Source organism: Nuphar pumila, chromosome 2 (assembly GCF_984573655.1).
Source record: "Nuphar pumila chromosome 2, dmNupPumi1.hap1.1, whole genome shotgun sequence".
In the NCBI taxonomy this organism is placed as follows: domain Eukaryota; kingdom Viridiplantae; phylum Streptophyta; class Magnoliopsida; order Nymphaeales; family Nymphaeaceae; genus Nuphar; species Nuphar pumila.
The window spans coordinates 59,072,901-59,144,989 of NC_143250.1; positions in this window are offsets into that span (position 1 = coordinate 59,072,901).

Here is a 72,089-nt window from a genome sequence, read left to right on the forward strand (position 1 = left end):
CTTGTACTCAAGTCATCTGGATGAAACAAACTTTAAAAGATTTTGGTTTAAATTTTGAAAATACAACTATTTTCTGTGATAATACGAGTGCTATAAACATATCCAAGAATCCTATTTTACACTCACGAACTAAGCACATTCAAATAAGACACCACTTCTTAAGAGAACAAGTCTTAAACAACATAATTAAACTAGAATTCATACCCACTAATCAACAGTTAGCAGACATATTCACTAAACCATTAAAACATGAAGACTTCACACAAATTAGAAGAGAACTAGGAATATGCAAACTAAGTGACTTATAAATTAATCACACTTATTATAATACTTCTTATAAGTCTTGTTTAAATCTTATTTTAAATTGCTTTCCTTCTTATCAATTTTTAGTTAGTCAAACTAAGTTTCCATATTCACGTATTCTTATAAGACACATTCTTTATGTCTTTCAACTTGTCATCTTTCAAGTACACATCCATTATAACTCCTTGTCCTATCTCCTTTCTCTCATATCCATAAAAACTAATTATATTAAAAGCTATCATAACAATGTTCACATCACTCAATTCCTTTATTATTTTTTGTCCTTTATGAAAACTTGTCTTACGATAAATTGTTTCACCTCTCTACTTAGTTTATGAGAACTCATCCTCTTCATTAGTTAAAACCGAATGACTAGTTGATTTCTTTAAAAGATCTAGTTGCTATATTCACACGTAAATTTTTTTTACTATATCATCTATTATATCATAGCCCAACAAACTATCTATTATCATATCTTTCGTATACAAATTAAGCCTCCATTCTTGTCAACTCTTGTTTAAAACTTTACCTTGTCGAGTTTCTTTAAATAAATCATATCATTCATAACTTTATGTCTTTCATCAACCTTTTTATTACTTCTTTATCCTTCACAAAAATCCATATATGTCATCTCACTTCTCTCTATGACAACTCACATTTATTACTCTTCATTCATAAATAATTCTTTGTCTCCTCATTTCATCTCTCGAATACATTCTATTATACATTTTTGAATCCAACCCCTCCATGTCTATTCTTATTTCAATTCTTATATATTTAACTCTTTCTCCTTTTTGTCTCATCATCTCTCTTACCACTAGTCAAAGTCAAAATGTGTCCTTCTCATATCCACGTATACTCATAAAAATTACAAATATTAATCATGAAACTTTTTTTTGGCACTCTTTTCTTTAAAATGTCATATCTTTCAAAGTACACATCACATGGTCACCCTATGACCTTTCTTTCCATCCGTGACCTTATCTCTCTCTCTTATTGTATATCTCTCTAAAATCGAGAACCTTTAAAGTCTTGCCTCCAAGCAAACCTTTATTTATTCTACCTCTACTTTATGTCATATCTTAATCAAGTAAATGTTGTCCTTTATCACCTTTCTCTCCTCTCTACATATCCATATCATCTTTTTATTCACGTATTTAGAATCCCTCCACATAGAGTAAAAAGTTGTTTGTTTTATTAGGCCATTATTTTCAAGATCAATCATTTTTTTGATTCAACATGACACCCCATACTCTATTAATGGTTTCTCTCACTAGTCGATAAACTCACCCATAGTAAAATCTATATATTTCAATACTATGTCCTCCTCAATCTAATATAATACACTATCCTCCAAACATTGATTTGATTTATCATTCACAAGTCTCTTACCTTACTACTCACGGATTTTCTTATTTGACTAAAATCTAAAAATTACTCACTTCCAATGTCATTCATTTCATATCAACAATTATTTTCTTCTTTCTATTTAATCAATTGGTTCATCTCTTACCATTCCATTCAAACTTTTCTATCCTTCTACAAACTTTCTCTCGGTTCAAGCTCCTCTCTCTCCTAGTGCTTTATTTTCAAGACATTCGATAATGGCTTCCTCCTCTACCAATGTAATCACCTCCGCCGATCTAAGGTATCCTGATTTGTTTCACAACTACAACTCACTCTGCTCTCGCCCCATTCATGAAGGAAAATTGATCAACTTTGACGACTTCATGTTCTTCGACTTAGACACCTATCTCCCTGAACTCAAACCTCTCATAGGATCTTCATCTCCAGCTGCCTATTATCCCGAACTAGTCCGATTGTTTTATACCAACTTCTCTTCTGATCATGAACAAACCTCAATCACCAGCAAAGTCCGAGGACAGCTGATGATTTTCGATGCTTCCGACCTAGGAAGAATTCTCAACCTACCTTCCACCGGTACCGACCTTAACACCATAGTACCAATCGACCGATCGGTACTTCAAAAAATTCTTCTCTGCACCAACTGCTACCAACTTCCGTGGCACATGAGGAATCTCCAACCTCATGCTCAGCTACTTGCCCAGATTCTTCTCCACAACATCTATCCCAAGCGTCCCCGCCAGGGATTAGTTCCTCGCAAAATCTCTCTTCTTATCTACGCAATCCTTTCTTCTCTTCCGATAAATTGGTCATCCATTATTTTCGACCTCTTTATTCGTTATCAGAAATTTGAGCCTCTTCTTTTTGGGTGTTTTATAACTCCCATTCTCAAATACTTCCAAGTACCACTTCACAACGAAGTCATCCTCCGTCCCTCTCACATCCTCGATGGTACCACTTTCAATCTAAGGTCCCTGCACATGCCCGGCTCTGATGAAGGCGATCCAATGTCCTCCTTCAATTACTTTTCTGCTATGATGGATATCGAGCAAACTCAGGATCGAATCCTTCGTAATCAAGCCCTGTTGCAGCAGACTCGCAAGCGGAATCGCGCCAACCGACCACCTTCACCTTCTCCACCTTTGAGATAGACTTATTTTTTATATATTTGGTCTGTAATAACTTTTAAATTACTTTTATATTTGGTCTGTAATAATTTCTTTTACTCTGATCCCTCCTTTTTGTCCATGACAAAGGGGGAGAAAACCTGTCTCCATTATTGGAGAAATATTCTCTCTTTAAACATTATTTCACTTTTTTATCATATTATTATTTCTATGCATAATGTTTTTTTGACAGGGGGAGCATATTTTGTCATCATCAAAAAGGGGGAGAATGTTGAGAAACTCAGTTTTGATGTCACATAATATGATACACTGTCTCATTTGATTTTATATGATATGATAATATGTTCTCTTGAAATAATGTTATATTATGACTGAATATGTTTTGCCTTAAATCTAACGAGTATTTGATGCAAGGATATCTCACCCAATAAGGATGGAGACTTCCTGTTCAAGTACAACTATTATGCAATCATACTCCTTGAAGAAAAAGCTCGATGAGCCATGCTTTCCTAAAGTTCAAATGAAGAAATCGGCTACCTCAAGATGAAGATTTTTTTTCTTCTTTAGAGTCATATGTAACAGAACCTTCAGGAACTTGCATATTGCATATTACATACTCATTCATAAAAACTATATCATAAAAGTATACGATAGTTTCAAAAAGCTCCTTTTTTGAAAACCAATAAGTGTACCTTCTTACAACCTTTTATGAAAAAGATATTTTGTCATATAATAATTGTACCTTCTTACAACCTTTTATGAAAAAGACATTTTGTCATTGTACCTTACACTATATACAAAGACAACATGAAAAAAGGAATGTAGGAAAAAGACAAAAACATAACATCAACTACATGGAGAAAACAAATAAAATATGTTTTTGAAAAGACTCTAATTTCCCTCTTTAAAGAAATATTTTTATAAGAAGAAGACAAAAACATAAAATCGACTACATAAGAAAAACAAATAAAATATGTTTTTGAAAAGACTTTAGTTATCTTCTTTAATGAAATGTTTCTTAATACAAGAAGAAGACAAAAACATAAATCGGCTACACATAAGAAAAACAAATAAAATATGTTTTTAAAAGGACTCTAGTTACCTTTTTTCATAACCATAGAATGTCGACTTACTTGAAGTCATCATTCTCTCTACAAAGCATTAAATGCCTTCTGTAACAAATCCTTGTTAAATATCCTTCTCAAAGAATGTCGACCTTTATTTGGTCCTTATTCTCTCTGGAGACTTTGAAAAACACAACATAAAGAAAACACTTGACATGACTATGTACAAATAAATATCTCAAAACACTCATAGTACTTACACTCATTTAAAGCAAAGAAGTACTAATGTACCTCAAATCATTAATTAGAATAAAGACAAAACTACAACCCAACGTTCAATGTACTATTGTAAGAAATAGACTTTTTACATAAAATATGTATTACCTAAAACAATACAACGACTAGTGTATCCTCTATTTTACTCTTATGGAAAAAGGCATTCTCGATCTTCTCTAAAAGATATTTTTGAAATGACATAACATTTCACATTTCAAAAAGTTACAATTCCAAAATGTAACGACTACTTTTTAAAGGCTATATAAACACACTCAAATAAACTATTCAAACATGGAATGAAATAGACGTGTGAGCTTACAAAGAGAAAAATTTCTATTCGTGATTTGAAAAGAGAGCCTTGAAAAAGAAAGAAAAAAAAAAGGAAAAAAGGAGAAAAGAGAAAAAGTCAAGTCCAGCTCTTTGACAAAGAGTATCCTCTGAGTGACAAACAGAACATTCTTAGAATCCTTCATTTGTGCATTCATATCATTCTGAAGGTTCTATAGGAAGTCTGGTAACTCTGTTATTCACTGTATTCCTTCTTTGTTTAAAGAAGTAGACCTCTGTGAAAGAGGGTGTTGCCCTTCTCTGTTGAGAGAAGAAGACCTCTTGGGAAGAGGGTGTGCCCATTCTCTGTTGAGAGAAGAAGACCTCTTGGGAAGAGGGTGTTGTACTATTTATCCGGTAACTCAGATGTTATAGTGGAATCTCAAGTGGTTTGCTTGGGGACTGGATGTAGGTCTGGATATTGACCGAACCAGTATAACTTCTGTGTTTTATGTGTTGTGCCTTCTTGCTTAATTATTTTATTTTATCGATCATAATCATATTTCACTATTCACCCCCCCCTCTAGTGGAATTTCAGAGTTAACCTCGTTGGAGGAAATACTCTAGGTAAAAGAGGGAATGTCTTTTGCACATACATGCACATTTTCAAGTGTTTGAGTTGACTACAACTTTATCTTATTGGCAAAATTTTCTAGCTATCCCAAGAAAGAAATAAACATTCAATATCTATTTTGATGCAACCTAGAGTTGTTTACATTTTCAAAGGAGTTGCCTCATTCAGGACAGGTATCTCCTCCTGTCCCATCACGGTTTCCCCATTCAAGAAATTCGTATGGTCGTTCCCACTCAGAATAAGGGTCAAATCTGAATTTTTCTGCGAGAGGTCATCAATTTCAAAAGTTGATTTAGTCTCAGCAATGAGGCGCCCAAGATCATTCATTTTCCAAAGCTTTAGGGAACCTCATTTTCCTTTTTTCGCAAACCCCCTTTCGGATCTGTTCATTCAAAATCCGAAGGTCCCATCATGGTTTCTTCGTTCGAGGATTCCAAATGGTTGCTCCTTTCAGGTTAAGGGTTAAGTCTGAACCTCATGCCACGAGGTATCTTCCTTTCAGGTTTGGGTTAAACCTGATCCTCGTTTCGACGAGGATTCTCATTTCAACGAGGTATGTTTTCTTCCAGTCCCATCATGGTTCTTCCCATCGAGGAATCAATGCTTTGTATATCCATCCGGGATAGGATTCTACTTGAGCTTCATCTCACGAGGCATTCTCCAAAAATGTTCCATCAAGGTCCTCATGTATTTCTTTCCTCATTCAATTCATCTTTATATATCTTTGTCTCATCCAGGTTAAGGGCTAAACCTGAATCATTCAAAAAAAAAGTTAATCTCGTCTTGCCCATGAGACTTGATCAAAATTCTTATTCTCACCGTTTTTGAGAATCTTCACCCAAGGTCCCATCGCGATTTCCTCATTTCTGTTATTCAGTCATATCATTTTCGAGGATTTTGTCTCTCCAAAGCCATTCAGGATAAGGTATCAAGCCTAAGAAACCATGTCTTTCCAAATAAATTCTTCCACACCTAGTCCAGAGCTGCTGACTGGGGCATTTTTCAAAATTTGGAGTGTTTTCTTTGCCACTAAGCTCGGCTTACAACCGACTTAGTAGCAAAGAGGGGCATCTGTGAACACCCCAAATTTTTCAAAATGTGGTAAATATTCCCTTTTTGCCCCTGACCCCATTTTCTGAGAAAAATGAGTCAATTTCAATATAAATTTCAGTTATTCTTCAGATTTTCTGGAATAAGCTCCATCTTTATCCATCTGATTCAATTTTGGATCTGGATCCATTACCAAATTCTAAAACTGAGCCTCATTATCTAATTTTCAAAATTAAATTCGCAAAAATACCAAAAAAGAATTTTCGAAGGGCTCAGACAGTCGATCCAGTGACCATTTGGATTCGATGATCTGTATTTCTCGGTTCGAGGTTCAAAACTTGAACATTTTCTCAAAATCTAGATTTAAACCCGTTGTGTGAGTAAATTTCAAAAGATTTTCTCAGAAAACTTCTCTTTTATAAATATTTCTTAAAAATACAAAAAAAATAGTTTTAAATCTCTTATTTTCCCATAGTTTTTAGAGTTTTACTTCAAAAGAAAAAAAATATGTAAATCCAAAGAAAAAAAATGGCTTTCAAGCCTCCTTTAGAAACTCGTTTTTGTTGAAAATCACACTTTTTAACAAAACTTTGTGAAAATGACACTATTTTGGAAATTCTCAAAAAAAAAAATTAGAAGGATCGGGACAGTAAATTTTCCAACGGCCTCTCATTGCAAAAGGAGAGACCGCAGGAAGGAAGTAGGAGGACCCTCCGATCGGCTGCCTCTCTCTCCCCTGTCGATGCCCAACCGTCGCTCCTCTTCTCGAATCTCCCCCCTCTTCTTATTTAAACAAAGCACAAGGGCCTTACTGGATCACCCATTCTCTCGTATCAATTTCCCTTCTCCAATCCTTCTTGATCAGTCTTCTGCCTCTCCACCTCGGTCTCTCTGAACACATCCATTTTCACTCATCTGTCAAGCATCGAGCTTGAGAAATTTGTCTGGTTGAGTCCTTTGGAAGAGAAGAAAGAAGATCAAACTCTTCTTTCCTCCTCCTTCTCTTCCATTCCGGGATTCATTCTCGCACCCCTCCATCGCTCATCTCTCTTCTTTCTAAACTGTGTTTCTTTGGTTTTATTACCAATTGGTTGAAGGAGGACGACCCCATAGCATAAGTGTACCGCCCCCAGATTTCCCGACTTGTAAAGCCCTTTTTAAATTTTGGAGTAAACTTTTTTTTTTTGAAAATTAGATGCGTAAAGAAGCGGAAGAAGCCAAAAGGGAAAAGAACAAGCGGAAAAACCCTGAGCGGACACTACAGGTGTGAAACAACATTTAAATGAAACAACTTTCATTAAATTCATTTATATCTTTACAAATTGTACATGTCAATCCCTTATGCAAAACCAAACCGCCAGGATCCAACAGGTGAGGTTTAGAAGTGTGGGATCAAGGTCCGCTGCAGTACACCGAGCTCCATCGCACGCCTAAGTAAACCTGTATCCCCATAAAACGGGGTCAGTACTCTTTGGAGCTGGTGAGACAAACCAAACCACAATACCAAAGTGTGGAATTCGAAAGCAAGCTATACAAAACGCACATAGCATGCTAATCTTACATTACTTGAGCAATTGCAGCATGGACAAGTATAGAACAGTGATAACTTCACATAGAGTAATATCGACAATTTCTAGGAATAACATGGCATGCATCAAGGAACATAATTAAGCAATGGACCAACATTTATGATAAGTTATGCATCACAGAACATAAAGTACTAATGTAACAATACGAAGATCTGTAACTAGCATAAATCAGTGTAAGTAGTCAAAGCATGAGTGACTAACTATGACTATTCATGTCACAACTCATATCAAATAGTGAGGTATGCATCACAGAACATAAAGTAAAAATGAATAAATATGTGCATCGTGTCATAAGCGAATGAACTATCCTATGATAATTCCAACATTGTATGCTATGACGGGACAGTTAGAAGCATTTGCCATGCAAGACCTAGCTCACAAGTTGTGCCAAGGTTCACAACCCGCACATTGCAACCATAAGCGAACTCATCTCGCTAACCACTTGCCAAGGAGTTCCAAGCTTGCATAAGTCTTGCACCAATGCAATATCCATAGGCTAAATTGCATATATCCCGCACGACTGCAATATCCATAGTGCACCCCAAGGCATAGCAAGCACGATTATGCCCACGTTCCTTAGGTGACAACATCCAAGACTCACTAACCTGAGTTTGCGATCACATCCATTACGTGTGTCAGCTATGTGCCAAAGCATGCACCAATTACGCTAAGTAGCCTCATCATGGTACATTACATCGGTCCTCACCCAAACATCGCATAAGTCGAAACACTTAGTGCACTCATTGGGATATTGGATCCCGCTCCAAACACAATCGCAGTCCCTATTTGGTTGCAGCCCAGAGGTCGGCTAACATGGCTAAAAGCACAGCGATATGAAAGAAAATCACAATATACAGTTTGCTTTGGTCGACGAGCATAGTTCATTTGCGACGCGAAGAGACAAATCCATCACACTGTTGGGGTATTGGACCCCGTGCCGTGAAGACATACATGCAGCCGCATGAGCTGCAGTCTGAGTGCTAACAAAGCAAAACTACCCGAATCACCGTATAAGAGTCGCTGTCCTGTGGCACGCCGCCACCTGTCTGGACAAGAGTCCAACCCTAGGACAGCCTGGACCATGGGGTCCGGGAACAAATGGCAGCAAGTTTGGAATTTGATCCAGAATTGCTCCAGCTCGAGGGTCCACGAGAAACCCTGACCCAAGCTGGGTTCAGGTGCAGCGAGCCAAGCACAAGTCTGGAACAGACTTGTGCCTGCGCCCAAGGGCCAGGGAGCCCACGGCAAGTCTGGTCCAGACTTGCTCCACTCCGAACAAGAGTGACACCTAAACCGATTTGGTTCAGATGCAGCGACTAGGACTCGGGCCTGCCGTAGGACCGGGTTCGAACTCGGGAGGGGAAAAGTGCTGGTCACGGGTCTGGACAAAAGCGTCCAGACCAGCCATGGTGCAGCTCGCACCAGCCAAGATGCAGTGCTGGGCGCTGCAGCCAACACTAGCCGAAAAAGGGGCCAGTACCAAAGTGCTAACACCCGGTGCATGGACGCCTGCGCACCCAGATCACCCAGGGAAGATGCGGCCAAAAGAAGAAATGCCGAAATGGGGCGGAAAAGGGACGCCTTATCCAAAACAGCGTGAGGCAAGCCTTTGACAGGTCTGGACCAGTCGGTACAGACCATGTCAGGCCAGGGCCAGACTGACCCACACCCACCCGGTCTGGTGGGTTTGGCTGTGATTCGAAGTGCACCACCAGGAAGAAAAGGAAGGAGACGCCCTGGCTGGGCGTCGTTCCAGAATCAACAGGCTGCTGGACTCGTCCAGCAGTCTGGACCAGATTCGGCTGGGCCGAAACTAGAGGCTCACTGTGCCAAAAGCCAAGCGACACAGAAACAAAACCTCATTAAATCAAAAGGGGAGGAGAAGAGCCGATGGTGCATGAACCTAACATGGAAAGCATGACTAAACCGACACAAAAATGGCGTCGGCACTGAACTATGGCATTGCGCCAAATGAATGCATAAAAACTCATGGGAATCCAACAATGGGAGATTAAAAAAAAAACGCGATACTCTCAAACCGACCACCACTATGATATAATGAGGGAATAAGTACATGAAGGCATGTTTGAACAAGAATCACATTCTCAATGCACGTAGCCTATTCATTAGATGGTTGAATGAGAAAATACAAACTTCAAAGGCTCAACCGAAATCCACAATAAGTGTAGAAGGTTAGATGTCTCACCTTCGAGGCTTTGACTCAACTAAGGAGATGGAGAAGGAGGTGCTCACGACTGGAACTACACCACACTCACACTCACACACACGTTGGAGAAGAAGAAAAGGGGAGAAGAGCAAGGGAGGAGAGAGAGACTCTCCCAAGAAAAATCGCTCAAGAGAGGGCTCTCTTCTCTCTCTTCAAGGGTTAAGTAGGTAGGGTTAGGAGGGACGGACGGCTGAGATTAATCTAGCCTAGATGGAGGGCTGGAGTGCTCCACGCCCCTCTCCTAGAAACCCACGCCCAATGCATGTTGTGCATTTGAAACATTAACTTTTCTTTCAAAAATGCCATTTAATAATGCCTTTAATGTTTTAAAGTTTTACAAAAGAGCCACCCAAGCTCACCCAATCGGATTTTAGCATTTGAATTGTTTTGAAACAATTACAAAAATGCCATGGTGCGCCAACCCCATGGTCCTCTTTATTGAAAAATGCTTTTTATGATGAGCTTCAAGGCTCATCATGAATTTCAAAAGAAGAAAAGGGCCAATCGTGGCCTATCTTTCAAAACCCATGAAATTCTTTACAAAAGTACCACCCAGCTGGTCAAACCTTGACCAGTGGGTCAAACATAGACAAAATCGTCCCCCTAGAGGGGCGCCCAAAGGTTTTGGGTCCTCTAGGTGACCCGGATCCAAGATCCAAAATCGCCACTTTGTAAGTTTCAAAACAATACTTATTTAATGCCTTAAAACATCAAGTAAATTTCGATAAATCATTTAGTGCTCTACAAAACCTTGATTAACACTAAATGCACGAAGCTTTTCAAGGAAATTCTCATCCGATTGCGAGAATTAAGCGTATCATTATTCGGGTCCAAACTTGGGCCAAAACTCGTAATTCGCATGCACTGACAAGGTTTTTGCGCCGTATAAGTCCCAAATTCAGGGACAACCCATAAAAATCTAATATAATTTAACCCTTAAATTCTTAGAGGCTAATTCGTTCGGAATTAGACACTTCTTACTTGCATAATATATTTACGTGATTTCCAGGTCACGCATACAAGGCAGAAATACAAAGCATAGTCAAATCGCATTAAATCACGTGCTACACCTCACAAGTACACACAAGCATGCATTCCACTCAAAATCAATCAATAAAGCACTCAGAAATTTGCGGGTCTTACATTCTACCCTCCTTAAAAGGGATTTCTTTCGCGAAATCACGAAACAACAAGCAGCAATAAAAGGGTCAGATCTCGTCTGACAGCGCCTACTCGACAACAACTAAGTCTGTCAGAGGCTTCTCTAAGCAAAACTTGGCAATATGCCCAGGTTGTCCACACTTGAAACACTTGCCATTGAAACGAGGACAAGCTCCAAAAGCGTGATTTACATTGCATTGTCGACACTTCCGCTGAACTTCTGGTCGCTGAGGTTGCTTTCGCTGGCGATTTGATCGCTGAGGTCATCTTCGCTGGACATTCTGCTGCACTTTTTGATGCTTCTGCCCTCTAGTAGGTGGCGAGGACTCCACCACACTAGGTTTCTTCTCCGCTACAATCGCGAAAACTTGAGCCTGATGCTCAGGTTGATCTTCATCTAACAGAGTAGCTACCTCAATAGCCTCTTCGAGCGATTTAGGCCCGTTAGTGAACACCTTAGTTCTTAAAGTAGGCCTCAAACCACGAGCGAACTTCATTGCTCGATCATTCTCCTCAACGTAAACGTTCAGACAATATCGTTCCAAACAACGAAATCTTGTAGTATAATCGGACAAGGTCATTGCTCCTTGCTGCAAGTCCAGAAATTCTTGCATCTTCCTACTGCGTTCGTGCTTCGGAAAATAAGCAGAGTTAAAAACTTCTACGAATTCATCCCACGTAACAGTCACGTCCTTAAATCTGACCGAAGAGACAGTGTCCCACCACTTCTCTGCATGGTCCTTCAAACGATAAGTGCCAAAATCCACTTTCTTCTCTTCTGGGACATCCAGAACACGAAAAATACGCTCCATCTCACGTAACCATGACTCAGCAGCTTCAGGGTCTGCCTTACCCGTAAAAGCAGGAGGATCTAACTCCATGAATCGCTTATACGTAACCGCACTGCTGTTCTGCACACTCTGGGCTAGATGTTGAAGATTCTCACCCATCTGATGCATTGTAGCCGCTTGCTGATACCTCTGCAAGGTTGTTCACAGTGCCCCTAACAACATTGCATCTAGTCTTTCAAGTCATCTATCATTATCAGAAGGCAAGGTGAGTCAAAAGGTAGGTCTGAAAAACCTAGCTCACAAAACAACAATCGCAGCAGTCAAACAACTATCATAAGCATAAAGCACACAAAAATTCAGACAAAATTCACATCATATTTCAATCGTGCGACACAACACGACGAAAGCACGTTCTACGAATGATCTCAAGCGACACCAAACAAGGTCGCTATCACAGTAAACCACTATTCTCGACAACAAACGTTAAAGAAACAACATTCTAACGAAACAAGGAAAGTCATCATCACATGACAAGACAAAATACGAGAGTCATCTATACTCATCTAGCATTGTCACAAGATATCATTTATCGTAACATCGTTAATCGTAACTAGTTAAGCACACCGTCGTTAGAGAATCACCGCCCTAGCGGCATCATTAGGAGACCACCATCCTAACGGCATCGTCAGAGAACTGCCATGCTGACGGCCAGGCTAAGGAAATCACTATTCCCGCAACCTCATTAGGAAATCACCATCCTAATGGCATCGTTAGTGAATCACCACGCTAACGGCATCGCTGAAGTGTCATCACTCCAACGGTATCACTGGAGAATCACCACTCCAATGACCTTCATTAGAGAATCACCACTCTAAGGGCATCGTTAGCGAATCACCACGCTAACGGCATCTCTGAAGAATCACCACTTCAGTAGCGTCATTAGAAAATCACCATCCTAATGGCATCATTAGCGAATCATCACGCTAACGGCATTACTGAAGAATCACCACTTCAGTAGCGTCATTAGGAAATCACCATCCTAATGGCATCATTAGCGAGTCACCACGCTAACGACATTACTGAAGAATCACCACTTCAGTAGCGTCATTAGGAAATCACCATGCTAACGGCATTACTGAAGAATCACCACTTTAGTAGCGTCATTAGGAAATCACCATCCTAATGGCATCATTAGCGAATCACCACGCTAATGGCATTACTGAAGAATCACCACTTTAGTAGCGTCATTAGGAAATCACCATCCTAATGGCATCATTAGCGAATCATCACGCTAACGGCATCGTTAGCGAATCACCACGCTAACAACATCGCTGGAGAGTTGCTCCATCCAGCGGTACAGTCGGCACTACCAGGAATCACTACCTGAGCCAACTCGCCACCGTCCTCCAAACAGTGGTGGGGGAAACAAAAATTCCCGCACCGCTCTCTCACGAGCGGCAACACCCAGATAATCGGTGTCGAGCCATCCCCAGAACACGACCCTCTCAGGAGTCAAATGCCATCACCGGCAACACAAACGCAACCTGCTAAGCACGAGCAACAGATACGTTCTTATTACCAAGAACGACTGGGGAAAAATGACAGTGTCAAGTATCCGCCTACGGAATAAGCAAAGGCTCACTGGCACAGACAAGGCTTTCACCACTCCGTCTAAAAATGTTCGCATCAACGAGATACCCTTTGTCAAAGACAGGGTCGCGAACAATTCCAACGAGGTTGGAAAAGAGGAAAAACATCCACTCCGTGCCTCGCACGATGGTTCTCGTCGAAGCTATCTCGTCTACAACACGATAGGGCTAAAGCTCGATAATCGCTACGATATGTCAATCGTTTCTACAACGCGGAATAAGAAGGGCGAACTACGCAAGTAGTCCCCTAAGTCTCAGTCGAAAGCTCCAACTCTCACCGGAGTCGACTCAAAACAGCTTGGGAACTAGATCCACGAGCATAAACAAAACCTTAGGTTTCGATAATCGATGTCTCAAGCTCGATATACGAGGCTTAAGCATGAAATGGGGCCTCACCTCAGAAGACACCCGAAAAGTACTCAAGATCATCAAGTCAAACAAAACAAGTCATTAAACAACAGAAACTGAACCAGAAATACTTACAGTGCGATGGCTGATGCGTGCAGAGACTTGAACCACACTTCTTAACTCTTTTAAAACACTGCTCTGATACCAATTATGTAGCGCCCACAGATTTCTCGACTTGTAAAGCCCTTTTTAAATTTTTGAGTAAACTTTTTTTTTTTTTTTGAAAATTAGATTCGTAAAGAAGCGGAAGAAGCCAAAAGGGAAAAGAACAAGCAGAAAAACCCTAGGCGGACACTACAGGTGTGAAACAACATTTAAATAAAACAACTTTCATTAAATTCATTTATATCTTTACAAATTGTACATGTCAATCCCTTATGCAAAACCAAACCGCCAGGATCCAACAGGTGAGGTTCAGAAGTGTGGGTTCCGCTGCAGCACACCGAGCTCCATCGCACGCCTAAGTAAACCTGTATCCCCATAAAACGGGGTCAGTACTCTTTCGAGCTGGTGAGACAAACCAAACCATAATACCAAAGTGTGGAATTCGAAAGCAAGCTATACAAAACGCACATAGCATGCTAATCTTACATTACTTGAGCAATTGCAGCATGGACAAGTATAGAACAATGATAACTTCACATAGAGTAATATCGACAATTTCTAGGAATAACATGGCATGCATCAAAGAACATAATTAAGCAATGGACCAACATTTATGACAAGTTATGCATCACAGAACATAAAGTACTAATGTAACAATACGAAGATCTGTAACTAGCATAAATCAGTGTAAGTAGTCAAAGCATGAGTGACTAACTATGACTATTCATGTCATAACTCATATCGAATAGTGAGGTATGCATCACAGAACATAAAGTACAAATGAATAAATATGTGCATCGTGTCATAAGCGAATGAACTATCCTATGATAATTCCAACATTGTATGCTATGACGGGACAGTTAGAAGCATTTGCCATGCAAGACCTACCTCACAAGTTGTGCCAAGGTTCATAACCCGCACATTGCAACCATAAGCGAACTCATCTCGCTAACCACTAGCCAAGGAGTTCCAAGGTTGTGTAAGTCTTGCACCACTGCAATATCCATAGGCTAAATTGCATATATCCCGCACGACTGCAATATCCATAGTGCACCCCAAGGCATAGCAAGCACGATTATGCCCACGTTCCTTAGGTGACAACATCCAAGATTCACTAACCTGAGTTAGCGATCACATCCATTATGCGTGTCAGCTATGTGCCAAAGCGTGCACCAACTACGCTAAGTAGCCTCATCATGGTATATTACATCGGTCCTCACCCAAACATTGCATAAGTCCAAACACTTAGTGCACTCGTTGGGATATTGGATCCTGCTCCAAACACAATTGCAGCCCCAATTTGGTTGCAGCCCGGAGGTCAGCTAACATGGCTAAAAGCACAACGATATGAAAGAAAATCACAATATACAGTTTGCTTTGGTCGACGGGCATAGTTCATTTGCGACGCGAAGAGACAAATCCATCACATTGTTGGGGTATTGGACCTCGTGCCGTGAAGACATACATGCAGCCGCATGAGCTGCAGTCTGAATGCTAACGAAGCAAAACTACCTGAATCACCGTATAAGAGTCGCTGTCCTATGGCACGCCGCCACCTGTCTGGACAAGAGTCCAACCCTAGGACAGCCTGGACCATGGGGTCCGGGAACAAATGGCAGCAAGTTTGCAATTTGATCCAGACTTGCTCCAGCTCGAGGGTCCACGAGAAACACCCTGACCCAAGCTGGGTTCAGGTGCAGCGAGCCAAGCACAAGTCTGGAACAGACTTGTGCCTGCGCCCAAGGGCCAGGGAGCCCACGGCAAGTCTGGTCCAGACTTGCTCCACTCCGAACAAGAGTGACACCTGAACCGATTTGGTTCAGATGCAGCGACTAGGAATCGGGCCTGCCGCAGGCCCGAGTTCGAACTCGGGAGGGGAAAAGTGCTGGTCACGGGTCTGGACAAAAGCGTCCAGACCAGCCATGGTGCAGCTCGCACCAGCCAAGATGCAGTGTTGGGCGCTGCAGCCAACACTAGCCGAAAAAGGGGCCAGTACCAAAGTGCTAACACCCGGCGCATGGGCGCCTGCGCACCCAGATCACCTAGGGAGGATGCGGCCAAAAGAAGAAATGCTGAAATGGGGCAGAAAAGGGACGCCCCATCCAAAATAGTGTGAGGCAAGCCTTTGACAGGTCTAGACCAGTCGGTCCAGACCATGTCAGGCCAGGGTCAGACTAACCCACACCCACTCGGTCTGGTGGGTTTGGCTGTGTTTCGAAGTGCACCACCAGGAAGAAAAGGTGGGAGATGCCCTGGCTGGGCGTCGTTCCAGAATCAACAGGCTGTTGGACACGTCCAGTAGTCTGGACCAGATTCAGCTGGGCCGAAACTAGAGGCTCATTGTGCCAAAAGCCAAGCGACACAGAAACAAAACCTCATTAAATCAAAAGGGGAGGAAAAGAGCCGATGGTGCATGAACCTAACATGGAAAGCATGACTAAACCGACACAAAAATGGTGCCGGGACTGGACTATGGCATTGCGCCAAATGAATGCATACATACTCATGGGAATCCAACAATGGGAGATAAGAAAAAAAAACATGATACTCTCAAACCGACCACCACCATGATATGATGAGGGAATAAGTACATGAAGGCATGTTTGAACAAGAATCACATTCTCAATGCACGTAGCCTATTCATTAGATGCTTGAATGAGAAAATACAAACTTCAAAGGCTCAACTGAAATCCACAATAAGTGTAGAAGGTTAGATGTCTCACCTTCGAGGCTTTGACTCAACTAAGGAGATGGAGGAGGAGGTGCTCACGGCTGAAACTACACCACACTCACACTCACACACATGTTGGAGAAGAAGAAAAGGGGAGAAGAGCAAGGGAGGAGAGAGAGACTCTCCCAAGAAAAATCGCTCAAGAGAGGACTCTTCTCTCTTCAAGGGTTAAGTAGGTAGGGTTAGGAGGGACGGACGGCTGAGATTAATCTAGCCTAGATGGAGGGCTGGAGTGCTCCACGCCCTCTCCTAGAAACCCATGCCCAATGCATGTTGTGCATTTGAAATCATTAACTTTTCTTTCAAAAATGCCATTTAATAATGCCTTTAATGTTTGAAAGTTTTATAAAAGAGCCACCCAAGCTCACCCAATCGGATTTTAGCATTTGAATTGTTTTGAAACAATTACAAAAATGCCATGGGGCGCCAACCCCATGGTCCTCTTTATTGAAAAATGCTTTTCATGATGAGCTTGAAGGCTCATCATGAATTTCAAAAGAAGAAAAGGGCCAATCGTGGCCTATCTTTCAAAACCCATGAAATTCTTTACAAAAGTACCACCCAGCTGGTCAAACCTTGACCAGTCCCCCTAGAGGGGCGCCCAAAGGTTTTGGGTTCTCTAGGTGACCCGGATCCAAGATCCAAAATCGTCACTTTGTAAGTTTCAAAACAATACTTATTTAATGCCTTAAAACATCAAGTAAATTCTGATAAATCATTTAGTGCTCTACAAAACCTTGATTAACACTAAATGCATGAAGCTTTTCAAAGAAATTCTCATCCGATTGCGAGAATTAAGCGTATCACGATTCGGGTCCAAACTTGGGCCAAAACTTGTAATTCACAGGCACTGACGAGGTTTTTGCGCCGTATAAGTCCCAAATTCAAGGACAACCCATAAAAATATAATATAATTTAACCCTTAAATTGTTAGAGGCTAATTCGTCCGGAATTAGACACTTCTTACTTGCACAATATATTTACGCGATTTCCAGGTCACGCATACAAGGCAGAAATACAAAGCATAGTCAAATCGCATTAAATCACGTGCTACACCTCACAAGTACACACAAGCATGCATTCCACTCAAAATCAATCAATAAAGCACTCAGAAATTCGTGGGTCTTACAATAAGACCACGGTGAGAATCCTCTACTCCTCTCTTTTGCATTTCATTTTCTTGATTCTTTTGGTTTTTGTTCCATCCACGCATCCACTGTAGTGTTGATATGCTTATTGCATCATCAACCTATATGCTGCAATATTATTGGAATAATTATATTCCCACATTTGTTTCCTTTTATTCGCAACTCATTTTGAATTTCCTTGATTTTTTGTATATTTTGTATAGTTGGTAACTCATTTCTGCATCTGCATAGTTTGCTTTTTGTTTCAATCCGATCTCATCATTATTCCTCTGCGTTGTTCTTTTCTCTGTACCCAATATCAATGCATTCGGTAATTCTTGTAGACATCAGATTAACACAGAGTTGATCTGCTGTGAAATCAATTGGATTTGCCGATGAGTTTTTTATCTCTAATTTCACCATGAAATTCTGTCTTCCGTCAAGAGATGATCCGTATTCATCACGAATTGTTGGCTTTGTTATGAATTTATCACGTATCCTGCTTTGAAAATCAACGTGAAATCGCTCACTGGGCATTCTCATCTGCGCATTTTAATTTGTTCATTTCATTTGCATTTCCTACTTTTCCCACATCTACTTCCTTATTTACGTGATCATTGTCTTTCTTGTATCACACATTATTGATCCTTGTGTTTCTGTAACGTGTAACTGTTGTTGTGCATCGTTAGATTTTTTTTTGTTTGGCTTTTCCTTAATTACATTGATTCCTTTTATATCCCCATGGCATCTTCATCATCACCTTTTGTATTTGTTGCATCGTCCTTTTCTCCTCCAAGAGTGGTAAACATGGATATGCGAAGCACCATTCTGTGGGAATTAATATTTTTGATGGGAAAGGCTTGAAGGTATTGTTCCCCTCTGCATACAACTATTGATTATCAGTTGAATGACACCTCTGGAGATGACCATATGAGTCCTTCAATGGAAAATGAAAACACTAAGAATGACCTTAGACTCCCAACTGAGGTCATTATTGCCCCAGTTCAAGGATGGATTGTGCAATGGCAACGACACTCATGGTGACTGATAAATCTACCATAAGTGTAGAGCAAATCTGTGCTCCTAAGGATATTGGATTTAAGTAGGTGTGGTACCATTTTCTGTTTCATTGTAATGACTACATTAATTCCTGTTTCAAGAATAGCATAGGCTTCTTTTCTTTTTATAAATAACATAAGATTAAAGCATTAGTTAAAATTCAGTATAATATAGTATTGGGAGCTACATTGTTTATTAATCTTTACTCTAACAAGAACAAGGTGGCCTTGATGAATTTCACAAGAAGCAAGGTATTGAAGAATCTATCAATCCCTGATAAGGTTTTTCTCATTATTCTGGTCACGACCATTTTTTTTAGTATCAGTCAGAATCAGATCGGTAAACATTCATGGAGATTTTCTTTTTCTTTTGGGCTTGAGCTCAAACGAGTTGCTACAACAGTCTGTGTTGTTGATACAAGAGAAATATACATTCCAACATCTTGATTTCTTGTTTACACTGCGATTTTCTATTTCCATTTTTTAGTATCATTTGATTCCCTGCTTACTTTCTATGTGTCGTATATCATCATCTTGTAGCTCCGAATGTGTACTGTCACATTCGGCCTTAATTTTTTTTTAGCATTTCGCCCTTTCCAGTATATCTGTCTTTGCATTCTGCAAAGTATATCTGTACAGTTAGTTTCAACTATGAGCCATGCTGCGTTGCCACTATATTGGTTCATCAGCGATCAAACTTACTATGGTTCAGCCAACCCATTGCTTAGCAAGGTTTGAATCGATTAAAATTTTGTTTGGATGTATATTTTTTCAGAAATTAATGAAGCATCGTCAACCAGGACTAGGTATAGTGCTCCTTCGATCAATTCATTCATCCCATAGGTTGATATGCAATTTTGCTTATCTTCAGTTGGTGAGCCACAGAAGCTCCATGCCAAAGTTGTTGATGAGCAACTCTCCAGGAGGATAGCCGTTGATTCAAAAGTTATTCATAAAATTTGTTCAAATCTCTGGAATCTTACTTGTAGAAGGCTAAGCTGGGATAGTCCGACCATGGCTCATTCAACCAACATAATCGAACCAAGTCTCTGCCATTAGCCATTTGTCATCAGCAGTATGACCTTCTGTTGAACTTAGCTAGTTCTGAGAAAGAAAGAAAAACTTTCAGTGCCAGATATGCGTTTGCCATCAGTTGTACATTTGTTGAGTATAACCTCCAATACACTTGTTGGACGGTGGTGTCACTTAGATCCACGATTTCCCTTTTGGTCTAATGCATTCCTTCATGTTTCAGTATGCTGCAATTTGGATCAACGATCACAAAGGCATGTGCTAAATGACATTTGATGACATATGTATCATTTGATGATATTTATGCTACAATTCGATGGCATTTGTGTATGCTTCCTCAAGTGGAATCCAGTACAGTACTGCAGAAATACTAGTTCTAAAAACTAGAAAATCTCATTCATGTGTCATACAATTCTGTGACACAGGCTTCATATCCATGTGTTCAGTTTATAGAGAATCATTTGCACTATATATAGTTTTTTTTTTCTGAAACTATTAAGCATTTCCCAAATCTAGGATTTCTTTTCTTATTACATTCTAGTATTTGATTAGCCATTTGCCTTAAGCACTGCTAACATTGTGATATTAATGTATTCTGCATATATATTAGCATGGTTACATCATTGGTGTTATGTTATGTGCATCTTCGTTGCATCCCTTCCACTGTATATAGGCATCTTTGCACTTTCACAAGCCTCCTTCGCCACCATACTCACTATCTATCACCAACAACACTGCATTATTGCATTTCTGCACTTTCCAACTGCACGTTAGCCCAGTACTTCATTTTCTGTATGTTACATTTCTGCACTTTTCCACTTGCATTTTACTGTCACCTATGCATTGTCCCTCACTGTCACACTTTACACTTCTATGTGTTGGCATTTGTAGCAGTATTTTTATTCTCCTGCGTACACCCATCCTCATTCTCTACACATTCTATTTATTGTCACCTACTGCATTCACTTTCACCATATGTCACACACTACATTACTACATATTGTTGCATTGGCATATATGCACCTGCTCATTTTTTTTTTTGAATAATCACGTCCAACCGCTATCAATTTTACATCCTTTATACACAGCATTTGTACATGACACTTGTGTATCATTATCTTACACTTTATAGTGCCTACACATCAGTTGTATCCCTACTTTTATATGTCATTATGTTGCATTAGCCTTGCATATGGACATTCATATGCACTTTCTTATTAAATATATATATGCTGCATTCTTGTATGCATCTCCAATTAAATATCATATTTTCACTTCCATAAGTATTTAGATATATGTATTCCCATATACATTTTCATATACATCTAGGCATGTGCATTTGCATTTGTAATATGATATTTCCCATTTTCTTTTACATTTTTTATTTTATTAGCTCTTTTTTGTAGGAAATACATGTAAAATGTTGATCTCCTCCTTATATTAGGGATTTGAACTGCAAACTCAATATTGTAATAGTTAAGATATTTTACATTTCCTGCGCTAGAATAGAATGTATGAGCATGCATTTTTTCTTATGTTTCATATCATTTTGCCTTTTTATTTTAAAAATTCACAAATGGGGAACATGAATGACATGTGCACCATTCTAATAAAAAGTGATTAAACCCTAAGTTGACGATTTGTATCAATGGCCATAGTCAGGATGTGAACAAAACTTAGGATTTTCATCTTTTATGGAATAACATCAGATTCACACTGGATCTCCTTCAAAAATCATCATATTTTCAAATATTTTCTTCTTTTATTAAAGTTTAATATAAAAATTAATTCAAAATATATATCAATGGCCATAGTCAAGATATATTGAGAGTTAATTTCATTTTAAACTTTATAAAAGCACCAAAATATGTTTCATTCTTCACCTGAATTCAAATATGGTTATTATATAATACATTCAATGACCATAGTCAGGGATGTATTATATCTTCAATTTTATTTCAATTCATTTAAAGAATGAAATATGCTTTTCAAATCCAGTTTCAAATTCTTCAAATTCATTCATCATTTATGATAGAATTGCATCATATTTTCAAAATTCTTTTTCAAAATCCAAGTGATCTTGAATATCAATCTTCAATTACTATTCCAATTCATTCTTCTATCTTATTTCAAAGATTCAAAATTCGATTTCAAAGTCCAATTTGACTTTGAAACTTCAAATTCATTCTTATGTTCAAAAATTCAATTTCCGATTCAAATGAATTTCAAATTTTAATTCAACTTTGAAATTCCAAATTCATTTTTTAGGATTCAATTTCAAATTCAATCCCGAATCCAATTTCAAAGTTCAACTTAAACTTTGAAATTTCTGATTCATCTTCCGTTTTCAAAATTCAAACTTTAAAATCAAGTTTATTTTTCATCTTCAAAGTTCTATCTAAAATTTGAGTCTTGATTCTCAATTCAAAATCAAAGTTTTGAGATTGATTCTGACTCTCAAAATCCATTTTTTCCTAAAAATTAAATCCACTTTTAAATTCAAAACTGGATTCCCAAAATCCAGATCCATCTTCAAAGTCCCATTTTGACTTTCAAAATCCAATTCTAGATTTAGAACCCAATTCAATTTAGGATTCCAGATTTCGGATTCAACTCCATTTTTTGGATCCTAGACTTTGAATCCAAATCTATTTAGGATCCCAGATTTTGGATCCAACTCTATTTTTGTATCCCAGACTTCGAATCCAAATCCATTTAGGATCCCAAATTTCGGATCCAACTCCATTTTTGATTTCAGACTTCGGATCCAATTTCACTTAGGATTCCAGATTTTGGATCCAGTTCCACTCCCAAAATTCCATATTTCAAAACCAAATTCCTTTTTCAGATCCCATCTAGGTTTCTTAAACCCAATTCTATTTTCAAAATTCCATTTGGATTTCTTAAATCCAAAATTCCATCTTGATTTCAAATTTTAAATCTGAAATTCAATTCCATTTCAAATTCCATCTCTACTTCGAAATCCAGATTCAAAATTCAAATTCAAAGTCCATTTTTGACTTTGAAACTTCATTTTTTCTATCTCAGCTTCAAAATCCCCTTTTCTTTTCAAATCAAGATTTAATTTTCCAACTTTGATTATTTTAAGACTTAGAACTTCAAATATCTTTTCAGATCCACCTCTAGTTCTAAATCAGATTTAACTTTCAAAAAACCCATTTCTTCACTCCATTATCAAATTCATCTCAGAAACACTTGGAGATTTCCAAATCATTTTTTTTTTAAAAGAGCATGCATCCTTGCATTGCACAAGCATGACTCTTTGTGCATTTTAGACTTAGAATAAATTCTTAGATGATATTTTAGCAAAGCAAAAAGGCATGAATTTGATCCTTGGTTCGATTACCCTGATAAAGGCGCTAGGAATGATCAAACCTCGTACCGATGAGTGAATCCCGTCTCTCCATTTTTCTCGCAAATTTTCAAAACGGAGGTGAGTAATTTCCTAAAATATTTTCAAAATTAAGGTCAAGTGAGACCTTCGTGAAAGAGTTCATCTCTCTCTTCTTTTCTTTTCTCTTCTCTCTTCTTTTATGTCTTTTATTTTTCTCCTTTAAAAAGGGAAAATAGAAGTTAGAAAGGAAAAGAGAAGGAAGAGAAGGAAACACAAGAGGAAAAATTTTGCGATGATCATACCCCCTTAAAGGAATTTCGTCCGCCAAATTCAGTTAAGAGTACAAGGCAAATAGTTCAGGATATTTATCCCGCATATCAGATTCGGGCTCCCAAGTGCAATCATCGATTCCATGATGTTGCCATCTCACTTTTACAAGTGGAATGACCTTCATTCTTAGCACTTGCTCCCGTCGGTCCATGATCCCCACTGGCCTTTTCTCTACTGTCATGTCTTCTCGAATGTCAATATCTTCATGTTGGATGATGTGAGAAGGATCATGGACGTATTTTCTAAGCATTGATACGTGAAATACGTCATGTATTTGTGCATATTGCGGTGGCAATACTACTCGGTAGGCAGTCCCTCCGATCTGGTTCAAAACTTCTAAGGGACCAACGAATCTGGGGCTGAGCTTCCCCTTCTTTCCGAAACGAAACACACTCTTGGTTGGGGAGACCTTGATAAAAACCTTATCTCCAACCGCAAAAGTGAGTTCCCTACGTTGTTGATCTGCGTAGCTCTTCTATCGACTTTGAGCAGTCAATAGCTTCTTTCTGATCATCTGGACCTGCTTAGTATAATGCTGTAACACAATGGGCAAGTCCAAGGTTCGCTCACCCACTTCACCCCAATGGATTGATGATAGATACGGTCGTCCGTATAAAGCTTCATATGGTGCCATCCCAATGCTAGCGTGGTGGCTATTATTATAAGCAAATTCAGCCAACGCTAGATGGAAATCCCAATCACCTTTCCATTCCAGCATACAGGCTCTTTGTAGTTGCTCCCAAAAGTGAGAGGTGAACTTCGGGTCACGATCAGAGATGATTGATATCGGCACTCCATGTAATACCCAAAATTTTTAATGATTTATAAATTCTGAAGAAAATTCAAGTTTTAATTTTTATTTATTCTGAATGTGAATTATAGTGTTAAAACCCTGATTTTTATGGTTAGTACTGTTCAAAGTAAAAATCTGAATCTATATTTGAAATCTTGATAAAATTTTGTTGAGGCTGGTTCAAAAATCAGAGTTCAGGGACATTCTAGTCATTAACCAAATTGTCAAAGGGTAGCTTAGTAATTTGCCAATTCAGTGGCATTTTTCGGTAAAATACCCAACTATATAAGGTCAAAATAGTAATTTTTCTTTTAGGATATTTTCAGGGAATTAATAAAATTGTTAGGGACAAAAATGGTAATTTACCATTTTCAATGGCAGGCTATGTAATTTATTGAACTACAGAAGGACACTCAAGTAATTCTAAATCCCCTTATGGCAATCCTGAAAGATGGGATTGAGCCAAGGTTAAATTGGGTATTAAAAAGTAGTAAACTGAATAAAATATATTAATTTATAATATTTTAATCTCAGACCATGGTTTTAGAAAAACCACTGGCCCAAAACCATGGACAGGCCATGGTTTTCCAAAACCATGGGAGGACAAGTGTCACTCCTCAGTGAGGAGGTGACACTAAGCCTCTCTCTCTCTTTGACACTTGTCAGAAGAATGACAAGTGTCATTCAAAAATTAATTTTTTAATTATTTTGGTGACAAATGTCACCAAAGTGGGCCCCACAGGGGGGGGAAGACCTCCCTTCTCTCTCCTATAAATACCCCTCACCCCCTCTCTCTCTCTACCCAAGTCCAAGACTCCTCTCTCTAAGATCTCTCTCTCTCCTACTTTCTCTCTCTACCTTTGAATTTCTCTCTCTAGATTTTAGTTTAAAAACTCCATAGAATCTCAGATTTTTTCTGAGAAACCTATTCTATCTCTTTTTCTCTTCCCTTAAGCTAAGTCCGTTCTTCTGCAAGAAGCTTCGTCAGATCAGAAACAGCCTCGGAAGCGCTGCCTGCAGGAGTTCTGCTAAACTTAGCAGAAAGGTCGGATTTGGATAGCGGAAGCGCTGCTCAAATCAACTAAACAAGGTTAGTATTTAGAAACCCTCTTCTAAATTTGAATTTATACTTTCTGAGCTTCCCTATTCTCTTTCTGAACCCCAACTCTATTTCTTTTGGATTTAAATTTTGGCATATTTGCCAAAATTTAATCCAACCCAGCCTTTACATAGGGGAAGCTCTATTCAAATTTTTCTAAATATTTTTAAGTATTCCGAACTACTTTAGCAGTAGTTCTGGCAAAATTTTATAAAAGACTTTTGAAAAATTGAGTTTTTATAGCCGAAGTTCTGTCAAAATGATTTAAAGATTTTTGAAAAAAGTAGAATTAGTATAGCAGTAATTCTGACCAAATTTTTAAATAATTTCTGAAAAAGATTAATTATTTTAATTAGAATTCTGGCAAAAGTTTTTCAGATAGTTTAGAAATTTTCTGTTTATTTAGTAGAAGTTATATCAAAATTTTTATAACTATTTCAGAAAAAAATCGATTTTTATAAAGGAAATTCTGTTAAAAATTTTAAAAATCCTTTTAAATATTTAAATCAATTTTTTTGAAAAACCTTTATAAAAATATTTGTGATGCAAAGTCATGTTCGAATTCTTACAACTCGAATTCAAGTTCAAACCCTTTTTCGAACATTTGAGTTATTACAGAGGAAACCCTGTGAAAATTCTTATAAAAGTTTTAAAGTCAATTACAAATAAATTTTTAGATTTCTTCAAAAGATACTTCTTTAAATCATAGGGCAAATACTACTCAAAATTTGATATAAAAATATTAACTAATATAATGAATTCTATCAGATTAAATCAAAGCATGAGCGCTTTATCCTATCGAAATCCAAGTAAGCTATTCTATCAAAATCTTATAATTTTATATTAGACATGCTTTTGATTCATGTTTTTAATTCATGCATGATTATCTAAATTTGATTCTTGATCAAATGCATATTTTAATATCCGCATGAATAAATATTTGTTTTGAATGACAAGATTTTCAATTTTATGATTTGAATAAGATTTTGATGGATACTATGATCAAAACTTTGATTTTGATAAAAGAATTTGTATAGCATGTTGATTTTCGAAAGATTTTATTGTTACAGGAGTCATGTCTATACAAACTTAATTCTCGCCTTCATAGGCGAATGCTCGTTGTGATAGAGCAAAATTCTGGATGGGCTGGATACATATGAATTGTGTTTATTTGAAAGGAATGATTTGGCTATTGAGCCTAGTTTTTGAAAAGATGAAAAGTCCTATAAAAGAATCCTTCAAGCCCATCTAGGTTTAGCCTACCCTGGAAGGGGTAGTGGTACAACCAGGAGTGACATTGTGAAGATGATGATTGTTGGGAGCGATAGATTCCCTGGACCTTCTGTCACTCGGGTTGAGGAGGTCGAGACATCGGGTCTCAAGGCTGCCGCATGCCAGTGGATGCATCCAACTCTCCTTGTTTGCTCGCCATTGCTGAGAATCTTCCCGGTCGTTGACCGCTCACTTGGGAGCCCGTTTCACTCAGGTATCCGGGTAATCCACAATAGAATAATATACCCCCGGAATACTTAGTTTGAGATCGGAGTACTCTCCACCGTACTAGGAGGGCGTTAATATCGAAACAATGACCTCTTTCTTTCACAGAACTTGATCTGAGATTATGCATTATTTTAAATTGTTTTTAATTGCCTTATTTTGCATAATTGTTCTTGAATAAATGCATTTTGATTTGTAAATTATTGAAATCATGCTTAATATTTGAATTGTATGGTTTTGATTAATGACTTACTTGGCTATCATAAGTCTAACCCCGTTTTATGGGAATTTCAGGTTCAGATATGGAATAGAAAATCTTACAATAGATGTTGGACAAGTGTGGCATCGAAGAATCCAGATTCCCAAGATCCTGAGATTAATTTAGGATTTATTTTGAATTTAATCCTAAATGTTTTCATTTTTGAACCTTGTAAAAAGACTATGTTATAATGTTAATATAAATTATTGTTGTTTTTGTTGTTAATTGGAATGTGACGTGCCTGAGGTTTAGGAAACCGAAAATCAAAAGTTATTTCCGTTGTTTAAAAAAAAAAAAAATCTGCATTTTTAAAGGTTTTAAAACCCCGGGGCGTTACAGTTGGTATCAGAACAGAGTTTTGGGAAATCTGGTTCGAGATCCACCTTGTTCATACATTACACTGTAAGTATGTACTTTAGATTTTTATTTTATTATTATTGTTAAATCATTATTCTTCTTATAGATGACTCCTCAAGATCTGGTCAATATCATTAAAGAACTTGTCAAGGATGTTCAAAAGCTAGAAGAATCACAGACAGTACAAAAACGGGTGGTGGATAATTTAGAAAATCAAGTTCTAAGTCTCACAAAAGAAAAAAAAAACTTAGAAAAATGTCATAGGTGTTTACAGACCCATTTATCACAACCTTGCCCACTGGAATCGGAAGAATGTTTATTTTGTGAAGAAGTTGGGCATATAGAAAAAGAATGCCAAGTGAAGACGGGTTGCATTAAAAGACAGCAAACCGCTGAAAACCTACCAGATCAACAATCTCGTGTAGTTATTCTTGCTCCTCCTCCTCCAATGGAACCTATTGTCATTTCATCCGACTCACCCATAATACCTGCTCCTGCACCCACTTTAACTCCTTTGGACTTTGTATTTTCAGTCCAACCCCCTGATCCTATATATACCCCAAGGGAACCTACGGATGACCTTAGCTTATATTTAGGAAATCCAGATAAACAAGTTTATAATATAGATCCAAATGTTGCAGGGCCTTCTCATCCACCAGAGCGGATTAGAAACAAGAGGAATTATTTGGGAAAATTCCTCAAGCTTCCATAGGATATCTTTTGTTAACTTTTGTTAAATATGTAAATTCTTGTAAATATGGGTTTTGATGTATATATATGTTCATATGAATAAATGTTCTTTCTACTTTAATCTAAGTCTGATCATTATTTATCAAGGATGCCTCGTCAAGCATCAAAGAAGCAATCCAAGGAGCATAATGGACAACAAGAATTCATTATGGAAACATTAAATAATTTGGCAGCTGTTATAAGAGATCAGAATCAGAATAGGCAAGACTCAGCTACATCTTCAAAATCCTATCAAAGCCATAATGAAGTTTCTTATGAGAAGTTTCTCAAATTAGATCCACCTACATTCTCAGGAAAGATGGATCCAGAAGCTGCAGAGGTTTGGATCCGAGAAATAGAAAAGATTTTTCGTGTTCTGACCGTACCTGAAGATCGTAAGGTGAACTATGCAGCATACAGATTAAAGGGAGATGCAGAAAGGTGGTGGGCATCCACCTTAGAAATTAAATTTAGCAATGAATTTGTTACTTGGGAGCAATTTATTGAAGTTTTCTATGCTGCATATTTCCCCAAGCATGAAAGAAGTCGTAAGATGAGGGAATTTCTTGAATTACTACAATGAGGACTCTCTTTATCTGAATACATTACTAAATTCAGAAATTTAGAGAAGTATTGCCCAAATGTCTATAATATGGAAGACGAAAGGGCAATGAAATTTACTAGAGGATTGAAACCAGTTCTACGAACCAAAGTCCTCACTAGTAGGCCAGAAACTTTAGACAAGGCGGTGGAAATAGCTACATTGATACAAGAAGATTGAGAAGAAATACAGAAGAATCAATCTGGCAGAACGGTTTCTCAATTCAGAGGCCAAAGGAGTTGGCCTAAAAGAAATTTTGAAGGAAGAAGGTTCATCCCTCCAGCAAAGAGGCCACGACAGCAGTTTCAAGTCAATCAACCACCAGCTACACAACTACCAGCTAGATCGTGTCAGAATTGCTATCGATCCCATCCAGGACAACCCTGCCCCCGAACAACTGGTGGTTGTTTATATTGTGGTAAGTCTGGCCATTTCATTAAAGACTGCTATAAAAAGGAAATGGATAAACATGCTCGAGGCCTTATTAAACCTCGCCCTCAGCAACAACCCCAGTATCCGTACCAGCAACAACAACAACAACAGCAACAACAACAACCACAACAACAACGACCGCAGAATAAAAAGGTACCTGGTCGCGTTTATGCCGCCAATGTTGATCAACTACCTAAGGGTGACCTGATTCAAGGTACTTTATCTATAGCTGGACATGCTGCTTTTACTCTATTAGATTGCGGTTCAACTCATTCTTTTATTTCTAAGAAGTTTACTACTTTACTTAATATGCCTATCAAGTCTTTGAACTGTGCTCTGAAAGTGGTCAACCCAGTAGGATGTAAATCTTTTTGTGGGTTATACTTGCCAAATCTAGAAGTATATATTGAAGGACAAAATTTACCTGCTGACCCAATTCTATTAGACATGTCAGATTTTGATATTATATTGGGTATGGATTGGCTACATCAACATCATGCAAGAATATTTTGTCAGGAAGGAAAAGTTACTTTTTCTCAACCAGGTATTCCTAAGGTAGAATTTAGATTATCCAATTCTACTCCTAAAAATCGAGTTATTTCTTCTTTAAAGGCCCAGAAATATTTGAGGAATGGATGTACGGCCTTTCTAGTCAGCATTACTCTTGCCAGGCCAGCAGAGATTTCTCTTGAAAGTCTGGATATTGTTCATGAATTTTCAGATGTTTTTCCTGATGAATTACCAGGACTTCCTCCACATAGAGAGATAGAATTCGGTATTGAGTTAATGCCAGGAACTGCACCAATTTCTAAAGCTCCTTATAGGATGGCTCCAACAGAACTCACAGAATTAAAAAAGCAATTATTGGAATTAATGGAGCTGGGATTTATTAGACCAAGTATGTCTCCCTGGGGTGCACCAGTATTATTTGTAAAGAAGAAAGATGGGTCATTAAGATTATGTATAGATTACAGACTTCTTAATCAAGTTACCATAAAGAATAAATATCCGTTGCCACGAATTGAAGATTTATTTGATCAATTATAGAAGGCTAAGGTATTTTCAAAGATTGATCTTAGGTCTGGATATCATCAACTTAGAATCAAGGAAGAAGACATTTCTAAGACAGCCTTTCGGACAAGGTATGGACACTATGAATTCACTGTCATGCCTTTTGGACTTACAAATGCACCAGCAGCCTTTATGGATCTTATGAACCGTGTGTTCAGACCATTTGTAGATACATTTGTGGTTATTTTTATTGATGATATTCTAATTTATTCTGAAAATAAGGAACAACACCAGAAACATTTAAGGATTATTTTGGATACTTTGAGGAAAAATCAGTTATATGTCAAATTTTCTAAGTGCGAATTTTGGCTGGAAAAAGTTATGTTTTTGGGTCATGTAATTTCAAAAGATGGAATCTCAGTAGATCCTGCTAAAGTGGAAGCAGTATTAGAATGGAAACAACCTAAGAATATTACAGATATTCGAAGTTTTCTTGGACTTGCTGGATATTACCGAAGATTCATTCAAGATTTCTCCCGTATAGCATCACCAATGACTAGACTTCTGAAGAAGGGTGTTAAATTTGATTGGGACATTAAATGTGAAGAAAGTTTCCAAATTTTGAAAGAAAAGCTCACTACATCTCCAGTGCTTACTTTACCCTCGGGACATGGTGGATTTGAGGTATATGCAGATGCTTCTGGTACTGGTCTAGGCTGTGTATTGATGCAACACGGAAAAGTTATTGCTTATGCATCAAGACAGTTGAAAAATCATGAGAAGAATTATCCAACCCATGACTTAGAATTTGCGGCAGTTGTTTTTGCACTAAAGATCTGGAAACATTATTTATATGGAGAACAATTTGAAGTATTCAGTGATCACAAGAGCCTCAAATATTTGTTCTCGCAGAAAGAATTAAATATGAGACAGCGACGTTGGCTAGAATTTATTAAAGACTATGAGTTCACACTTTCTTATCATCCTGGAAAGGCGAATATTGTAGTTGATGCTCTTAGTCGCAAAACTAGAGACACTTTGGCAAATCTCATAGACAAAGAATGGAAACTTATTGAAGATTTCATTAATTGGAAACCCTTTGCAACTGATACAGGAAGGATTTTATTATCAAACTTAATTGTTCGACCAGAAATCCTCATCTGAATTATTTCTGAACAAAATAAGGATTCTCAACATGAAGAATTTTTAGCTCGAGCCCAACAGGAAGATGATGTTTCTTTTCGACTTAAAGAAGATGGGAGTATTTTGATGAATGATCGAATATTGGTACCAAATAACCCTGAATTGAGAAATGAAATCCTTGAAGAAGCCCATAAAAGCAAGTATACTATCCACCCAGGAAGTACAAAGATGTTCAAAGATTTGCAAAGAAAGTACTGGTAGACTGGTATGAAGAGAGATGTGGCAAATTATGTTTCAAAGTGTTTGATTTGCCAACAAGTTAAGGCAGAACATCAGAAGCCAGGTGGAATGATGCAACAAATTGAAATTCCACAATGGAAATGGGAAGAAATTACTATGGATTTCATAGTGGGTTTACCAAAAACTCGAAAACAGCATGATGCAATTTGGGTTATTATTGACCGATTAACTAAATCAGCTCACTTTCTACCTATTCGTATAAGTCAATCTTTGGAAAGTCTGGCAGATTTATACATTCAAGAGATTGTAAGACTACATGAAATACCATTTTCAATTATCTCTGATTGTGATCCCAGGTTTACTTCTCGATTCTGGAACCAACTTCAGCAGGCTTTGGGAACAAAATTAAAGTTCAGTTCTGCATTTCATCCCCAAACTGATGGACAATCAGAGCGTACTATTCAAACTCTGGAAGATATGTTACGCGCCTGTATGCTAGAATGGAAAGGAGATTGGGATATTCATATTATGCTAGCTGAATTCGCTTATAATAATAGTTATCATACCAGTATTGGAATGGTGCCATACGAAGCTTTATATGGAAGACCTTGTCGATCGCCACTCTATTGGAATGAAATTGGTGAACGAAAGTTAGAGTCACCAATGATACTACAACATTATACTCAGCAAGTAAATTTGATCCGAGACAGACTACGCGCTGCCCAGAGCCGACAAAAAGGATATGCTGATCAAAGACGGAAAGAACTCGCTTTTGAAGTTGATGATATGGTCTTCATCAAAGTATCTCCAACCAAAAGTGTGTTCAGATTTGGAAAGAAGGGAAAGTTAAGTCCTAGATTTGTAGGACCTTTTAAGATTCTAGAACGAATCGGTGAAACTGCTTATAGAATCGAATTGCCTCCTCAGTATGCACAGATTCATAATGTATTTCATGTTTCAATGCTGCGAAAATATGTTTATGATCTATCTCATATTATCCAGCATCAAGATATAGTAATTCGAGAAGACATGACTGTTGAGGAAAAGCCTATAGAAATTATGGATAGAAGAGATCAAATTTTGAGAACAAAGACTATTTCTCTGGTTAAAGTCAGATGGCAGCATCACGGAATTGAAGAATGTACTTGGGAACCTGAAAACAGCATCAGAGAGAAGTATTCAGAATTGTTTGTTTAAATTGTACATAAATTTCGAGGATGAAATTTTTTCTTTTAGGGGGGTAGAATGTAATACCCAAAATTTTTAATGATTTATAAATTCTGAAGAAAATTCAAGTTTTAATTTTTATTTATTTTGAATGTGAATTATAGTGTTAAAACCCTGATTTTTATGGTTAGTACTGTTCAAAGTAAAAATCTGAATCTATATTTGAAATCTTGATAAAATTTTGTTGAGGCTGGTTCAAAAATCAGAGTTCAGGGACATTCTAGTCATTAATCAAATTGTCAAAGGGTAGCTTAGTAATTTGCCAATTCAGTGGCATTTTTCGGTAAAATACCCAACTATATAAGGTCAAAATAGTAATTTTTCTTTTAGGATATTTTCAGGGAATTAATAAAATTGTTAGGGACAAAAATGGTAATTTACCATTTTCAATGGCAGGCTATGTAATTTATTGAACTACAGAAGGACACTCAAGTAATTCTAAATCCCCTTATGGCAATCCTGAAAGATGGGATTGAGCCAAGGTTAAATTGGGTATTAAAAAGTAGTAAACTGAATAAAATATATTAATTTATAATATTTTAATCTCAGACCATGGTTTTAGAAAAAACACTGGCCTAAAACCATGGACAGGCCATGGTTTTCCAAAACCATGGGAGGACAAGTGTCACTCCTCAGTGAGGAGGTGACACTAAGCCTCTCTCTCTCTTTGACACTTGTCAGAAGAATGACAAGTGTCATTCAAAAATTAATTTTTTAATTACTTTGGTGACAAATGTCACCAAAGTGGGCCCCACAGGGGGGGCGACCTCCCTTCTCTCTCCTATAAATACCCCTCACCCCCTCTCTCTCTCTACCCAAGTCCAAGACTCCTTCTCTCTCTAAGATCTCTCTCTCTCCTACTTTCTCTCTCTACCTTTGAATTTCTCTCTCTAGATTTTAGTTTAAAAACTCCGTGGAATCTCAGATTTTTTCTGAGAACCCTATTCTATCCCTTTTCCTCTTCCCTTAAGCTAAGTCCGTTCTTCTGCAAGAAGCTTCGTCAGATCAGAAACAGCCTCGGAAGCGCTGTCTGCAGGAGTTCTGCTAAACTTAGCAGAAAGGTCGGATTTGGATAGCGGAAGCGCTGCTCAAATCAACTAAACAAGGTTAGTATTTAGAAACCCTCTTCTAAATTTGAATTTATACTTTCTGAGCTTCCCTATTCTCTTTCTGAACCCCAACTCTATTTCTTTTGGATTTAAATTTTGGCAATTTTGCCAAAATTTAATCCAACCCAGCCTTTACACAGGGGAAGCTCTATTCAAATTTTTCTAAATATTTTTAAGTATTTCGAACTACTTTAGCAGTAGTTCTGGCAAAATTCTATAAAAGACTTTTGAAAAATTGAGTTTTTATAGCCGAAGTTCTGTCAAAATGATTTAAAGATTTTTGAAAAAAGTAGAATTAGTATAGCAGTAATTCTGACCAAATTTTTAAATAATTTCTGAAAAAGATTAATTATTTTAATTAGAATTCTTGCAAAAGTTTTTCAGATAGTTTAGAAATTTTCAGTTTATTTAGTAGAAGTTATATCAAAATTTTTATAACTATTTCAGAAAAAAATCGATTTTTATAAAGGAAATTCTGTTAAAAATTTTAAAAATCCTTTTAAATATTTAAATCAATTTTTTTGAAAAACCTTTATAAAAATATTTGTGATGCAAAGTCATGTTCGAATTCTTACAACTCGAATTCAAGTTCAAACCCTTTTTCGAACATTTGAGTTATTACAGAGGAAACTCTGTGAAAATTCTTATAAAAGTTTTAAAGTCAATTACAAATAAATTTTTAGATTTCTTCAAAAGATACTTCTTTAAATCATAGGGCAAATACTACTCAAAATTTGATATAAAAATATTAACTAATATAATGAATTCTATCAGATTAAATCAAAGCACAAGCGCTTTATCCTATCGAAATCCAAGTAAGTTATTCTATCAAAATCTTATAATTTTATATTAGACATGCTTTTGATTCATGTTTTTAATTCATGCATGATTATCTAAATTTGATTCTTGATCAAATGCATATTTTAATATCCGCATGAATAAATATTTGTTTTGAATGACAAGATTTTCAATTTTATGATTTGAATAAGATTTTGATGGATACTATGATCAAAACTTTGATTTTGATAAAAGAATTTGTATAGCATGTTGATTTTAGAAAGATTTTATTGTCACAGGAGTCATGTCTATACAAACTTAATTCTCGCCTTCATAGGCGAATGCTCGTTGTGATAGAGCAAAATTCTGGATGGGCTGGATACATATGAACTGTGTTTATTTGAAAGGAATGATTTGGCTATTGAGCCTAGTTTTTGAAAAGATGAAAAGTCCTATAAAAGAATCCTTCAAGCCCATCTAGGTTTAGCCTACCCTGGAAGGGGTAGTGGTACAACCAGGAGTGACATTGTGAAGATGATGATTGTTGGGAGCGATAGATTCCCTGGACCTCCTGTCACTCAGGTTGAGGAGGTCGAGACATCGGGTCTCAAGGCTGCCGCATGCCAGTGGATGCATCCAACTCTCCTTGTTTGCTCGCCATTGCTGAGAATCTTCCCGGTCGTTGACCGCTCACTTGGGAGCCCGTTTCACTCAGGTATCCGGGTAATCCACAATAGAATAATATACCCCCGGAATACTTAGTTTGAGATCGGAGTACTCTCCACCGTACTAGGAGGGCGTTAATATCGAAACAATGACCTCTTTCTTTCACAGAACTTGATCTGAGATTATGCATTATTTTAAATTGTTTTTAATTGCCTTATTTTTGCATAATTGTTCTTGAATAAATGCATTTTGATTTGTAAATTATTGCAATCATGCTTAATATTTGAATTGTATGATTTTGATTAATGACTTACTTGGCTATCATAAGTCTAACCCCGTTTTATGGGAATTTCAGGTTCAGATATGGAATAGGAAATCTTACAATGGATGTTGGACAAGTGTGGCATCGAAGAATCCAGATTCCCAAGATCCTGAGATTAATTTAGGATTTATTTTGAATTTAATCCTAAATGTTTTCATTTTTGAACCTTATAAAAAGACTATGTTATAATGTTAATATAAATTATTGTTGTTTTTGTTGTTAATTGGAATGTGACGTGCCTGAGGTTTAGGAAACCGAAAATCAAAAGTTATTTCCGCTGTTTAAAAAAAAAAAAAAAAAATCTGCATTTTTAAAGGTTTTAAAACCCCGGGGCGTTACACTCCATGGAGTCTGACGATTTCTCGAACATAGATTTTTGGCAATCGTTTCGTTGAATAACGAGTGTTGATTGGTAGGAAGTGAGCAGACTTGGTGAGTTTGTCTACAATCACTCATATAAAATCGTGTTTTCTCCCGAATCGAGGTAATCCTACGATGAAATCCATCGTAATACCCTCCCATTTCCATTCTGAAATCTCGATCCGTTGCATCTTCCTGCCAGGTCGTTGATGTTTGATCTTTACCTGCTGGCAGACCAAACACTTCGAGACAAATGTAGCCACATCTCGTTTCATACCCCTCCACCAGTACTTTCTCTGCAAGACTCGAAACATTTTCGTACCTGTAAACACCCCAAATTTTCACTCACCTCCCCCAACATTTCCACCAAGTATCATCATTCAACCTTTGAAATTGTCGGAGGGCAAAATGGTCATTTTCTGAGCCTGGACCTTGCAAAAGTCCAAATTTCATCTACAACTCTCAAAATTTCTCTATTTTTATCTCAGATGTTCAAAATTTTACTCCTGACAGGAGACAGACATCTCCGAGTCTTGGCTCAAGATTATATTGCATAAGACATGACATTGCATATCATTGCATGAGCATTTCAAATCACTGCACTGCACAGCATGTCATTTCGAGATCCAGAACTCTTGATTTCAAAATTTTCAATCCAGATTAGAATTTCAACTCTTTTCAAAATTGATTTCAAAACCCTGGGTCTTCAAAATTATCAATTCTTCCCATTTTACCCCCAAGACTCTGAATTTCAAAATATTTTCTCAGGAAAACGATCTGGATAGTTTTCAATATGGATTTCAGCCACTTCACCTCAGATTTTGCTCTTTTTGACAATTTCAAATATCTTTCTTTTACAAAATCGCCCTACAAGGGCCAACTCTTTCCAAAATTCCTGTTTTGCCCATTAGTCCAGATTTTATGAAAATTCCAAAAAGAAGTTGTGGTTTTATCCTTATTTCAATAAAGAAGCAATGTGGGACCCACACTGAGGTGGTGTCACACAGGCTTTTCTTTTGAAAAATTTGAATTTTGAAAAACCCAAAAATATAGGAGCCTTGTCCCCTGGATTGGTGCCACTTGTCTTTTCTCTCTCCTCCCATTTCCATGCCAAGTGTCAGTGTGGGGCTACCCTAAGAAGCCGCCACATGTCATCCCATTTATCTGCCATGTGTCACCCTATCCATCCTGCGCCATGTGTCATTTCAAAGAACACCAGAAGATGCCAAGTGTCATAGGTTGTCCTGTCTAGAAAAGTGGAGCTTGTCTCCTCTGAGGTGGCGCCACTTGAAGTGTGTCTCCTACAGGGGACACGTGTCAACCTCTTACTCCTTCTAGAAAAGTAGTCTGACACATGTCTCTCCCTACTTTTCTCAGAAAAGTAGGAGACACGTGTCACTCCTAGATTCCTCCAGAAAAAGTAAGCTTGTCTCCTCTGAGGTGGCGCCATCTGGAGTGTGTCTCCTGCAGAGGACACATGTCAAGCTCTCATTTCCTCAGAAAAAGCAAATGCCATGTGTCATTTCCTCCTCTCTTCAGAAAACTAGAATTCAAATATTCAAATCTCCTCATAGGTGGCGCAGAGCCTGAACTTCTACCTTTTTCAGGTTGTCTGAGATGGCGCCACATGGCTTGGCCCTCCTTCTCTCCCCTCTGCCACGTGTCATTCTCTGCTTCTTTCAGAAAAAGAAGGTGACACATGTCTCCTTCTACCTCCTTTAGAAAAAGTAGAGGACACATGTCTTCTCCCTACTTTTCTCAGAAAAGTAGGAGACACATGTCACTCCTGGCTTTCTTCAGAAAAAGCAAACCATTCAAAATTTCAAACAAGGCCTAGGTGGCGCAAATCCTGAGCTCTGATTTTTCCAGATGGCCTATGAGGGCGCCACATGTCACTTCCCTCCTTTTCCTTCCTCTTGCCACATGGCAGTGTAGGAGCCACCCTGAGGTGGTGCCACATGTCCATCCTCCATTCCTCCAGGGCCAACCTCCATTTGAAATTCAAATTCTCCTCTGAGGTGGCGCCATTTGAGAAAGCCTCTCCAGACAGTTGACACTTGTCTGCCACAAAACCTGTTATCGTCGCGAAATTTTTCCCCCATCTTCCCTTCCTTGCGGAAGAGAGAAAGAGGAAACGCTTTCGCGCTTCAAACTTGACCGGATTTTGGGAATTGCTTTTGAAATACTCGTCTCCGTTTTTGAAAATTGCGGGAAAATCCATGGGATGGGGCTCGACCTGTCGGTACGAGGTTCGACCGTTCCTGCCGCCTTTAACAGGGGTAATCGAACCAAGGACCAAAACTATGCTTGACTTAGTTAAATCATCAAAATTGTGTTCTATCCTAGATGCACAAAGAATTCAGGCATGTGCTATGAGATTTTGGAAAATGCAAGTTGGAAAACATGATGTATGCTTAGAAAACATTTGGAGTTGGAAAGAATCTCTCAGGAAAAGGGTCAATTTCTCAGGAAACTCAGATAAAAAAGGGTTTTTGAAAACATGAGAAAGCTTATAAAGATGTGAGAAAATCAGGAATAGTTGAAAATCCTGGGAAAATGGAAGTGATTCTTGAAAAAAGGTGAACCTTTGAAAAGGGAAATACTTCTTAGGAAAACTTGGACTTTGAGAGTTTTCTTAGGAAAATAATGGAAAATTTATAGGAAAACTCATTGGGGAAGGAAATTCAAAACTTGGGAAATTGAAATCCTAGGAATTTTTACCCTTGAAATACTTGGAAATCGATTTTGATCTTGGAGAAGGATTGGAAAACTCTTTTGAATCTCCTAAGAAAATATCATTTTCCAGGGAAAACTGTGAAAAAACTTGTCTTTGGAAAACCGATTTTGAAAAATCCTTAAAGTTTCTTGAGAAATCGATTTCCAAGTATTTCAAGGGTAAAAACTATTTTTTTATTCATTTTTTAATTTTAAATTATTTTAGCACATTTACTCAAAAACTAACATAAAATTGGGTTTTTGAAACATTATTTTATAAAATCATGCATATTTAAATGTTAATAAACCCTGAATTATATGCATGATCAAATACCCCCAGGCTTATGTTTTGCTAGTCCTCGAGCAAACTAGAAAAATGCAAGAAATCAAACTATCACCTAACTCACTTTCGTAGGAATCACGGTTGCATTTAGCTCATGCAACAAGCCCTTTCAACCCTTGGGTTACCCCAGTGGACGAGTAAGGTCTCGTGAGGGTTTGCAGTGATGCTACCCACAAACATCTCTGTCATGTATGCATAATATTACACATCCTCATAATCAGTAGGTAATCAAAGACTTTATTTTTACAAATATTTCCTGTTATTTCAAAATCAAAATATAATTAGTCTTTTATGTACCACCATAGAAAAAGAATTTCTTTCACTTTTCTAAACATCACAATTATTTATGTTTTATTCTTAGAAAATTCAATAAAAACATATTATTATTTACTTATCCTCACTCATATGTTTTCTGCATAGGTTTTTTCAATCATACTTCTAAGCACTGAACTTTTCTTTCTTTTTAAGCTCTTTTCTTTAATTTTTTCTTTTCACGCTTTTTTCTTTTTACGCACTTATTTTTCTCATATAGCTTGCGTGTGGTCTGCTTTTATGCCTTGTGCAATGTCAATATCTTCTATACTTTTTCATACCAAAAGATATCAACTAAGACATAAAAGTGACTTCCTTCATTCACCCTTATAACATGAGAGTCAAACATTTCAACTTGTATCTGTTCTCAGTTACTTACGATCACGAAGTTTTCCACTCTCCCTATGCAAATGGACTTAAAAGTTTCAACTTACATCTAAGTTCCATCTACTAAGGATTGTGAAATTATCCAAACAACCTAACGCATGCTTTTTCTCACTTTTTGAGCTCATTTTTATGCTTTTGTTCATTTGCTTAGTTTTTCAAAATAAAACTGTGCATATTCATATTTATGATTCAAAATAAATTCTAACATGTATCTATCATCATTTCTTTGAAATCCACATAAACAACCATAATTTTTAGATCTATGTCAGAAAAATTTTTCGTGGGGCTTAAAAATCCTCTAAAAACATTAGATTTGAAATATTCATATAAGTTCAAATTCTTTCTTTTAAAAAAAATCTACTTTTTATGAGAGATGTGTAAACATGTGCAAGTAGACAAAAATATTCTGGTGAGCTACTACACCCTCCCCCATGCTTGAATTACACTGTCCCAGTGGCATTCCCCCATGCTTATGTGAAACTAAGTGAATGCACATGAGATAAAATCAATGAGGGAAAGAAAGTAAACTCAATGAAATCTAAAATGTGAAAATATGCCTACCATGATTATGGTTTATGAATTATGCACATGAACTATATGAAAGTACTCTTAAAAAAATTGTTTTTCTATGAATATTTACAAAATTTTTAATATATACAAACTTATGTGAGTCCTAAACTTCTAAAAGATCAACATCCTCAATGTCTTGTCCTGTCACAATATCTGAGATATAAGGCTTCAACCGTTGCCCATTTACTTTAAAAATAGCACCCGTACGAGGGTCAAAAAGATCTATCGCTCCATATGGAAACACCCTATGCACAACAAATGGACCATTCCATCTTGACTTCAACTTACCTGGAAAAAGATGAAGACGTGAATGATAAAGCCATACCTTTTGCCCAGGCTCGAACTGTTTCCTAACAATATATCGATCATGAAAATGCTTAGTTCGAGCTTTGTAAATCTTTGCACTCTCATAGGCTTCATTACGCAATTCCTCTAGCTCACTCAACTGAAATTTTCTCTCGACTCCAGCTTGGGTCATGTTGAAATTGAATTTTTTTATAGCCCAATATGCTCTATGTTCTAACTCAACAGGAAGATGGCAAGGTTTCCCGAAAACTAATCGAAATGGTGACATACCAATCGGGGTCTTGAAAGCAGTCCTATAAGCCCACAAGGCATCATCAAGGCGCTGAGACCAATCCTTGCGGTCTGGTCTGACTGTCTTTTCAAGAATCCTCTTTATCTCCCTGTTAGATACCTCAACTTGGCCACTGGTTTGTGGGTGGTAAGGTGTAGCAATCCGATGATGCACAGAATATTTCCTAAGTAAGGAAGCTACCTGCACATTACGAAAATGCGTACCACCATCACTGATGATCGCTCTAGGAACTCCGAACCGACTAAAAATGTTGTGCTTGATAAACCGAAGCACCTCTTTATGATCATTGGTCCGGGTGGCCACAGCCTCGACCCATTTTGAAACATAATCAACCGCCACTAAAATATATGTAAATCCAAATGATGGCGGAAAAGGACCCATGAAATCAATGCCCCAAACATCAAAAATTTCCACAATCAGAATAGGTAAAAGAGGCATCATGTCGCGCTTGGTAATGCGACCTGTTTGCTGACATCGCAAACACTTCCTACAGAATTCGTGAGCATCTCTATGAAGTGTGGGCCACCAAAATCCAGACTGAAGGACCTTTGCAGCGGTCTTCCGACTAGAAAAATGACCTCCACAAGCTAAAGAATGACAAAATGATAAAATGGAATGATACTCTTCTTCAGGCACACATCTCCGAATCATCTGGTCCGGACATGATCTAAATAATTCTGGTTCCTCCCAAAAATAATGTTTCACCTGCACAAAAAATCTATCTTTTTCATTCCGGTTCCAGTGCGTAGGATACTCTCTAGTAACCAAAAAATTTACAATATCCGCGAACCAAGGTAAACGCTTGACATGAAATAACTGTTCATCCGGAAAAGAATCAACAATCTGTCCTTGATCAATAGATGAATCTATAGTCAGTCTAGACAGATGATCTGCTACAAGATTCTTACATCCACTCTTATCTCGAATCTCAATATCAAATTCTTGTAACAGAAGAATCCAACGAATGAGACGCGGTTTAGCATCCTTTTTACTCATCAAATATCTCAATGCAGCATGATCTGAGTAAATGATAACTTTGGAGCCTAACAAATATGATCGAAACTTCTCAAGTGCAAATACAATAGCTAGTAACTCCTTCTCAGTGGTAGTATAATGCATTTGTGTGTCAGACAGAGTCCTACTAGCATAATGAATAACATGAGATCGTTTCTCAATTTTCTGTCCTAAAATAGCTCCAACCGCATAATCTGAAGCGTCACACATAATCTCAAAAGGCACTGACCACTCAGGAGATCTGAGAATAGGAGCAGTGGTCAATGCTTCCTTTAGGGCTAAAAATGCCTTCAGACAGGCATCATCAAACACAAACGACAGATCTTTCGACAACAGGTTACACAACGGTCTAGAAATCTGACTAAAATCCTTAATGAACCGTCTATAGAAACCTGCATGCCCTAAAAATGAACGCACTTGCCTCACAGAGGTCGGTGGAGCTAATTTGACAATGGTCTCCACTTTGGCCTTATCGACCTCAATACCTTTCTCAGACACAATATGTCCAAGAACAATCACCTGCTGTACCATGAAATGACTCTTTTCCCAACTCAACACTAGATTTGTCTCCCTACAGCGCTGAAGTACATGAGATAATTTTTGGAGACAATTATCAAAAGAAGAGTCATAAACCGAGAAATCGTCCATGAAAATCTCAAGGACATCATCCATCATGTCAGAGAAAATCGCCATCATACATCTCTAAAATGTAGTCGGGGCATTACAAAGCCCAAACGGCATCCTCCTATACGCAAATGTACCATAGGGACAGGTAAATGTCGTCTTATCCTGATCCTCGGGATGAACGGCCACCTGGTTATATCCGGAATATCCATCTAAAAAGCAATAATATTGCTGGCCTGTAAGTCTTTCTAAAATTTGGTCGATGAACGGTAACGAGAAATGATCTTTCCTAGTTGCACTGTTCAACTTCCTATAGTCAATACATACTCGCCATCCCGTAGTAATCCTCATGGGAATGCTCTCTCCTTTCTCATTCTTTTCCACAGTGAGCCCAGACTTTTTGGGAACAACCTGGGTAGGACTCACCCACTGACTATCGGAGATAGGATAAATAATCCCAGCATCTAACAATTTAACTACTTCCTTCTTCACCACTTCTTTCATGTGAGGATTTAATCTCCTTTGTGATTCTCTTGAAGGTTTAGCTCCCTCATCCATAATAATCCGATGCATACAAAAGGAGGGGTCAATCCCCTTTAAATCCGCCACAGACCATCCAATAGCTTCCTTGTGCTCATGCAAAACCTGTAACAACTGATGTTCCTGTGAATCTGTCAGGTTTGCAGAAATAATAACTAGGAGAGTCTGCTCTTTTCCTAAAAAGACATACTTGAGTGAAGCTGGTAAAGGCTTCAACTCCAACTCTGGGGGACTCTCTATCGATGGCTTTGCAGGCTTCTCAGCTAATTCTGGAAGTGGTTCAGGATGCCAAATCCCACTGACATTATCTGCCTCACTATCTATCATATCAAGGCAATCCTCTTTGAATGATTCATCAATCTCCTCTTGAGGTGGATCACTCAACAACCAATCATGTTCAACTTCTATAATATCTTGAATGATATCAACCTCAAAAGAAGCTTCTTCAGTATCAGACTCCATTGATGCACAAAAAATGTTCATCCTCATTTTCCTATTTCCAAATGAAACATCCATTTCACCAGTGCGGCAATTAATGCACGCATTGGCGGTAGCTAGGAAAGGGCGACCAAGAATAATAGGAGTCTGTCTGATGCTATCAACTCCCTCCATATCTAATATCACGAAGTCGACAGGGAAATAACAATCCTCCACCTTGACTAACACATCTTCAAGTATCCCTCTCGGGACCTTAATCGATCTATCCGCTAATTGAAGCATCATAGGTGTGGATTTCATCTCTTTCAATCCAAATTTGTCATAGAAGAAACCCGGCAAAATGTTAACACTTGCCCCAAGGTCAAGCAAAGCACGCTCAACAGTAATGTTTCCTATGACACATGATATGATAGGGGTCCCTGGGTCCTTAAGTTTGGGTGGAGTCTGGTGTTGCAATACTGCACTGATCTGCTCCGTCAAATATATTTTCTTCTGCGCATGAGACCTCAACTTCCTTTTCTGCGTACAAAGCTCTTTGAGGAACTTTGCATATGCAGGGACTTGCTGGATGGCATCTAGTAAGGGAAGGTTTATATGGACGTGCTTGAATATCTCAAGCATCTCTTGCATGTTTACTCCCGACTTACCTAATGCTCTCGGTTTCTCTAACGCCTCAGGAAAGGGGGCTTTAGGAATATGGGTTGTGGAAGGCTCAAATGGAAGAACCTTCTCGCTTTCCTGAGGTACAACATTAGGGACTGGCTGCTTCTTACTTATCTTCTCTCTTTCTTCTGCAGCCTCCCTCGAATGGTACTGCTTCCCACTTCTAAGGGTTACTACTGCCTGAGCCTGCTCTTGATGTGTATCTGTCATATACAAACTCTGCAGAGGTTCTTTACCCCTAGGGTTAACTATAGGCTGACTAGGCAATGCTCCCTCAGTTCTCCTGCTAAGTGCTTCAGCGAGCTGCCCCATTTGAGTTTCTAATTTTGAAATTGACTGGGTATGTGAGCTCAAATTCGCCTTAATATCTGAAAATGCTTGTAGCATTTTGTCCTCGAAGGACTGACTATGTGAAGGCTCCTGAAAATGGATTTGATTATACGCAGGTTGGGTTGAAGGATCATTGGATCTGTGAAATCCAGGTGTATAACCACCTTGCCTGGATTGATTCTGGGAAGGGTTAGGAGCTTGGGCTTGTGAGTTACGCCATGAGAAATTTGGATGGTTTCGCCAGCCCGGGTTGTAAGTATTGGCAAATGGATTGGGTGCGGGCCTAGCGAAGTTCTGAGCCATCTGAGCCTGCTCTTGGACAAACTCAGGATACTGTGACGCAGCTGGACACTGGAGAACATGGTGTGCAGGACTCGCACACAACGCACACACCTGCATGGCAGGAGAGGGACCCAACAACAATTGATCTAATTTCTGGGACAGTTGGTCTACCTTGTTGCTCAACTCAAGGTTCATCCCTATTTCGAAAATACCTGCCTTCTTAGCACTATCCTATACAGGTGTAACTCTATCAGACTGGGAAGCTGTCGCGTGGTGCATCGAATTCTCACTTAATGTCTCAAAGAGCAACCACGCTTCATCCTCACTCTTGAGCATGAAAGTGCCCCCACATGCGGCATCAACCATTTGACGATTCTTCTCAGTAAGACCGTCATAGAAATATTGCATCAGTTGCCATCGAGGCACCTGGTGGTGGGGACACTTGCGGAGAAGATCCTTCATCCTCTCCCAAGTCTCATGAAACAATTCCCCCTCTATTTGCGTAAAACTGGTGATGGCTTTTCGATACTGATTCGTCTTACCGATTGGGAAATATTTCTTTAAAAATTCTCTTTGCATATGTTCCCACGTGGTAATTCTAACTGTATCTAATGCCTTCAACCAGTGTTTGGCTTTATCCTTCAGAGAGAAGGGAAACAGGGTCAACCTCATAGCGTCATCTCCAAAGTTGTTTATTCTCACTGTAGAACAAATCTCTAAGAATTCGTCGAGATGACGATATGGATCTTCATTGCTAAGGCCATAAAATGAAGGTAACATTTGGATTACACTGGCCTTAATCTCAAACTGATTTGCTCCTACATCAGGTCTTGTGATGCAGGAGGCGGGAGTATAGGTGTTAGGCATGAAGTACTCCCTAAGGGGACGAGTAATCTGCTGATTCTCAGCCATGGTTGCAGATCTCTGGGCTCTCATAATAAGGGACTCGGGGTCCTCAATCGGCTCTACCAGCTCAGGGTCAAGTGAGCGTCGCCCTTGCATACACCTTAGAGTAGACCGGTGTAGCTCACGTCCTAACTTTGGGTTTTCTACCTAACTAACGCACTAAGCGGCCAAACCACGCAAACCACAAAGTGAGTAAACTAAAAACAACAAAAACTAAACAAACACCACGCAGTTACACATAACAGAGATTATGCAAAGAAATATAAAATCTATGTGTACGGTACCAATCGTACACAGTCACCTCTAAGGGAATCCTAATAGGTGGGCTGTGCAGAAAAGTAAGCTCTTCTCTAAGATATGCACATATGTGGTGCTAAACCTAAATGCAAAGCAAACACTAGGCAATAAAGTGAATACTAATATTACGCCGTTCCCCGGCAACAGCGCCAAAAATTTGATGTCTTCTTTTAATCGTTGTAATTTTGAAAAGATTTTTATATGAAAAACATGTGAAAACCAGACATCAAATAATAAAAACCGGTTCTCACTAGTGGATGAGACCGAGTCGAACTCAGGGAACGGGAATATTTTGTATTCAAGCACACAATTCTAAACTATTCTTTATTGCTGAATTATTGAAATGTAAACTGTTTTAAGAAAAGTAAAAACAACTAGCTATTACAACAAATGAATACCCTTCGCAGAGGGCGTAAAGTGCAATATTTATAAACCCAATTAAAATTCTAAGTCTAAACTGAAAAGTAAAAATCTTCTATCTTCGTATTTCGTGTCACGTAGTCTCTTTAGCTCCAATCTCGTGCAATCCTGCACAAGTCAAAAGGACACGAGCAGTACCGGAAATAGAAATATACTTGCTAAATGATCTAATGAAATCACAATTCGCTAAGAAATGCTAAACAAGTAACTACTTAATCTACTGGCAAAGCACTTAACAACAACTAATTATATCTAGCTAATTATTTACTAACATCTAACAATTAACTAATATTCAATTAACTAATGTCGAACCAAAAACAAGGAATGGACAAAATAAGAGATTTATATAAGGAAAAGCAAAACAGTTATTGAAACAGGAACAAAATAGTGAAATTCAACAACAAATGAAAAAATACTAAACCAGGAAAATGATTGAACTAAGTAATTTGAAAAAGATATGAATCATAAAAAAAACATTGAAAACAAAGAATGCAAACAATCGGAAAATGAATAGTAACAGCTATTAAACTTTGAATAACGGATTGAGTTCAATTAATTAATTGCCAGCTTACTTTAAGAAAATCACAGTTCAGCTTTGAATAGTTTCAAATTGAACAGAATTTTACATTGCTGAACAAAATTTCTGCATATTAGTGAAATACAATCAATTCAAATATTCAACAACTCCAATGGATGCCTGGATTCACTCATGCGATCAATTTCAGTTTGATCGAATGCATATGTATGTATATAAACACTGGAGATGCAACAGTTTCAGGAAATCACTGTAAATTTAAAGCTCAACAACAACTTCAATTCACCAGAAAGATCAGATGATCTATTACCGGAAAAAAAACAGAGATGCCGGAAAGAGAAAAAAAATTAGAAACAAATATATCGATTTGCATTTTAATCACTTAGAAATATCTCAATCCGATTTCTTCAGTTGATCAAATAATGCTCACTCATACTGAAATTTCTTAAACATCATTCAGTTGATCAATCCAGATTTTCATTATCCAAGATTTACTCACCGGAAAACAACAACCGCACGGTGATCAGAATTCCAGAATTTATCTTTCACCGGAAAATGCAAATATCGATCCAGATAATCGATAATGCTTAGAACAGAATTTTTTTTTTATTTTCTTATAACAATAAACGAATTCACTAAATCTGAATCAAGAATTTGATCAGATTATTAAGATTTATTCATCAGAACATCATTCCGGCAGAATAATTGTCAATCACCGGAGTTCTTCACAGAATTTTTTTTCGTTTTATGTTTCTTGTTTTTTTTTTTTTTTCCATTTTGAAATTCAAACATTATGATTCAGAAAGAATTAAACTGTAGAAGAAGAAGAAGAAGATAGAAGTAGATGACTTACCAGGAATTGAAGGAGGAAGTGGCTTCTACTTCAGGCACCGCAATCGACGGGAGTTTTCTTGCCACCGGATGAGGATCGGCTGCTGAAAGAAGAAGAAGAAGAAGAAGAAGAAGAAGAAGAAGAAGAAGAAGAAGTATCGTAAGATCCGGCAACTGTGAAACGGAATGAAGAGGGGAAAAACAGAGGGGGGAAAAGAAAATTTTGGCGCAAAAATGGAGCCCCCTCCGATCTGTTGTACGCCCCTTTTTAAAAGGATTTACACCGGTTGGAACCGGTTTGAAACAACCCCTTTTTATTTTCAAAACTTCCAAACCGGTTCCAACCGGTTTGGTTTTTATTTGCTATATTTTTTTTTTAAAATACAAACCGGTTCCACCCGGTTTTTATTTTTATATATTTTTTTTTATTAATTATTTTTTTTATTTTATTTTTTATTCTTTTCAAAAGTAAAGAAAACTGTGAAACTTTTCAAAAACAAAACTATTTATAAAAGAACTTCAAAACTAATCTACTATATTTTTTTCTTTTCTTTTCTAAAAAAAAAACTTAAATTGAATAAAACTATTTTTCTAATTTTTTTTCTTTTTAATAAAAACTAAAACCAACTAAAACTAAAAATAGGCATAAGAATGTAAAATAAAACTATTTTTTTATTCATTTTTTAATTTTAAATTATTTTAGCACATTTACTCAAAAACTAACATAAAATTGGGTTTTTGAAACATTATTTTATAAAATCATGCATATTTAAATGTTAGTAAACCCTGAATTATATGCATGATCATTGACGACCTCGCCTAGGTAACAAGGCACATTTTTCGTTGTTATTTCTCTTACAAAGAATGACAACACAATTGTCTTGATTTTAGCGGCGACTCCATCCCTAGTAATGGGATATTCTTCCAATTGTCTACCACATCATCAATAATCATTTTTTTTTTCAATCCAAAATTTCCTCAGAGTCTAATCAAGACTTCATCCTGCAGAGAGCATCCACAACATTTGATGGTTCGAACAAGGTCAAGAAAAAGAACCACATCACCACAGTACTCCTCAGCCTCAGAAGAAGAGATGGACTCCCCGCGATCCGAGAGGAGTCAGGAGCAGCAGCAAGGGGAGGATTGCATAGACCCACAGATGTATGCCATGTTCCAAAAAATGATGACCAAAATGATGAGTGAACAGGCTGGGACCAGTGCAGAGAAGAATCCATTCAGAGAGAAGTTCCACGGGCACAAGGATAAGAAGACTTCCAAGAAGCAAGTTCAGCCAGAGGAAATTTCAGATGAATCAGAATCAGAGGAAGACACCGATGAAGAATATGAGGTGCCTCCGGCATTTCAGAAACAGGGCCGAGAACAAAGGAGGAGTCGCAAATCAAAGAATCAAGTTGCAGAAGAGCCCCTGCAGTCACAGTTCAAAGAAATGGCCAAAGTTGTTAAAGACCTGCAAGCTCGCGACAAGGGCAAGAAAGTCTTCACTAGCGAGGATTTTTATGATGGATTAGAAGGAGACGAAGAACTGGAAAATCTGCCCCGCAAGTTCATCAAATTCGATGGTTCTGGTGATCCCAAAGCCCATCTCGCCATGTTCTTCGCTGAATGCTCCAAATTCAAGAGAGACAATAGGGCCCTATTTCTCTGTTTTCCTCGTAGCTTAGAAGGCACTGCAGCCAAGTGGTACTCCGAGCATATCAATCCAATCGAGCTACGAGAATTCGATAAGGTGGTCAATCTATTCATCGAGCGATTTTTGTTCAATACTGAAGCGCTACCAACGTTAAATCACCTCTGTAATCTGAAGCAGGGAGATAGTGAAAAGGCCAAGGACTTCATTCGGAGATGGAGAGAGACCTGCAACAAAATGAGGGATCCTATATCAGAGAGGCATGCCTTATCGCTGATCCTGAACAACTTCTCACAACCTTTGAGAAGTCTTATCTCCACCTCGCCTTCTAAGTCTTTCATAGAGCTTACTGAACGAGCCGAGTGGCTCGAGATGGGGTTGGAAAACGGTGTCTACGATGGTATCACCCTCGTCAAGAACAATCTAGATCCAAAGAAAAAGGCAAATTTCACCTCATCTGCCAATATCAGCCGCAATGATAACAAAAGTAGTAAGGGCAGCCATGCGGATCGAGAGGAAAGACAGAATAGCAAGCTATCTCAGCCCAACTTTTCACAGAAGGAAAAGATAAAGCGTGAAGGTTGGAGTAGTGATCGAGTGTTCACTCCTCTCAAACAAACACTCGAAGAAGCCCTTGAATTCATGCTGACTAAGGGATTAGTGAAGCTCCCAAAGGCCACAACTCCTCCCACCATCATGGGAAGGTTCAGGAATCAGTTTTGCAAGTTCCATCAGGCAGTGGGGCATGACATTGATCATTGTTTTGTCTTCAAAAATATTGTTCAGGATTGTATTGACAAGAGCCTCCTTGCTGAAGAAGAAGAAGAAGACGAGCTGGCCATCTTGACCAAGCCTTTCCCAGATCATTCAGAAAATTGACGATGCTAAAGTTTCCTGCTTTCTCCCTTTCGTTTTGCCAGTCACCTCGTAGGAACAAGTCTGCCCAGTTTTTGCAACCTTTTGGTCGAGTGTTTATAAATATGCAGTCTTTTTGTCATCAGTTCTGCTTATCAATAAAATGTCAATTTTCTTCATATAATACTTCTTTCTTTTGCCCCATTAGGGCACCTGTTTTCATTTTGAAGAATCTTCTTTGCCTATTCTTTTCAAGACGAGGGGCAATTTATGAGAGAAATGAAATTACCTATGAGGGTTTTTCAAAAATCGTGAAATTTTTGAAAATTTTCTACAAACATCTTTGTTATGATCACCCAAAAGGTTAATATTTCGGTCCAATCTTTTTCAAAAATCAACCATCGCGGTGATCTTCTTTTCTTAAATTGGTTTCGAACCATTATCTTTAAAATCAACTCTGGCGTTGATTTTCTTTTCCAAAATTAGTGTTAAACCAATTCATTTTCAAAATCAACCCTCGTGTTGATCTTAACTTCCAAAATTCAATTTTGAATCATTATCTTTAAAAATCAACCCTTGTGTTGATTTTCTTTTCCAAAATTATTGTTAAACCAATTCATTTTCAAAATCAACCCTCATGATGATCTCTCTTCAAAATCAACCCTCGTGTTGATTCCCCTTTCAAGTATCAGCTCTCACGCTGATCATTCTTCAAAATCAACCTTGCAATTGATTTTCTTCCCAAAATGATTTCTCACTTTCAAAATAACATTCTCCTTTTACTTTAAAGATCCCATGTTCTAGCACTTTCTTCATGTCAAAGGGATAATATAATTTTGTTTCCTTTCCTCGATTTTTAAACATCAATAAAATTCGCCAATAGATTGGCACCATTTTATTTTCGTCTTTTTCCTTTTCACAAATATGTCTCTTGTAAGGAACGATCTTGAGGACGTCTCTCAATCAAGAAGCACGTCACTTTATTCCTCGATTATCCTTCTTTGTATTCAAAATTTTTCTCCCTAGTCACACTGGGGCATTTTTTTGAAAATTTATATTTACCTCAAAACATCCTGTATGCAGGCAGGATAAACCAATCTCTCATTTTGCATGTATATGCACCCACTTGCATTCATTTGCACTTCATTTGCATTTCATGTGCATGTGCATTGCATTTGCATTAACTATGCACCCAATTCCATTTCCCATTCAGGATAAGGGGTTAATCCTGAAAATCAGACCACATACATCTAAATATGATGGTCTTTTTCATTGCAAGTCAAATAATCCAGTCCTCGAACTGGCCATTCTCAAAACTTTCAATCCCAGTCCTCGCACTGTCGATTTTCAAAATTCAATCTTCTGATTAAAGATTTTCCTTTGAGATTCGAGCCTTGACTCGAACTTTCCTGCTTTCCTTCGAAGATTTGAGTTTTAACTCAAGTTTTCTTTCCTTCAAAATCTGAACTTTCTAGTTTCTTTTTAAGATTCGGGCCTTGACTCGAACTTTCCTGCTTTCCTTCGAAGATTTGAGTTTTAACTCAAGTTTTCTTTCCTTCAAAATCTGAACTTTCCAGTTTCTTTTTAAGATTCGGGCCTTGACTCAAACTTTCCAGCTTTCCTTCGAAGATTTGAGTTTTAACTCAAGTTTTCTTTCCTTCAAGATCTAAACTTTCCAGTTACCTTTTGAGATTCGAGCTCTGACTCGAACTTTCCTGCTTTCCTTCGAAGATTTGAGTTTTAACTCAAGTTTTCTTTCCTTCAAAATCTGAACTTCCCAGTTTTCCTTTGAGATTCGAGCCCCGACTCGAACTTTCCAACTTTCCTCTGAATATTTGAGTTTCAACTCAAAATTCTGAATTGGCCTAGTTTTTCCTTTGAAGATTTAGGTTTCGACCCAAACTTTTATCTCCTTAGAAACCAAACTTACTAGCTTTCCTTCGAAGGCTCGAGTTTCGACTCGAATCTTCCAGCTTTCCCTGTAAAACCTGAGTTCTGATTCAGATGGTATTTCAAAACCAGCTTTTGAGTTAGGCTTACCTTCAAAATTCCAACTTCGTATTGGATTTACTTTCGAAATTGAGGGATGTGTCAATTCGGATGTCAAGTGATCTCTTTTACTAAGGATTTCAAGAACACTTTGTCAATTTGTCAATCAATTACCTGTTGATTTCAGAATTTTTCTGCACAAAATTTTACCTCAATTTACCTTCAGTATTACTTCCAAAAGGGCAAAGCTTTTGTGAAGAAGGATTCAAAATCCAGATTCTTTCTATTGGCCAACCAAAAGGATGAAAGATAAATCCTCGATATGGCTAGAAAAGAAGATTCAATGTTTTTGCAAAGCCATAGATGATCGATATGGATCGCAGTCAATGGCACATCTTTAAAGGCTATTCTTGTAAAGACGAGGCAGTGGAAATATCCTGAGCGCTAGAAAAAGAGAGAATTCATCCAAGCCCTGTCTCCTCAGAATAACCTAAGCTGCAATTAAATATCCACAAAAGGGATCTCTCACTTGTCGTCAAGATGAAGGCGAATTAAGCGAGTAGACCCCCAGGGCCAAAGAAGATTTGAAACATCTCCAAGATGACGGAGTTTGTGACGGATCCTTCTAGGGAAAGTCCAAAGCACTGTCGAGATGAAGGCAGATGCGATGAACCTACCAACAATCCCTAAAAGATATTTAATTTCAGCTATCCTTCAAAAATCTCTAGCCAATAAGCCAATACCGTCAAAGAAGGATCGAAACATCTCCAAGTTGACGGAGTTTGTGACATACCCTTTTCAAAAAGAGAGCAAGAGAGGAAAAAGAAAGAGAGGAAAAGCCGGAACACCTTCAAAATGAAGGAGAATGTAGCCAAAACCCAAAAGAGCCAAAAGAGTGCAGCAAGATTATCATGAGAGAAGCTCCCAAGATATCAAACTGCCAAATTTATCAAGAATCTTCTTTAATCTTGTGAAATTCTATTATCAATACTCTTTCATCAATTGCTTTCATAATATCAAATTCTCTTTTCTGCTCATATCAAGGAAATTGATAACTTCCTTGAAGAAGGTCAATTGCGAGCAATTTGGATTTCAAGTCTCGATTCTACAAAGTGAACCTTGCTTGGAGGTAATGCTTTAGGTAGAAAAGAAGGAATATCTTTGCAACAATGTGCAACATTTTCAAAAAATTTGAATCAACAACAGAATTTTCAACATTTTGACAATATTTTCTAGCTATCCTGACGTTAAGTGAGAGCTTGATGTCCATATTAATGTATCTTGACCTCTTCGAGAGATTTTCCTTTGTCGCCTTTCATATTGTTGAAAGATTAGCCTTATCTCCGAGAGGATAGCCTTTATCATCTTTCACGTTGTTGAAAGATTAGCCTTTTCTCTGAATGGATTGCCATTATCTTTCACATTGTCGAAAGAATCGCCTTGTTCCTTTGGATTGCCTTTGTCATCTTTCGCATTGTCGAAAGAATCTCCTTGTTCCTTTGGATTGCCTTTGTCATCTTTCGCGTTGTCGAAAGAATTGCCTTATTCCTTTGGATTGCCTTTGTCATCTTTCGCATTGTCGAAAGAATCGCCTTGTTCCTTTGGATTGCCTTTTGTCATCTTTCGCATTGTCGAAAGAATCGCCTTGTTCCTTTAGATTACCTTTGTCATCTTTCGCGTTGTCGAAAGAATCTCCTTGTTCCTTTGGATTGCCTTTGTCATCTTTCGCGTTGTCGAAAGAATCGCCTTATTCCTCTGGATTACCTTTGTCATCTTTCGCGATGTCGAAAGAATCGCCTTTTTTCCTTTGGATTACCTTTGTCATCTTTCGCGATGTTGAAAGAATCGCCTTTTTTTTCCTTTGGATTACCTTTGTCATCTTTCGTGTTGTCGAAAGAATCACCTTATTCCTTTGGATCGCCTTTATCATCTTTCGCATTGTCGAAAGAATCGCCTTGTTCCTTTATATTACCTTTGTCATCTTTCGCGGAGTCGAAAGAATCGCCTTATTCTTTTGGATTACCTTTGTCATCTTTCGCATTGTTGAAAGATTAGCCTTCTCTCCGAAAGGATTGCCTTATTCATCTTTTGTGTTGTCAAAAGAGTTGCCTTACTCTTCTCTGAAAGAGTTTGCCTTGTGTGTCTTTTACGTTGTCAAAAGAGTTGCCTTACTCTTCTCTGAAAGAGTTTGCCTTGTGTGTCTTTCGCGTTGCCAAAAGAGTTACCTTATTTTCATATCCATCTTTCGCGTTGTCGAAAGAATCGTCTTACTCCTTACCTTATTCATATTTCACACTGATGAAAAATTCATCGGATCGTCTTGATCATCTTCCAAAATTGCCTCTTACAATTCCATTTTCATCACCTTGTTCCTCTTCAAGAAAAGTTGTCTTATTCACCTTCCAATATTTCATTTTTCCACCCGATCAGGATAAGGGTACAAACCTGAGCCTCATTCAAAGAGGTATTCCATTTTCTGCCCGATCAGGTTAAGGGTATAAACCTGAGTCTCATTTCGATGAGATATTCCATTTCCCAATCAGGTTAAGGGTCAAACCTGAGCTACGTTCCAAGTGAGGTATTTCTGTCTCATCCAGATTAAGGGCAAAAACCTGAACTTCGCTCTCATAGAGCAAATCTTTCCTCTTCATTTTCCATTTCATATCTACCATCTTCCTCGGGCTAATTTCTTCACACTCAAACAGATCCTTCTAACTGGGGCATTTTATTTTATATAGCCCAAATTTGGTGTGTTTTTCTTTGCCACTAAGCTCGGCCATGAGCCGGCTTAGTAGCAAAGAGGGGCATCTGTAAACACCCTAAATTTTCACTCACCTCCCCCAACATTTCCACCAAGTATCATCATTCAACCTTTGAAATCGTCTGAGGGCAAAATGGTCATTTTCTGAGCCCGGACCTTGCAAAAGTCCAAATTTCATCTGCAACTCTCAAAATTTCTATTTTTTTATCTCAGATGTTCAAAATTTTACTCCTGACAGGAGACAGACATCTCCGAGTCTTGGCTCAAGATTATATTGCATAAGACATGACATTGCATATCATTGCATGAGCATTTCAAATCACTGCACTGCACAGCATGTCATTTCGAGATCCAGAACTCTTGATTTCAAAATTTTCAATCCAGATTAGAATTTCAACTCTTTTCAAAATTGATTTCAAAACCCTGGGTCTTCAAAATTATCAATTCTTCCCATTTTACCCCCAGGACTCTGAATTTCAAAATATTTTCTCAGGAAAACGATCTGGATAGTTTTCAATATGGATTTCAGCCACTTCACCTCAGATTTTGCCCTTTTCGACAATTTCAAATATCTTTCTTTTACAAAATCGCCCTACAAGGGCCAACTCTTTCCAAAATTCCTGTTTTGCCCATTAGTCCAGATTTTATGAAAATTCCAAAAAGAAGTTGTGGTTTTATCCTTATTTCAATAAAGAAGCAATATGGGACCCACACTGAGGTGGTGTCACGCAGGCTTTTCTTTTGAAAAATTTGAATTTTGAAAAACCCAAAAATATAGGAGCCTTGTCCCCTAGATTGGTGCCACTTGTCTTTTCTCTCTCCTCCCATTTCCATGCCAAGTGTCAGTGTGGGGCTACCCTAAGAAGCCGCCACATGTCATCCCATTTATCTGCCATGTGTCACCCTATCCATCCTGCGCCATGTGTCATTTCAAAGAACACCAGGAGATGCCAAGTGTCATAGGTTGTCCTGTCTAGAAAAGTGGAGCTTGTCTCCTCTGAGGTGGCGCCACTTGAAGTGTGTCTCCCACAGGGGACACATGTCAACCTCTTACTCCTTCTAGAAAAGTAGCCTGACATATGTCTCTCCCTACTTTTCTCAGAAAAGTAGGAGACACGTGTCACTCCTAGATTCTTCCAGAAAAAGTAAGCTTGTCTCCTCTGAGGTGGCGCCATCTGGAGTGTGTCTCCTGCAGAGGACACATGTCAAGCTCTCATTTCCTCAGAAAAAGCAAATGCCATGTGTCATTTCCTGCTCTCTTCAGAAAACTAGAATTCAAATATTCAAATCTCCTCATAAGTGGTGCAGATCCTGAACTTCTACCTTTTTCAGGTTGTCTGAGATGGCGCCACATGGCTTGGCCCTCCTTCTCTCCCCTCTGCCACGTGTCATTCTCTGCTTCTTTCAGAAAAAGAAGGTGACACATGTCTCCTTCTACCTCCTTCAGAAAAAGTAGAGGACACATGTCTTCTCCCTACTTTTCTCAGAAAAGTAGGAGACACATGTCACTCCTGGCTTTCTTCAGAAAAAGCAAACCATTCAAAATTTCAAACAAGGCCTAGGTGGCGCAAATCCTGAGCTCTGATTTTTCCAGATGGCCTATGAGGGTGCCACATGTCACTTCCCTCCTTTTCCTCCCTCTTGCCACATGGCATTGTAGGAGCCACCCTGAGGTGGCACCACATGTCCATCCTCCATTCCTCCAGGGCCAACCTCCATTTGAAATTCAAATTCTCCTCTGAGGTGGCGCCATCTGAAGAACCTCCTCCAGCAGGCTGACACTTGGAACCATCCTGAACTGCCACATGTCCAGATCTCCTTTCTCCAGAAAAGGTAGAATTCAAATTCCTCTAAGGTGGCGCCTTCTGAGCCCACTGCTCTGTCCTTCTGACATGTGTCAAACACCTTTTGAGGTTGCACCATTCCAGGACTCCACTTGGCTCCATTTTTATTCTTTATTTTAATTTTAATAAAAGTAGCCCACCATGAGGTGGCGCCACCTGAGGACTCCCTACAAAAGGTGAGTTTGAATTTCAAATTCCAAGAGAACACCCTCTGAGGTGGCGCCTTCTGGGAGTTCCCTGCAGAGAGAATCAAGCAAACTTTTGAAAAATTCCAAATTCCCCCTGCTGAGGTGTCTCACCCACAAAATTTCCATTTTTTTTATTTTTCTTAAAAATCAAAATAGCCTCATGAGGTGGCGCCACCTGAGGGCTCCCTGCAAAAGCCAAATTCGAATTTCAAACCCCCAGATAGCACCCCCTGAGATGGCGCCACATGGAGGGCTCAGATTGAGCCTGTTTGAAATTCAAAATTTTTCAAAAAATTTATAAAAACAAGGCTCCACGCCCAGGAGAAGAAGGGGGCATCTTTGGAGACCATTTTTGTGAACTTGAAAATCCGACCTAGCCCCCCCTAAAATCTGATTTTGAACTTTGGAAATCGTGCCCCCTTTGGCTCATTGGAGAAGGTGGAGTAAAGTTCGTGCAGTGGCCAATCTGATTCAAACATAGCTCGATTTTGGTGAACCATCCGAAGCTCGGAGCGAAGGACGAAGGAAGCTCGTGATAGCCGCCCCTTTCAAGAGCTTCTACGCTGCGTAACGAAGCAAGGTGCACTTCTTTTCCCCTTGATGTGATTCCATAATCCGAATCGGGAGTCGTTTGAAGAAAAAGCTCATCCGAGGGATGGATTGAGCTATTCTCATAAAACGACATATATAAAAATGTTTCATTATGCTTCCTTGATGACTTTTAACATTCATGTAGTTAGCTAGGTTTAATTTGCATTTTATTTCATTCATTTAGCATATTTCATGAATTAATTAGGATTAATTTAGCATTTATTTCAATTCTGCTTATTTTCAGTAGGTCTCTGTTTTTGTCAGTCAGTCCACACGTCATTTCATGCATTTATTTTTTATTAAAAATCAAAAAAAAATCACGGAATGCGCCCTTAGGTGTCTCTGAAATTTTGCCAAAAATTCGGAGGCATTTGAATCTGTTTACTGCGGTAAACATTCAAAATGGCAAGTCGTGTTTTGTTACCCGGGATGCATTTTGAAAATCATTTGCCGACTTTTAAAATCGAGATATCCCTTATGGGAGATCCGATTTTCGATCCGAAAAGTTTTCTGAACTCGGGAGAATGTCTAGTTTTTAACATAATTTTCCCAGATTTTTCTAATTGTTTTTTATGACTGACACAAATCCGAGAGTTCAGGACACGTGTCAGAGCCTAATTTGAGCCTCTGAGATCTTGGATCGACTTAGGGCGAGGGTTTCTCTTTGTGTGTTGCTTCAAATCCAAAACTGTAAAAAGTGAAAGTTATGTCTGTGGTGTCTTATATTTTCATCTGAAAGCCTGTAATTGTTAGAATAGTGTTGACCCCTGCTTCGGATTTTTATTGTCGGTCTCCTATTTTGCTACATTTGTCTGTTCTGTTGATTTAGGCAAAAATAGTTACATTTTTATCTGTACTTTTGTTGATCAAATGCCAACGTCATAAACATGAAAGTTGTTCATTTAGGTGTCATGAGTAGCTCTGATTAATTTCATAAATTTCCATAGCTGTTTTATATTTTTTTGGCATTTTACATCTGATTAGGGTAATTTTTACCTCTGTCAGAACTAAATCCCTGTTTCTGAACTCACCATGGCTCAAATACCGAGGCTGTAAAAACCAAAAATGTTCCATTTCGTGTCTTTTAGCAGTCTGCAAAATATCAGAAGTTTTTATGGTGTAAATCTTGCATTATTATGTTAAGCATTGCATTTGGTTCGGATCCATAGGCAAAATCCACCATTTTAGGACTTTCTTTGAATTTTAGCATTTAAATCATATCATTTCGTGATTTTTAGCATTCTAGGCTGTTTATCAGAGTGTTTAGATGCTTCATACCTAATTTGGTGCAATTTGGAATCCATTTGAGGTTCGGATTATCCATAATACCAAAACAGGGTCCCGTAGGACCCAGATTGAAGCGAAAAACAAGCGAAATTCGTTATTTTGGATAAATTGCAATATGTCAAATTCTGATTTTTACAGTCTTAGTGTGTTTAGCAGTATGTCATCATGTCTCTTACTGCATTTCATCATCATTTGATTCAATTTGAATTTCGAAATCTCAGTTTTACCAAGTTTTCCTTTAAAAAACCCTGATTTTAAAGGTGTAACTTTAATTTTAGAGGTATTTTAGTCATTTTGACCACCAATTCCGAATTTCAAACTGTTTTCTACTGAATTTCTAGCATTTTCATCATTTCAAAATATCAAGGAAGCATGAGAATAGGGTTTATATCCAATTAAATCCAATAATTTCATAATATTATTGGAAAATCTTGGAAAAACCCACATATTTGAGCTAACCCAATTTCAAGTCTGGCAGGAACAATCAAAAGAAGGAGCTGAAGTCTGCAAATTTCTTTTATTTCTTTTATTTAAGTGATGTAATAATGTAAATTTTGGAATAAGAGAGTTAATTTCCTGCTTAGACTAGGATGCATACAATATAGTTTAAATTTATGCAATATCCTGATTATATGATTCATGCATTTTATTTCAAAAGCACTATGGATGTTCACGAATGGCACGTGCACCAACTCTTAGGGAGTTGATGGACTCGGTGGGATCCATATTTACGGCCCTAGTCGGAATATGGACGAGACCCAGATCCGTCATCTTTCTACTAGTCACATAGAGTCTACACTCTTAGGCTATCTTAAAAGGCACATCATATTTCCAAAGTTTTCAAAATCATGTGCATCAAATCAACTAAGTTCTGAACATATTCATGGCCACAGTCAGAATATGTGAAGGATTTATTTGGACTTAATGCACATTTTCCAACCAATTCCTCAGAAAATCTTTTCAAAGGGCATTCATTTACTCATGTCATTTGCATCATGAAATCATTGATTTTCTCAAGATTTTCTCAAGAAAACTTCATTCTCAAGAAATCGATTTCTCAAGAAACTCTATGGATTTTCCAAAATCGGTTTTCCCAAGTCAAGTTTTTTTACAGTTTTCCCTGGAAAATGTTACTTTCTTAAGACTTTCAAAAAAAAAGTTTTCCAATCTTTCTCCAAAATCCAAAATCGATTTCCAAGTATTTCAAGGTTAAGATTCTCAGGTTTTCAACCTCTCAAGTTTCAATTTCCCTTTTCCACAAGGGATTTCCAATGAATTTCCATCATTTTCCTAAGAAAACTCTCAAAGTCCAAGTTTTCCTAAGAAGTGTTTCCCTTTTCAAAGGTTCACCCTTTTCTCAAGAATCAATTTTGTTTTCCCAGGATTTTCAACCATTCATGATTTTCCCACAACTTCATGAACTTTACCGTGACTTCAAAAACCCTTTTTCACATGAGTTTTCCTGAGAAATTGACTTTCATCTTTTTCCTGAGAGAATCTTTTCAACTCCAAATATTTTCCAAGCATACATCATGTTTTCCCAAGCTGCATTTTCCCAAAACCTCATAGCACATGCCTGAATTCTCTGTTCATTTAGGATAGAACATAACTTCGATGATTTAACTAAGTCAAGCACAATTTTGGTCCTTGGTTCGATTACCCTTGTTAAAGGCGGCAGGAACGGTCGAACCTCGTACCGACAGGTCGAGCCCCATCCCATGGATTTTCCCGCAATTTTCAAAAACGGAGGCGAGTATTTCAAAAACAATTTTCCAAAATCCGGCCAAGTTTGAAGCGCGAAAGCGTTTCCTCTTTCTCTCTTTCGCAAGGAAGGGAAGACGGGGGAAAAATTTCGCGACGATAACAGTACCTCCAAGGTGGATAGTGTACTTGCTACTATGAGCTTCCCGGAGTACTTTCTCTCTTAGCTCAGGGTTATTTGGAACCCATATCCTTTCTTCCATCCATATTCCTCCATCTTCTTTCAAATGGAAGAAAGTATCATCTTTTCCAGCACGAGCTTTTAATTCCAAGTACTGGGGGTCCTTGAATTGTTTGGCTACGATTTGATCAAGGATCTCGATATGGATTGTCAGGCATGACAATCGAATTCTTCCTAGGTCAGCCAAGAATGACTTTCAGTTGACGAAATCCTCCATCAACTTCCATTGTCCTGCGAGGCTGGCCAGAGTGCCAACAGTCTTGCGACTAAGGGCATCTGCAACTATATTTGCCTTTCCAGGGTGATAGGAAAGCGTGAATTTATAGTCTTTAAGGAATTCCAGCCATCGTCGTTGCCGCATATTGAGTTTCTTTTGAAAAAAGAGGTATTTTAGGCTTTTATGGTCCGACATGACCCCAAATTTCTCTCCATACAGGTAGTGTCGCCAGATTTTAAGTGCGAACACCACCGCGATAAGCTCAAGGTCGTGGGTTGGATAATTTTTCTCATGGATCCTTAATTGTTGTGAGGCATAAGCGATCACTTTGTTGTGCTGCATCAACACACAACTGTTATCATCGCAAAATTTTACTTTTGCAAATCAAACTGACCTTTGAAAAAGTTTTTGAAAATAACTCGCCTCCATTTTTAAAATGCGAGATAATTCTAAGGAATGGGGCTCGCCTGTCGGTACGAGGTTCAACCGTTCCTGGAGCCTTTACCAGGGGTAATTGAACCAAGGATCAAAAGTGTGCTTAACTTTGTTCAACTTGTCTACATCGTGTTCTATTTCCTAAATGCACAAAGAATCAGGCATGTGCTATGAATTTTCTGAAAAAATGTAGATTTGAAAATATGATGTTTGCTTCTGAGATTTGAAATACTTGGAAAATTCTTGGAAAAGATGTCACTTGGAAAATCGTGAATCATGGTGAAAGAATATTTCTGAGGAAAATGAAAATTGATTTCTGAAGAATCCAAGTGTTTTGTGAAAATGGATTTATGAGGAATTTCAAGTAACTTTGGAAAACTTGATTTCTCTGAATTCAAACTTTGAAATTGAATATATAACTTAGAAAATCGAATTTTGAACTTTGAAAAATACTTGAAATACCATTTAAAAGCTCAGAGTTTTGAGAAAATCAATTTCTGAATAGGACTTAGAAAATTTTGAGAAGATCGATTTCTCTGAATTGGAACTGGAATTTGCAAATTGAATGAAATGAATGAATATGGATTTGAAAGATATTTCTTTAAGGAATTGAGAAAATCCTTTTGAGTTTTGAAAAATATTGTGCATTTTGAAGTTAGCCTAAGACTGTAGGCTGAATGTGGCTAATACGAAGATCACAAATCTAGGTCTCATTCGTATTCTGACTATGGCCATAAATACGAATTCCACCAAGTTTGTCAACTCCATAAGAGCTTGTGCACGTGCCATTCGTGTAGACCATGTTGAATTTGTAAAAATATGCACATGAATGACAAGTATAGCAGTTATATATTAAAGTTCAAACTATATGCAATGCAAATCCTAATCTAAGCAGAAATTGAAATTCTTATTCCAAAGTTTACATTTAATTTACATCACTAATTGAATTTAAATACATAAAAAGAAAGTCTTTAATATCCCTGCAAAACTAGAAAACTTGTTAGTGAAGATATGTTGGCTTTTCTAGATTTATCCAGTAATATCTGGAAATTATTGAATTTCTTTAGATATAAGCATTTTTCCATGATTCCCTTAGATAAACATGATGAAATATGAAATAAAATTGAATAAATAATAAAGATAAATAAATTTGAAATTCGAAATTTGAGAAAAAGAGACAAAAATACCCTTGAAAACAAGACTATGGCCTTGAAATTAGGGTTTTCAGAAAGATATTTTGTAAAATGCAAGTTTTGAAATTCAAATAAGGATAAATAAAACATAAGATGACATGATATGATTAAAAATATGAAAATTAGGGTTTAGAATTTCAAAATTGATGTCAAATGACCAAAATGCCCCTGATAGCAAGACTATGGCCTTGAAATTAGGGTTTTTTGAAATAAATTTTGGTAAAAACATTGGATTTAGGATTAAAATAAACATAAAATTGATCATGAAGCATTCTAATATGATTCTAAATATGAAAAAACCCTAAAAAGATGAACTTATACACGAAAATCAAGAAATATCATGAAAATCATGATTTTAGCAGTGTTTCAGGATCCTACAAGCACCCTATTTTGCAATTTGGCTCATCTAAGCATCAAATGGATTCCAAAATTGGTAAAAATCAGTACCTACACTTGTTATCACCCTAAAATCATAAAAGTATATTTTTGACATTATTCCAATTCAAAAATTACATTAAAACCCCAAACTATGCTATTTTTACCCATGGTCACATACCAGTTTTAGTGTTAGACCCGAATCAGGGATCAATCTACCATATAAATTTCTGAAATTTTACAAAGACAAACTAGACAAAAAACACAGAATCTCTTTTTTACAGATCAGAAAAATCATCTCCGGTTAGGGAGATGTCATTCCGGCAATCTGAACTTAAATTTAACGAATATAAAATTGATTAAAGCAGGTACTTCCAGTTGAAAATACAGAAACAAATATTAGACTTCATCAAAAATCCCTAAAAATTCAGAAGTAAATAGTAGACAAAAAAATAATGGACTTTCTTTTTTACAAATCATGAATCGAATCTACGGTTAAATATCTATGATCAGTACAAGTTGGATTAGGGTTTTAATAAATCATAACAAGTTTTAAAAGATAGATCCAACTTTATGATAGAGAAAAAAACTAAATAGAAGCAAAAAATTATGAAACTTTTACAGTAAATATCATACATCAACATAAAACCACTGCACTTTACGGATCTTAAATCGGATATCAGATAAAAGAAATAACACATCTGCAAGTTATGCTTGAATTTAAACAACGATTTTAATCAACAGAAATCCCGATTTGACTTTGTATTTTATTAACAGGGTTTTCGAATCCCAAAATGTCTGATTTTTTTACAGTAGTTCACTGACATATCCGTGAACCACATATAAAAAATCAAGAATTTCTAACAAGTATTTAATGTGAACTAACATACTTTCTACCGATCTAAGATTAAAATATACAGAAATCTAAGAAACCCTAATAAAAGATGATTTAATCAATGAAAACAATAAAAAAACACTTGAGCAATAAAATAAAATTTATTTTAATGCTAGAGTACATGAAATAAACGTTAATATGATGATAAAAAATAAAAAGTACAGGGAATCCACGGTTGGAATTGATTTTGCCTTTGGAAGTGCGAATTTGACCCATTTAACGGGTAAATCGCGTATCTCATTGGCTAAAAACACGAAAAACATGTTTCTAAATGATCATAATGGATTAGAATCCCTGGGAAAACATTAAAACAGGGTTAGATCATATTCTTGGACCAACCTTGAGGTTCTTGATGGTGATTCCATGGTTTAATCCATGAAAGGGAAGGCACCAATGGTGGAATTCATGTTAAAACATGGAAAAGTATTAAATAAAACATAAAAGTTTATGAAAATTTTACCTTGAGGTTGCAGCTGCAATGGAAGAAGGTGGAAGGTCTGGAGAGGAGAGATAAGCTCCAAGAAAATCCAAAGGAGAGAAATAGGGGGGTCGACCCCCCTATGGTGACAATTTATAAAAAAAAAAAGTTAGGTTTTAATTTAAGAGTTTTGAAAAAAATGGACTCTAAAGGGGGGGGGGGCGATTTTTCCTAATTGGTTTGGGTTTCCAAACTTTCCTAATTAGCCTAAGACTCCTAATTAGACCTCTAGTTGACCTAAAGACCCCAAATGTAGTGCCACTTAGTGTGGGCCCACATTTTGTTTTTAAAGTTTTTAATTCAAAACTTTTAAAAACAAGTGGTTAAAAATCCAAACAAAATGGGTTTTTTCAAGATTGTTTTTGACTCTTATAAACCTCTAAACTAACTAAGACACTGACTAACCCTAGTCTAACCCTAACTTTATCAAACGTGGCACCACCTAGAGTGGACCCCATTTGAAATTTCAAAAACGATTTTAAAACTTGAAATTGAGAGGTTTCTCAAAAGATATTCAAAAGTAGATTTTGAGATTGAAAGATTTGAAAGAACACAGAATCCAAACTGGGTCAGAATTCCTCTGGATATGGCACCAACTGAGTGGGCCCCATATCGAGTTTTATAAATTTGAAATAAAGATTGAAAATAGCTTTGAAAACGGGTTAAAATCAATAATAGTAATTCATAGGTTTGAAAATAGAGTTCTAATCGAACTGGAACTCCGGACTAGAGTCCTAAATTTTTAGGACTCTGAGGTTTTAGATTTTAAAAGCCAAATAAAGGAGTTTTTGAAAGATTTTATCAGAACTGGTAAAAACAAGTTAAAAAATACAGTCAGGATTAGAGTCCTAACTCAACCGAAACTCTGAAATAGAGTTCTAAATCAACTGGGACTCTACAAAATAACCTAATTTTTAAAAAACAAATGGAAAAAAGTAAAAATAGAAGCAAAAACAGACTCTAGAACAGACTCCTGACTGGATTAGGACTCTGGGACGGAGTCCTGATCGGACTGAAACTCTAGATTTTTTTTTTTGTATTTTCTAAAAAACAGATGAAAGAACTTGTGAAAACAATAACAAATATTGAAATCAAAGCAGAGTTCTGATTCAACTGGGACTCTAGAGACAGTCCTAATTGAACTAGGACTCTCAGATTTTTGGATTTTTTTGAGAAAACAAATGAGAGAATTTTGAAAAATAGTTAAAAATAGGATAAACCTGAAGTTTTGGTTCAAAGTCCTGATCTGATTAGGACTCTGAAAATGAGTCCTGATTCGATCAGAACTCTAAAAATTTTTGGTTTTCTGATAAGCAAATGATGAAATTTAAACAGAAGTTTTGAAAATCAGTGAAAATGGAGTGAGAAAACAAACTTTGGATAGAGTCCTGATTCGATCAGGACTCTGGGGCAGAGTCACGACTCTGGGATAAAATTCCAGAATTTTGAAATTCTTTGATAAAAGTGTAATAGTTTTGATAGATGGAAAGATTTTTGAAAGATTCTCTCAAAAATGAAATCAGGTTCAGAGTCTTGATCCAACTAGGACTCTCTGAACAGAGTCCTGTTTTGATTGAAACTCTGAGTTTTTGACTCATTTTGAAAGATTTGGTTAAAAACAGGTAAAAATAGTGACAAAAGACCGAGTTCTAATCTGACTGAAACTCTAAAGAAGAGTCCTAATCCGACTGGGATTCTTGAAGAAGAGTCCTAATCCAACTAGGACTCTGGGATTTTGGCCAAAACGGAAGATTTTGTAAGGTTTTCTCCAAAAACAGGTAGAAAAGGTAGTAAAAAGTAGAGTTTTGATCCGACTGAGACTCTAGAAAAAGAGTCCTGATTCAACTAGGACTCTAAGATTTTGGCCAAAATGGAGGAAATGGACAAGAGATATGACCATAACTGGTTTAAAATCAAAATGGAGTTTTGAAAATGTTTTAAAAAGGTAAAAAGAAAAAAAGATAGAGTCCTGATCCAACTAGGACTATAAGAGTTTTGAGAAATTTGATAAATGAAGGAATCTAGAAGTGACACCACCTAAATGGGTCTCATCTGAAAATTGAAATCAGTTGAAAATTGAGTTTAAAATGAATTCGGATTATTTTCTAAGAAAAAACATTTCAAAATATAAGGTCCTGGTAGTTGGCAAATGACAGAATGTTGATTAAAAACCCAGGTTTTAAAATTGATTTTGAAAGAAAAGTTTTAAAACCCAAATCTGGATTAAATATTTTGAAAACAGGAGTTCTGGATCTCGAAAATGAGATGTAATGACATGCAATGCTATGCAATGCAATGAAATGGTATACCGAATGCATGCAATGATATACAATGACATATGAAATATATAAACACTGGATGAGGGTAAAAATTTGGGGTGTTTACAGATGCCCCTCTTTGCTACTAAGCCGATTGTAAGCCGAGCTTAGTGGCAAAGAAAAACACACCAAATTTGAACTATAAAAATGTCCCAGTTAAAAAAATCTGGCTAGGTGTGAAAGAATTAATTCAGATAATGATGGTAGATATGGATTGGAGAATAAAGAAAAAGATTCACCTCATTGAAATGAGGCTCAGGCTTAGCCTTTAACCTGGATGGGGCGGGAAATGAAATACCTCATCAAAATGAGGCTCAAGTTTAACCCCTTGACCTAATCGGGGATGATACCTCGTGGAAAAATGAGGTTCAGGCTTAACCTTTAACCTGAAAGGGAACAATACCTCGTGGAAAAGCGAGTCTCAGGCTTAACCTGAAAGAGGACGATACTTCATGGAAAAATGAGGCTCAAGCTTAACCCTTAATCTGAAAGGGGACGATACCTCATGAAAAAATGAGGCTCAAGCTTAACCCTTAACCAGAAAGGGGACGATACCTCGTGAAAAAATGAGGTCCAGGCTTAACCCTTAACCTGAAAGGGGACGATACCTCATGGAGAAACGAGGTTCAGGCTTAACCCTTAACCTTAAAGGGGACGATACCTCATGGAAAAATGAGGTTCAGGCTTAACCCTTAACCTGAAAGGGGACGATACCTCATGGAAAAACGAGGTTCAGGCTTAACCCTTAACCTGAAAGGGGACGATACCTCATGGAAAAATGAGGCTCAGGCTTAACCCTTAACCTGAAAGAGGACGACAAACGAAATCCTCAAATGAAGAAACCATGATGGGACCTTCGAATTTTGCACAATAAATCTGAGAGGGGTTTGCAAAAGAAAGAAAGGGGGTTCCCTAAAGCTTGAAAATGGATTGATCTTGGACATCTCATTGCTGAGACTGAAAATGGCTTTTAAGACAGATGACCTTTTGCAGAAAATTCAAATTTAACCCTTAACCTGAACGGGAACTGTCTATGGGGGGATAGTGGGGAGCACAGAGAAGTGTGCAAATCTGAGAGCTCAGACACTGAGATCAAAACAAGAAGGGAAAGATCTTGGACAACTCCCGTCATCCAATCCTAAAAGGGATAACAACAACGCCTGGATTCATCAAAATAGACATCAAGCTCTCACTTCATGTCAGAATAACTTGAAAAGATTGCCAATAAGATAAAAATTATAGTTGATTGAAAAATAATTGAAATGTAAGTATATTTATATGAAAAATATTCCCTCTTTTCTACCTGAAGTATTACCTCCAACTGGACTTAACTTCGTAGAATCAAGATTCGAATTCAAATTGCTTGTCATTGACTTTCTTTCAAGGAGGATATCAATTTCCTTGATATGAACGGAAAAGAGAACATTCTTGATATTGTGGAAGCAATTGGTGAAAGGATACTGATAAAAGAATTTCACAAAATTTAAATAAGATTCTTGGCAAATTTGGCAGTTTGACATCCTGGGATTCTTTTTTCAGAATGGTCTTTCTGCCTGTACTCTTTTTTTTTCGACAGAATTGGATCTTTTTGGGTTTCTAGGGAACTTATTACATCATCCTTCATTTTGGAGATGTCCTGGCTTTTCTGTCTCTTTTTAGAAGGGTACGTCACAAACTCCTTCATCTTGGAGATGTTCGGATCCTCCTTTCTCTCAGGGACTATATTGACGATATTGACTCATTGGCTGATGGTCTCTTGATGATAGCTGAAATTAAATATCTTTTAGGGTTTGTCGAGAGGCTCATCGCATTCGCCTTCAACTCGGTGGTGATCTGAACTTTCTCTGGAAGGATCCGTCACAAACTCCTTTATCTTGGAAATGATCCAAATCTTCTTTGGCCCCAGGGGTCTAACTCGCATGATTCGTCTTCATCTTGACGACAATTGAGAGATCCCTTTTGCAAATATTTAATTGCAGCTTAAACGATTGAGAAAATATGGAAATTGAATGGATTTTTCTATATCACCCAGAATATTTTGACTGCCTTACTTCCACAAGAATGACCTTAAAAATGTGCCATCGACTGCGATCAATATCGATCACTTATGGCTTTGCAACAACATTAAATTTTCTTTGTTGGTCATATCAAGGATTTATTCTTCATCCCTTTGGTTGGTCAATAGAAAGAATTTGGATTTTGAATCCTTTTTCGCAAAAGCTTCACTCTTTTGGAAGTAATATTGAAGGTAACCTGAGATAATTCTTTTGTATAATAAAAGATTTTTGGAATCAACAACTATTTTTTATAACAAATTGGCAAAATATTCTTGAAATCCTTGGTGAAAGAAATCACTTGAGGTCTGAATGACACATCTGTGGCTAGATTCTCCTCTCCTTTCCCCAAAGGAGAGACTCAGGCTTGACCCTTACCTGAATGGGTAATAAAAAGATACTCCTCTCTTCCCTGAAGAGAAGGTGTTTGCAAAACGAACTTTCGAAGAAAAATAAAGTTTTCGTCAAAACTCCCTACTTCTAGGCTTCTCTTATGAAAAGAGGGCCGCTAACAAAGGTTGAAAGGATATCATAGAGGAGTGAGTCCATCACACTCTTCCTGGAAAAAGGGTCCTCGATGACGGGGGTGGCCTAACAAAAAACATTTAGGGTTACAAGGAGGACAAGCTTCTGTCGAAACTTTTCCTGGAAAAAGGGTTTCTTGTGTGACAATAAAGATTGTTTTACAAACTGTTCATGAAGCGTGAGTCCCTTCAAACTCTCCCTAGAAAAAGGGGTTCAACGAACGAACAATAAAGACATACGAAAAGAACGAACTCCCTTGAACTCTTCCTGGAAAAAGGGTCCATCGCAAGAGAAAATGATTGATGATTGATTTTGAAGTAATTGACAGGCAAATTCGACATAAAGGTCGAATCTTGAAAGACTATGATTGTAGGATACAATTCGAAGGTCGGACAAACATGATCAACTTTGATAGAATTTGATAACCTAAAAGTTTGCTTGATAACATGAATGACCAGAGGTCTGACAAGATTGGTGACTTGAAGATCAGATTGACAGAATGGGGTGACTCAAAGGTCTGATAAAGATTATTTGGTTCGCAGATCTGAAGATTAACATTGAGTCTGAACCTCAATGTGAGATTTATGTTGCGACCAGTATGAAGGCCGAACTTTGACAAGGTACCAGTACGAGCACTGGATTTTAAAAGATTACCAGTACGAGCACTAGATTCTAAAAGATTACTAGTACGAGCACTGAATTTTTAAAAGATTACCAGTACGAGCACTGGATTTTTAAAGATTACCAGTATGCGCACTGGATTTTGAAAGATTACCATTACGAGCACCAGATTTTAAAAGAGTACCAGTACGAGCACCGGATTTTAAAAGATTACCAGTACGAGCACTGGATTTTGGAAAGATTATCAACACAAATACAAGATTTGGTAAAGCAACCGAGGCGAGATTGGATTTCATAAAAGGACCAATTTGAAAATTGGATTTAACCGGACCAGTGTAAAACTAGGTTTGTTCAGAAATTTTGTATCAGAATTCAAATCTTCAAGGAAAGACTAAATGAATTGGATTTTAAAAGAGAATTCGGGTCGAAAATTGGATCTTCTAGACCAATTTATAGGATAGTTTGAGTAGAAGTTCAAACCTTTAAAGAAACACTAAGCGAATTGGATTTGGAAGAAAATTCAAGTCGGAACTTTGATTTCTCTAGACCAATTCTGAATTGGATTTGGAAGAAGCTTCGAATCGGAACTCAGATCTTCTAGACCAATTCTGACATTTGAAAGAATGAAATTTGGAATTAGTTCAACTAGTACGAGTACTAGATTTTAAAGGGGTACCAGTACGAACACTGGATTTTAAAAGATTACCAGTACGAGCACTGAAATTTTTTTTTTTAAACATTACCAGCACGAGCACTGATTTCTAAAAGATTATCAATTGATTGTGATGGGAGATTTTTGATCTTCACCCTCACGCTGACTTGGACGACTGTCAGGGCCTTAAGATTTATCCCTTATCCTGAATGGGTGATAAATTTGATCTGAATTGATGCAAATGAATGCAGATGCCAATGAATGCAGATGAATGCAAATGCAAGTGAATGCAAATAAATGCAAATGGTGAAAGATTTTGTTTGATCCTGCCTGCATATAGGGTATTTTAAAAAAAATGAGTTTTATAACAAAAATGCCCCAGTGTATTCTGGGAATGAGAAATATTCTGATAAAAGAATATTTGATCATTTATTGGAAGGAATTTTGAGGAATACAAAAGATAGAATAGAGATTTTCTAGGTGTAGATTTTCTTCAAATGTCAAGCATTAATGGGATTGGGTAATTCTACCCCGTCTGCATTAATCAGACTATATGAATTACGTGGTAACACTTCTTTCACCACGTAGGGACCTTCCCAGTTTGGTGACCATTTACCACGTGGACGATGCTTGAGATGAGCCATGGATCTAAGGACCAGGTCATTAACTTGGAATCTTCTTTCAATGATTGACTTGACATATTGCCTTGCTATCCTCTAACGATAAGACTGAGCGTGCTCTACTGCTTTGAGTCTTTTCTCATCGAGTAGATCCAACTATACCAATCTTTGTTGCTGATACTGATCGAGTGGTAGTTCTAGAAGAGATGCAAATTTAAGAGCAGGTTTTTGAACATGAAGAGGTAACACCACCTCACTCCCATAAACAAGTTCGGAAGGAGTCGCATTGGTCGGGGTTCGAATGGTGGTTCGATATGCCCAGAGTGCATCATGGATTTTCTCGTGCCAATCACGACCTGTCTCAATGGTTCTTTCTAAGATGCGGATTCCGCCTGACCATTCCCTTGGGGGTAGTATGGAGCTGAAAAATGATGATGAAATCTGAATTTCGAACAAAAGGTCTTCATTCTCTCATTCTTGAAATGAGAACCATTATCTAACACAATGTCGTGTGGTGTACCGAAA